Genomic DNA, 72,089 nt, shown 5'->3' with positions numbered 1-72,089 from the left:
TCTTTTCTGCTCTTTTAGGATGGCGGATGCAAAGAACAAGTTCACGCAACCGGATGAAGATACGCCCTTTGGATGTCACTTGAAGGAAGTCACTAGATACCTGAACATAGGAGTACCAAGCTTCACCGGGACCTACAATGCCACTTTACCGGAAGAAGAGCGCTGGATGATTCAAGTTCAAGTTCCAGGAAGGACGTTCATGCCAGTCACTGAGCCCATTGAGTTTTCTTTTGATGCACCAACTTGGAATCTAGGAAAGAGCATGGCAGCTCACATCGCCATGGGACGCATTGGAGAAGTCTACCGCAATGATCTCAAGGATACTATCTACCAGATTTGTGGGCGCCGAGATGAGCACTGGGAGATGATCAGCACCAGAAAGGATAGATCAATTGCAGCTTTTATCCAGGAGTTAAACCGGCACATTCGACGTTAGGAGAACCAGATGTGCGCCGACATGATAGATCTGAAGAAGGCAAAAACAAGAATCAAGGAACTCGAGGAAGAACTCAAGGCTACACGTGAAGATTATGAAGAGGAAATCAAAGTATTAGTGGAGAAGAATGATGATCTGATCAAGAAGATTGGAATATTCATGGGAAGCCCTACACCGGTAGAAGAAGACGAGGAACCCAAGGAGATTCACCCGGTAGACTATATCATCATCGACGACACCGACTCGGATCCAGATGATAGCGATGATGACTATGTGGATGAAGCAGGAGCAGATATCATGGAGTCTGCAACCGAAGAATATTTCTAGTAGACCACCCCAACAGTAGTAGTAGTCCACCATGTAAATATAGTAGCCCGAGCACTTTTGCGATAGTTAGATCGATTGTATGCCCTTGTTTGATTGAATGAAGTGAATTGTTTGCTTTTGCCTCATGAGCATATGGGTAGTGTTTTCTCTTTAGACCCCTCTCTATTCTTAAATCTCATCTTTTCTCAACCCTCAGATGCCTCCGAGACGTGACCCTGGATTTACCTTTCCATCGGAATTCACTCAGTTGATCCAGCAGCAGAACACATTGATGCAGTTGCTAGTCCAGAGCCAGAATCAGGGGAACAACAACAACAATCCACCACCACCACCACCACTTGTTGATCACTTAGCCCGTTTTCTTAGGCTGAATCCGCCGGTGTTTTCCAGTAGCACCGAGCCGATAGTAGCAGATGATTGGCTCCGTAAGACAGCTAGGGAGTTGACCACAGCAGGATGCACAGATGCGGAAAAGGTGAAGTTTGCCGCACACCAGCTGGAAGGACCCGCAGCATCATGGTGGGAGAATTTCACAGCCACTTTCCCTGTCGACACTGTCACGTGGGACTAGTTTCAGCAGGCTTTCCGTACTGCCCATGTTTCAGCAGGAGCTATGGCCATGAAGAAGCGAGAGTTTCACAACTTGTGCCAAGGAGGAAGGACAGTTGGTCGGTATGTGGAGGACTTTAGTAAGTTAGCACATTATGCCCCAGATGACGTAGCTACGGATGCAGCTAAGCAGGAGAAGTTTCTAGAAGGACTGAATGATGAGTTGAGCATGCAGTTGATGGTAGCAACCTTCAACAACTACCAGGAGTTGGTAGACCGTGCTCTTATGATTGAAGGGAAGCAGCAGCAGATTGAGAACCACAAGAGGAAGTATGGACAAGGGAAGTACAATTCTGGAGCTCAGCAAAAGCCACGTTTTACCCCTAGACCGGGAGGACATTTTCAGCATACCCATGGAGGAGGTAGCTCGCACAATCACAATGGCACCAAGAATGGTAATGGGAATGGAGGAAGCAATGGCCAGAATCGCACCAACCCATCAACCCCAGCCAAGAGAGACCTGAGCCAAGTCACTTGCTTTAAGTGCCAGAAGACTGGACATTATGCCAATGAATGTCCTGAATCCCAGAATGGAAATGGCAATGGAAGCTCTGGGAAGAAGCCAAACCCTTTCAACAGGGGACAGGTGAACCACGTTAACGTGGAGGAGGTTGAAGAGCAGCTAGATGCAGTAATCGGTAAGTTTTTGGTTAAGTCATTTACTGCACTCGTTCTTTTCGATACTGGTGCATCGCATTCATACATATCAAGGGGATTTGTGGATAAGTATAATCTGCCCACCAAAGTTCTTAGAACACCTATGTTAGTAAGCTCACCAGGAGCAGAGTATATGGCTAGCCAAGGATGTTTTCAAGTGCCATTGAGTATAGGTAGGCATGTGTTTCCCTCGGATTTAATCATTTTGGAATCACAAGGTTTGGATGTAATTCTGGGTATGGATTGGCTGTCAATGTATGGAGGAAACATCGATTGTGCAAGTAAGTTAATTTTGCTTACCACCCCAGAAGGGAGACGGATCAAGTATGTATCCCGGCATGTGCCGAAGAGGACTCAAGTAAATTGTCTAACAGGAGTTGTGCAGGAGGAAGTACCAGTAGTGAAGGATTTCCCTGATGTATTTCTAGAAGAGTTGCCAGGCATGCCACCGGATAGAGATATTGAGTTTTTGATTGAGCTTTTGCCAGGCACAGGGTCAATATCTAAGAGACCATATAGGATGCCCGCAAAGGATTTGGTGGAGATTAAGAAGCAGATTAAGGAGTTACTGGATAAAGGATATATTCGCCCAAGTTCTTCGCCTTGGGGATCGCCAGTATTTCTAGTGGAGAAGAAGGATGGATCGTTAAGGATGGTTGTTGATTATCGAGGATTGAATGAAGTAACCATCAAAAACAAGTACCCACTACCAATGATCAATGATTTGTTTGATCGATTGCAAGGAGCTAAGGTATTTTCCAAGATCGATCTGCGATCAGGATACCATCAGTTGAAGATTCGAGAACAGGATATACCTAAGACGGCTTTTACCACCAGGTATGGGCTGTACGAGTATACCGTTATGTCATTTGGTCTGACTAACGCACCTGCATATTTCATGAACATGATGAACAAAGTGTTTATGGAGTTTTTGGATAAGTCCATCGTGGTGTTCATTGATGATATCCTGGTATACTCGAAGAATGAAGAGGAGCATAAGGAGCATTTGCGTTTGGTACTTGGTAAGCTCAGAGAACATCGGTTATATGCCAAGTTTAGCAAATGTGAGTTTTGGTTGAAGGAAGTTGGATTTCTCGGACACGTTATATCTGGAGAAGGTATAGCAGTAGATCCCACCAAGGTTGACACTGTGACAATTTGGGAAGCCCCAACAACAGTTGGAGAGATCCAGAGTTTTCTTGGACTCGCAGGATACTACCGGAGGTTAATTGAGAATTTCTCAAAGATTGTGAAGCCTATGACGGAGCCGTTGAAAAAGGATACCAAGTTCATATGGACTAAGGAATGTGAGGCTAGTTTCCAGGAGTTGAAGAAACGTTTGGTTACATCACATGTGTTGATTTTGCCAGATCAGACCAAGGATTATGAGGTGTATTGCGACGCTTCACGTCGAGGACTTGGAGCAGTGCTTATGCAGGAAGGAAGAGTTGTTTCATATGCCTCACGACAGCTTAAGCCTCATGAGTTGAATTATGTTACGCATGATTTGGAGTTAGCAGCCGTAGTGCATGCATTGAAGACCTGGAGACATTTTCTCATTGGAAACCATTGTGAGGTGTACACGGATCACAAGAGTTTGAAGTATATTTTCACGCAGAAGGAGTTGAATCTCGGGCAAAGGAGATGGTTGGAGCTCATCAAGGATTATGATATGAGATTGCATTATCACCCTGGAAAGGCTAACGTAGTAGCTAACGCGTTGAGCCGCAAAAGTCATGTCAACACCCTAATGACGGGAGATGTACCAAGGGAATTAGCCAAAAATCTTCATGAGCTATGTTTGGAGATAGTCCCGAGAGGCTATGTAGCAGCATTGGAGATTCAGTCTACTTTGATGGATAAGATCAGAGAAGCCCAGAAGACTGACAAGGAGATTGCCTCTATAAAGGAGAAAATGAGCAAAGGAAAAGCTAAGGGATTTTGTGAGGATGAGCACGATACCTTATGGTTTGAAGACCGTGTTTATGTGCCTAATGATTCGGAGATCAGAAAGTTAATTCTGCAAGAGGCCCACGATTCACCATATTCGATTCACCCAGGAAATACCAAGATGTATTTGGATTTGAAGGATACTTTCTGGTGGACCGGAATAAAGAAGGATATTGCGGAGTATGTAGCAGTTTGTGATGTATACCAGAGGGTAAAGGCAGAGCATCAGAAGCCAGCAGGATTGCTGCAACCATTGCCGATACCCGAATGGAAGTGGGATAAGTTAGGCATGGATTTTATTACGGGTTTACCCAGAACTCGTTCAGGCTATGACTCGATATGGGTTGTAGTCGATCATTTGACAAAGGTAGCCCATTTCATTCCAGTGAAGACCACCTATACCAGTGCAAAGTTGGCAAAGATATACATGACCAGAATCGTATGTCTGCATGGAGTTCCAAGGAGCATTGTATCAGATAGAGGAACCCAAATTACCTCAAAGTTCTGGAATCAGTTGCATGAAACTTTGGGTACCAGGCTAGAATTCAGTACAGCTTTCCATCCGCAGATAGATGGACAGACCGAGAGAGTCAATTAGATTTTGGAGGATATGCTGAGAGCTTGTGCGCTAGATTACGGATCTAGTTGGGATGAGAATTTTCCATATGCAGAGTTCTCTTACAACAACAGCTATCAAACCAGTTTGAAGATGGCCCCTTTCAAAGCCTTATGCGGAAGGAGGTGCAGGACCCTATTGTCGTGGGATGAAGTTGGAGACCGCCAGTTGTTTGGACCGGATCTGATTAAGGAGTCTAAACAGAAAGTGAAATTGATTCGCCATACGCTCAAGGTAGCCCAGTCCAGGCAGAAGAGTTACGTAGATTCTAAACGCAAGGAGACAGTTTACGAAGTCGGAGACCGAGTATATCTTCGAGTATCTCCCCTTCGAGGAGTTAAGCGTTTTGGAGTTAAGGGAAAGTTAGCGCCACATTTTGTAGGACCATACAAAGTTTTGGAGCATATGGGAGAAGTAGCCTACAAGTTGGAGTTGCCCGAAGGATTGTCAGGAGTTCACGACGTGTTCCACATTTCCCAGTTGAAGAAGTGCCACGCAGAGATGGCTGATATACTGCTGAGAGACACAGTGCCGCTGGAAGCAATTCAGCTGGACAGTGATTTGACTTATGAGGAGAAACCAGTCAAGATTTTAGACTATGCCAGTCGAGTCACCCGCAGCAAGGTTATAAAGTTTTGCAAGTTCAGTGGAGCCACCACACGGAGGATGAAGCCACCTAGGAACGAGAGGAAAATTTGCTGAAGGACCACCCTCACCTATTTTCTAGCCAACCCGAATCTCGAGGGCAAGATTCATCTTAAGGGGGGTAGGTTTGTAACATCCCAAATTTTCAATTTGAAATGTTATACATTAGATTCATCATTGCATATCATATTTTAATTGCATTTTGGTTGATCCTAGAAATTTCACGCAACTCAAGGACCCTCGGAGAGAGTTGGGGATTTCGTTATTTTCATATTTGAGTTTCTCAAATTTTGAAAATAGGATCATTTGGTTTTATTTATTTTATCTTCAATTATTTCAATTATCAAAATATGAGAGAGGGAATAAAATGACTTTCCCAAAATACAGAAATATTGAGGATTTAATAATAAAATCAAATAAGATTTTATTTTGGTTTTATTTGCTATTTTATTTGAATTTAGGAAAAATGCGCGTTTTGCAAAATTGCATTTAGGCCCCAAATAAATCTTCATCCTGTGCGGCTTGATTTTAGAAGCCGGGGAAAATTTATTTCGGAATTTTTTGAGTCCGTTTAGTATTCCTTTTATTTTTTTTCTGAGCGTAATTATTTAAAAAAAAGTCCGAACCGACTCTCGGCCGTAACCGGCCAGGACTCCGCCTGGCCGGGGCTTTAAGTAGCGTCGCTCGAGGCCCGGACAGCCCAAGCCGCGCCCCGCCCCAAACCCTAACCCTAGCCCCGCCGCCGTCGCCGCCCCGCGCCACCCGCGTCGCCGCCCCGCTGCCCCGCCGACGACAACGACGATCGCGGGAGCCGCCGCCGCCGTTCACCGGAGTCGCCGGAGGTAGACCTCGCCGCCGCTGGTTTTTCTCAAAAGACCGATCGGTTTTTCGTCGGTTTTGTTCGGTTTTTTTTAGTTTCATTTTTTTAAATAGATCGGTTTTTCCGGTTTATTTAATTAGTGAATGTTCGCTCGTTCGTTCGTTTTAACGAACACGTTCATCGTTTAGATCCAGTTAACGAAGGTCCATTTGTTAATCTGTTCGTCGTTTTATTTTTCTCAGATTAATTCCGCGATTTTTCTGACCGCGATTCCTGATCCGTTTTTCGTTCTAGTATAACTTTTCGCTCGTTTATCGGAATCAGGCGATTCAAGTGCCCGGAGTTTCATCTTGAAACTCTTTCCGTTTAACCAACTCAAACAAGTTTTTGCCACTGTAAAAATTTCCCTAGATCCAGAATAGTAAACAAAGCTTGTTTCTTTTGCCGTTTGTCTTTTGTTGCTTCATTCAATTTGATTCTTTTTGCCAACCGGAGTTCTTAAGTTGAACTTTCTGGTTAGATCTCTTATTTGAGTTTTACCTGTGCATTAGTTGAGTACTTATTGTATGCTTGTTTGTTTGCGATAGAGTACCCGGAGTGCGCCGCTTGCTACTTCGAATCGCTAGGTTTCGCGGATCATGAGCAAGGCAAGTAACACTTTGATCATACTTCCAACTACCCAGTTTTATTGTATTAGATCAATCCTCACACATTGCATGATTAGGATCTAATTAAATTGTGGGTTTGGGAAGTAGTTGAGGTAGTACCTATTACCTGTTATTTTCAAACATTTGGGAGTTACTTCTATGTTTGCTTATTATGCCCTGCTATGCTAGTAGACGTGGATTGGGTGAGTGAAATCCATGATAGATGTGAGATTGTTAAATTAATGGTTTATCTAAGGTGGCAACTTAAATACACATCTGGGTGGATTGAGGCACCTGGGTATTCCAGCGATTGCCTGTTTTCTTTTGGACCGCCACCCAGGCTCAAAGGGATCATGAGATTTTTCATGCTAGAAACTTCCGTGTGCAGCCACAAGCTACTATGGGCTCTAGCATAGTTGACTAAGTCGTGCGACCTCTTACAGTGGTAGACTAGCAGATGTAGGGGAAAGTAGGTGTAACGATCCACCCGATCGTAAGGTGCTAGCGCTTCTGAAAGACTATGTCTCGGTCATCCGTTTCTCAAACACCATGTAGTGCGAGAAATCAAACGGAGGCGATCGAGTCTTGTGGGGAAAAGTGTGCAAACATCTACAGAGTGTATAAACTAATCATGGTTAGCCGTGTCCCCGGTTAAGGACATCTTGAGTATCTAGTACCTGGATTATCATGTGAATCTCATCATGTTACTCTAAAATTAATTTTGTTGGGATTTGTTTAATGATGATGCTTAATTGGGATTGAGAATGCTGTCAACCATTCTCAATGTTTAACAACCACCATGATAGTTAAATAAAATTTATTCCTTTGCAATAGGGAAAAATTGGCTTTACGCAAAACTGTAACCATAGAGCTTTCCACCAGCCAAATATGCATGTAGTATAGCCTTATTCTTCTTTACTCTCTATGTGTTACATTTGCCAGCATATTCCATGTGTTGACCCGTTTTGGGCTGCAACGTTCATGTTGCAGACTTTTCAGACGACGATTAAGGTGCCTTTAGGTCGTGGTTCTATACTCAGTGATGCCGTTGGAGTTGATGGACTCACTTATCTTCCAAGCCTTCCGCTGTTATCGTTATTAGATGGCCTTAAGCCATATTTATTGTAATAAGTTCTCTTTTGAGACACTCGATGTAATAAGTGTGTGATTGCTACTCTGTTATAAATCCTTCAAGTATTGTGTGGTGTCAGCATTACTGATCCAGGGATGACACCTGAGCACAGAGATTGGACCGTTTGAGGTCTGGTCGCTACATTTTGTCACTTCCATAATCGAGAAACATATCCTTATTTCACTAAGGATAATTTTGACCACTGTCCAGTGGTCTACTCCTAGATCACTATTGTACTCCCTTGCCAAAATCAGTGTAGGGTATACAATAGATCCGGTACATAGCATGGCATATTTATAGGACCTATGGCCAAGGCATAGGGAATGACTTTCATTCTCTTTCTATCTTCTGCCGTGGTCGGGCTTTGAGTCTTACTCAGTTTCACACCTTGTAACACAGGCACGAACTCTTTCTTTGACTGTTCCATTTTGAACTACTTAAAAATCTTGTCAAGGTATGTACTCATTGAAAAACTTATCAAGCGTCTTGATCTATCTCTATAGATCTTGATGCTCAATATGCAAGCAGCTTTACCGAGGTCTTTCTTTGAACAACTCCTTTCAAACATTCCTTTATGCTTTGGAGAATGATTCTACATTATCTCCGATCAACAATATGTCATTCACATATACTTATCAGAAATGTTGTAGTGCTCCCACTCACTTTCTTGTAAATACAGGCTTCACCGCAAGTCTGTATAAAACTATATGCTTTGATCAACCTACCAAAGCGTATATTCCAACTCCGAGATGCTTGCACCAGTCCATAGATGGATCGCTGGAGCTTGCATATTTTGTTAGCACCTTTAGGATTGACAAAACCATCTGGTTGCATCATATACAACTCTTCTTTAATAAATCCATTAAGGAATGCATTTTTGTTTATCCATTTGCCAGATTTCATAAAATGCGGCAATTTGCTAACATGATTCAGACAGACTTAAGCATCGCTATGAGTGAGAAAGTCTCATCGTAGTCAACACCTTGAACTTTGTCAAAACCTTTTTCGACAAGTCTAGCTTTGTAGATAGTAACACTACTATCAGCGTTCGTCTTCCTCTTGAAGATCCATTTATTTTCTATGGCTTCCTGATCATCGGGCAAGTCAATCAAAGTCTACACTTTGTTCTCATACATGGATCCCATCTCAGATTTCATGGCCTCAAGCCATTTCGCAGAATCTGGGCTCATCATCGCTTCTTCATAGTTCGTAGGTTCGTCATGGTCAATTAACATGACCTCTAGAACAGGATTACCGTACCACTCTGGTGTGGATCTCACTCTGCTTGACCTATGAGGTTCGGTAGTAACTTGATCTGAAGTTACATGATCATCATCATTAGCTTCCTCACTAATTGGTGTAGGAGTCACAGAAACAGATTTCTGTGATGAACTACTTTCCAATAAGGGAGCAGGTACAGTTACCTCATCAAGTTCTACTTTCCTCCCACTCACTTCTTTTGAGAGAAACTCCTTCTCTAGAAAGGATCCATTCTCAGCAACAAACATCTTGCCTTCAGATCTGTGATAGAAGGTGTGCACAACATTTTCTTTTGGGTATCCTATGAAGACGCATTTCCCCGATTTGGGTTTGAGCTTATCAGGTTGAAACTTTTTCACATAAGCATTGCAACCTCAAACTTTAAGAAACGACAGCTTAGGTTTCTTGCCAAACCATAGTTCATACGGTGTCGTCTCAACGGATTTAGATGGTGCCCTATTTAACGTGAATGTAGTTGTCTCTAATGCATAACCCCAAAATGATAGTGGTAAATCGGTAAGAGACACCATAGATCGCACCATAACTAATAAAGTACGGTTACGACATTCGGACACACCATTACACTGTGGTGTTCCAGGTGGCGTGAGTAGTGAAACTATTTCACATTGTTTTAACTGAAGGCCAAAACTCATAACTCAAATATTTTACTTCTGCGATCATATCGTAGAAACTTTTATTTTTGTTACGATGATTCTCCACTTCACTCTGAAATTCTTTGAACTTTTTAAATGTTTCAAACTTGTGTTTCATCAAGTAGATATACTCATATCTGCTCAAATCATCTGTGAAGATCAGAAAATAATGATACCTGCCGCGAGCCTCAATATTCATCGGACCACATACATCAGTATGTATGATTTCCAACAAATTTGTTGCTCGCTCCATTGTTCGGGAGAATGGAGTCTTAGTCATCTTGCCCATGAGGCATGGTTCGCAAGCATCAACCGATTCATAATCAAGTGATTCCAAAAGCCCATCAACATGGATTTTCTTCATGCGCTTTACACCAATATGACCTAAACGGCAGTGCCACAAATAAGTTGCACTATCATTATTAACTTTGCATCTTTTGGCTTCAATATTATGAAAATGTGTATCACCATGATCGAGATCCAACAAACCATTTTCATTGGGGTGTATGACCATAGAAGGTTTTATTCATGTAAACAAAATAACAATTATTTTCTAACTTACATGAATAACTATATTGCAATAAACATGATCCAATCATATTCATACTCAACGCAAACACTAAATAACATTTATTTTAGGTTTAACACTAATCCTGAAAGTATAGGGAGTGTGCGATGATGATCATATCAATCTTGGAACCATTTCCAATACACATCGTCACTTCACCCTTAACTAGTCTCTGTTCATTCTGCAACTCCCGTTTTGAGTTACTATTCTTAGCAACTGAACTAGTATCAAACACCGAGGGGTTGCTATAAACGCTAGTAAAGTACACATCAATAACATGTATATCAAATATACCTATGTTCACTTTGTCATCCTTCTTATCCGCCAATTACTTGGGGTAGTTCCGCTTCCAGTGACCAGTCCCTTTCTTCCCTTTGTCCAAGGTAGAAGCACTCAGTTTCAGGCTTAGGTTCAGACTTGGGTTTTTTCACTTGAGCAGCAACTTGCTTGCCGTTCTTCTTGAAGTTCCCCTTTCTTCCCTTTGTCCCTTTACTTGAAACTAGTGGTTTTGTTTACCATCAACACTTGATGCTTTTCTTGATTTCTACCTTCATCGATTTCAGCATCACAAAGAGCTTGGGAATCATTTCCGTTATCCCTTGCATATTATAGTTCATCATGAAGTTCTACTAAATTGGTGATGGTGACTAGAGAATCCTGTCAATCACTATTTTATCTGGAAGATTAACTCCCACTTGATTCAAGCGATTGTAGTACCCAGACAATCTGAGCACATGCTCATTGCTTGAGCTATTCTCCTCCATCTTTTAGCTATAGAACTTGTTGGAGACTTCATATCTCTCAACTCGGGTATTTGCTTGAAATATTAACTTCAACTCCTGGAACATCTCATATGGTCCATGATGTTCAAAACGTCTTTGAAGTCCCGATTCTAAGTTGTTTAAGCATGGTGCACTAAACTATCAAGTAGTCATCATATTGAGCTAGCCAAACGTTCATAACATCTGCATCTGCTCCTGCAATAGGTTTGTCACCTAGCGGTGCATCAAGGACATAATTCTTCTGTGCAGCAATGAGGATAAACCTCAGATCACGGATCCAATCCACATCATTGCTACTAACATCTTTCAACTTAGTTTTCTCTAGGAACATATCAAAAATAAAACAGGGGAGCTAAACGCGAGCTATTGATCTACAACATAGATATGCTAATACTACCAGGACTAAGTTCATGATAAATTTAAGTTCAATTAATCATATTAGTTAAGAACTCCCACTTAGATAGACATCCCTCTAATCCTCTAAGTGATCATGTGATCCATATCAACTAAACCATGTCCGCTCATCACGTGAGATGGAGTAGTTTCAATGGTGAACATCACTATGTTGATCATATCTACTATATGATTCACGCTCGACCTTTCGGTATCAGGGTTTTGAGGCCATATCTGTTATATGCTAGACTCGTCAAGTTTAACCTGAGTATTCCGCATGTGCAACTGTTTTACACCCATTGTATTTGAACATAGAGCCTATCACACCCGATCATCACGTGGTGTCTCAGCACGAAGAACTTTTGCAACGGTGCATACTCAGGGAGAACACTTATACCTTGATAATTTAGTAAGAGATCATCTTATAATGCCACCGTCAATCAAAGCAAGATAAGATGCATAAAAGATAAACATCACATGCAATCAATATAAGTGATATGATATGGCCATCATCATCTTGTGCTTGTGATCTCCATCTTCGAAGCACCGTCATGATCACCATCGTCACCGGCGCGACACCTTGATCTCCATCGTAGCATCGTTGTCGTACTGCCAACTTATGCTTCTACGACTATCGCTACCGCTTAGTGATAAAGTAAAGCATTACAGGGCATTTGCATTGCATACAATAAAGCGACAACCATGTGGCTCCTGCCAGTTGCCGATAACTCGGTTACAAAACATGATCATCTCATACAATAAAATTTAGCATCATGCCTTGACCATATCACATCACAAGATGCCCTACAAAAACAAGTTAGACGTCCTCTACTTTGTTGTTGCAAGTTTTACGTGGCTGCTATCTACGCATCAAAACCACAACGATAGTTCGTCAAGTTAGTGTTGTTTTAACCTTCTCAAGGACCGGGCGTAGCCACACTCGGTTCAACTAAAGTTGTAGAAACTGACACCCGCCAGCCACCTGTGTGCAAAGCACGTCAGTAGAACTAGTCTCGCGTAAGCGTACGCGTAATGTCGGTCCGGGCCGCTTCATCCAACAATACCGCCGAACCAAAGTATGACATGATGGTAAGCAGTATGGCTTATATCGCCCACAACTCACTTGTGTTCTACTAGTGCATATAACATCTACGCATAAAACCAGGCTCGGATGCCACTGTTGGGGAACGTAGTAATTTCAAAATTTTCCTACGCACACACGGGATCATGGTGATGCATAGCAACGAGAGGGGAGAGTGTTGTCTACGTACCCTCGTAGACCGAAAACGGAAGCGTTATATCAATGCGGTTGATGTAGTCGTACGTCTTCACGATCCGACCAATCCAAGTAACGAAAGCATGGCACCTCCGAGTTCCGCACACGTTCGGCTCAATGACGTCCTCGCCTTCTCGATCCAGCAAGAGGGGCGAAGTAGTAGATGAGTTCCGGCAGCACGACGGCGTGGTGACAGTGTTGGTGAAGAACAATCTCCGCAGGGCTTCGCCTAAGCACTACGAAAACTATGACGGAGGATAAACTAGAGAGGACAGGGTTGCCTGCACATGGCTTGGTGTTTCTTGATGTGTCTTGGGTGCTAGCCCTGCCCCTCTATTTATATGTTGAGCCTTGGGGTCGAAACTTGGAGTAAAAGCCTCCACAAAGTCAGTTTCACCCGAAAGGCAAGAGTCCTTGTCGGACTCCAGGGCCAGACGCCAGGGTTCCCGGCATCTGGACCCAGATGCCAGGGACCCTGGCGTCTGGCCCCTAGACTCTGCAAAACTTCCTTTTGCGCTTTCCAAAAACCTCGTGGGCTTTCCCCTTTGGCCCAGATAAAGTGTTCTCATGCCCAAACATTTCGGGAAACATCCGGAACCCCTTCCGGTGAATTCCGGAACCCTTCCGGAGATCAAACACTACTATCCACATATCAATCTTTACTACCAGACCATTCCGGAGTTCCTCGTCATATCCGTGATCTCATCCGAAACTCCAAACAACATTCGGTCACCAACATACATAACTCATAGTACTATATCGTCAACGAACGTTAAGCGTGCGGACCCTACGGGTTCGAGAACTATGTAGACATGACCGAGACACCTCTCTGGTCAATAACCAATAGCAGGACCTGGATGCCCATATTGTCTCCTACATATTCTATGAAGATCTTTATCGGTCAGACCGCATAACAACATATCTTGTTCCCTTTGTCATCGGTATGTTACTTGCCCGAGATTCGATCGTCGGTATCTCAATACCTAGTTCAATCTCATTACCGGCAAGTCTCCTTACTCGTTCTGTAATACATCATCCCGCAACTAACTCATTAGTTGCAATGCTTGCAAGGCTTATAGTGATGTGCATTACCGAGTGGGCCCAGAGATACCTCTTCGACAATCAGAGTGACAAATCCTAATCTCCAAATACGCCAACCCAACAAGTACCTTCGGAGACACCTGTAGAGCACCTTTATAATCACCCAGTTACGTTGTGATGTTTGGTGGCACACAAAGTGTTCCTCCGGTAAACGGGAGTTGCATAATCTCATAGTCATAGGAACATGTATAAGTCATAAAGAAAGCAATAGCAACAAACTAAACGATAAAGTGCTAAGCTAACGGAATGGGTCAAGTCAATCACATCATTCTCCTAATGATGTGATCCCGTTAATCAAATGACAACTCATGTCTATGGTTAGGAAACTTAACCATCTTTGATCAACGAGCTAGTCAAGTAGAGGCATACTAGTGACACTCTGTTTGTTTATGTATTCACACATGTATTATGTTTCCGGTGAATACAATTCTAGCATGAATAATAAACATTTATCATGAAATAAGGAAATAAGTAATAACTTTATTATTGCTTCTAGGGCATATTTCCTTCAGTTATGGGAACCGCTTGACAGTTCGCTTTGAATAAAACTCCTCCAACAAGCCCCAACCTTGGTTTTAACATTTTCCACCTAAGACTTTTCCCTTGGGTTTTCGCGAGCCCGAGGGTCATCTTTAGTTAACCCACCCCCCCCTCCCGGGCCAGTGCTCCTTTGAGTGTTGGTCCAAACTAGAGCCCCTTGCAGCGCCACCTCGGGGAAACTTGAGGGTTGGTTTTAGTTGTACGGATTGCTCATCCAATTGTGCCCTGAGAACGAGATATGTGCAGCTCCTATCGGGATTTGTCGGCACAGTTGGGTGGTCTTGCTGGTCTTGTTTTACCATTGTCGAAATGTCTTGTAACCGGGATTCCAAGACTGATCGGGTCTTTTCGGGAGAAGGAATATCCTTCGTTGACCGTGAGAGCTTGTGATGGGCTAAGTTGGGACACCCCTGTAGGGTATAAAATTTCGAGAGCCGTGCCCACGGTTATGTGGCTGATGGGAATTTGTTAATATCCGATTGTAGAGAACTTGACACTTAACTTAATTAAAATGAATCAACCACGTGTGTGGCCGCGATGGTCTCTTTTCAGAGTCCGGGAAGAGAACGCAGTCTCGTGTTATGCTTGAACGTAAGTAGCTTCAAGATCACTTCTTGATCACTTATAGCTTCTCAACCGTGCGTTGCTTCGCTTCTCGCTCTTATTTGCTTATGTTAGCCACCATATATGCTTAGTGCTTGCTGCAGCTCCACCTCACTACCTTTTCCTACCCATAAGCTTAAATAGTCTTGATCTCGCGGGTGTGAGATTGCTGAGTCCTCGTGACTCACCGATACTTCCAAACAGTTGCAGGTGCCGATGATACCAGTGCGGGCGATGCTACCGAACTCAAGTGGGAGTTCGATGAAGACTTGGGTCGTTATTATGTTTCTTTTCCTGATGATCAGTAGTGGAGCCCAGTTGGGACGATTGGGGATCTAGCATTTGGGGTTGTCTTCCTTTATTTTGGTTCCGCAGTCGAACCTTTGATTGTACTTTGGATGATGTATGGATTATTTATGTATTGTGTGAAGTGGCGATTGTAAGCCAACTCTTTATCCCTTTCTTATTCAGTACATGGGATGTGTGAAGATTACCCCTCTTGCGACAAGCCTACCATGCGGCTATGCCTCTAAGTCGTTCCCTGACAGGTGGGAGATATGGACGCATTGTGGGTGTTACATAAAAAATTGTGATAGATTGGATAAATAGATCTTGCAGGAACGCCAGTTAAATAAATAAATAAAAATTGCAGTAAGGTATTTTTGGATTAATAGATCTGAAAATAAAAAGCAAATAAAAATAGACCGCGAAGGCAAATATAATAAAGAAGATATCCGGGGCCCGTAGGTTTCACTAGTGACTTCTCTCGAGAAAAATAGCATACGGTGGGTAAACAAATTACTGTTGGGAAATTGATAGAACTTCAAATAATCATGATGATATCCAGGCAATGACCATTATATAGGCATCACGTCCAAGATTAGTAGACCGACTCCTGCCTGCATCTACTACTATTACTCCACACATCAACCGCTATCCAGCATGCATCTAGTGTATTAAGTTCATGAAGAAATGGAGTAATGCAATAAGAACGATGACATGATGTAGACAAGATCTATTTATGTAGAAATATACCTCATCTTGTTATCCTTAATAGCAATGATACATACGTGTCAGTTCCCCTTCTGTCACTGGGATCAAGCACCGTAAGATTGAACCCATCACAAAGAACCTCTTCCCATGGCAAGAAAAATCGATCTAGTTGGCCTAACTAAACCAAAGATTCGAAGAAGAAAGAGAGAGAGAGAGAGAGAGAGAGAGAGAGAGACGAAGCCATCTAGCTACTTGATACGTCTCCAACGTATCTATAATTTTTGATTGTTCCATGCTAATATATTATCAACCTTGGATGTTTTATATGCATTTATATGCTATTTTATATGATTTTTGGGACTAACCTATTAACCTAGAGCCTAGTGCCAGTTTCAGTTTTTTCCTTGTTTTAGAGTATCGCAGAAAAGGAAAATCAAACGGAGTCCAATTGACCTAAAACTTCACGAAACTTATTTTTGGAACGGAAGCAATCCAAGAGACTTGGAGTAGACGTCAGGGAAGCTTCGAGGGAGGCACAAGGAAGGGAGGCGCGCCCCCCACCCTCGTGGGCCCCTCGTGGCTCCCCTGGCCGACTTCTTTCGCCTATATATCCATATACCCTAGAAACATCGGGGAGCAGGATAGATCGGGAGTTCTGCCGCCAGAAGCCTCCGTAGCCACCGAAAACCAATCTAGACCCGTTCCGGCACCCTGCCGGAGGGGGAATCCCTCTCCGGTGGCCATCTTCATCATCCCGGTGCTCCCCATGACGAGGAGGGAGTAGTTCTCCCTCGGGGCTGAGGGTATGTACCAGTAGCTATGTGTTTGATCTCTCTCTCTCTCGTGTTCTTGAGGTGGTACGATCTTGATGTATCACGAGCTTTGCTATTATAGTTGGATCTTATGATGTTTCTCCCCCTCTACTCTCTTGTGATGAATTGAGTTTTCCCTTTGAAGTTATCTTATCGGATTGAGTCTTTAAGGATTTGAGAACACTTGATGTATGTCTTGCACGTGCTTATCTGTGGTGACAATGGGATATCATGTGATCCACTTGATGTATGTTTTGGTGATCAACTTGCGAGTTCCATGACCTCGTGAATTTATGCATAGGGGTTGGCACACGTTTTCATCTTAACTCTCTGGTAGAAACTTTGGGGCACTTTTTGAAGTTCTTTGTGTTGGTTGAATAGATGAATCTGAGATTGTGTGATGCATATCGTATAATCATACCCACGGATACTTGAGGTGACATTGGAGTATCTAGGTGACATTAGGGTTTTTGTTGATTTGTGTCTTAAGGTGTTATTCTAGTACGAACTCTATGGTAGATTGAACGGAAAGAATAGCTTCATGTTATTTTACTACGGACTCTTGAATAGATCGATCAGAAAGGATAACTTTGAGGTGGTTTCGTACCCTACAATAATCTCTTCGTTTGTTCTCTGCTTTAGTGACTTTGGAGTGACTCTTTGTTGCATGTTGAGGGATAGTTATATGATCCAATTATGTTATTATTGTTGAGAGAACTTGCACTAGTGAAAGTATGAACCCTAGGCCTTGTTTCCTAGCATTGCAATACCGTTTGTGCTCACTTTTACCACTTGCTACCTTGCTGTTTTTATATTTTCAGATTACAAAAACCTTTATCTACTATCCATATTGCACTTGTATCACCATCTCTTCGCCGAACTAGTGCACCTATACAATTTACCATTGTATTGGGTGTGTTGGGGACACAAGGGACTCTTTTTTATTTGGTTGCAGGGTTGTTTGAGAGAGACCATCTTCATCCTATGCCTCCCACGGATTGATAAAATTTAGGTCATCCACTTGAGGGAATTTTGCTACTGTCCTACAAACCTCTGCACTTGGAGGCCCAACAATGTCTACAAGAAGAAGGTTGTGTAGTAGACATCACTACTAACTACGGACCCATAGGTCTATAATGAACTACTCACGCATCATCGGAGAGGCACCAATGAGGATGATGAACCCCTCTGTGATGGTGTCTAGATTGGATCTGGTGGTTCTGGAACTTGTGGCGGTTGGAATTGATTTTCGTCGACTCCCCTAGGGTTTCTAGAATATTAGGGTATTTATAGAGAAAAGAGACGGTGCAGGGGGCCACTAAGGTGGGCACAACCCACCTGGGTGCGCCTGGGCCCCCCAGGCACGCCCTCGTGGGTTGTGCTCCCCTCAGAGCACCCCTCAGGTACTTTCTTGGCCCATCTGGTGTCTTCTGGTCCAGAAAAAATCCACAAAAAGTTTCGCTGCGTTTGGACTCCGTTTGATATTTATTTCCTGCGATGTAAAAAACAAGCAGAAAACAACAACTGACACTAGGCACTATGTCAATAGGTTAGTCCCAAAAAATGATATAAAGTTGCTATAAAATGATTGTAAAACATCCAAGAATGATAATATAACAATATGGAACAATTAAAAATTATAGATACGTTGGAGACGTATCACCCCTCTGGTCGATATACTCTTAGTCTTAACAAACATCACCTTTCATACTTCCTTGAAAATTACCCCTTTTCAAAGTCTTTATGCCCCCCCTGGTTGCAGAGTATGGTTTACCTGACTTTTTAAGTGAAGACTCTCCTGACTCGCTGCTCAACAAGGACCTGACTCACCATGTGATTAAACAAAACTTGCAGAAAGCCGAAGAAAGGATGAAACACATTGCCGAAAAAGAGAAAAGAAAGAATATTCCAAAAGGAAGACATGGTCTATTTGAAGATCCAAGCATACATGCACACTTCTCTCAGTATTCATAGGCATTTGAAGTTACATTCCAAACATTATGGCCCTTTCAGAATTCTCAAGAAGGTGGGCAATCATGCATATCAATTAATTCTACCTAAAGGATGCAAGATGCACAACACCTTTCATGTGAGCCAGCTCAAACAACGCATTGGCACTCATGCCATTTCCACTAAACATATGCCATTGATGAATGATGAAGGCTAGATAAAACTACAACCAGAAGCTATCCTATAAAGGAAGTTAATCCCAAGACCTCAAGAAGACATCTATATTCCTGTAGCCAGATGGTTGGTCAAATGGGTAAATCTGCATGTGGAAGAAGCTACTTGGGAGGACTTGACATTCATCTAGTTTTTTGTCCTGATTTCCAGTCTTGAGGACGAGTCTGGTCTTCTTAGGGGGTATTGTCACGCTTCTCTTTGTTATGTTCCTTTCTGGTAGTTGTTCCTCATCCGGCAATAGCCTTTGGCCTTTGGCAGTGGCGGCGCCAGGGAATGAAGGCTGGGTATTCATCCAATTTTTTTTTCTCTAAATGTAGTGTATGAACCAAACAACACAACACTAGCAATATATGAACAAAACAACACTAGCATAACGGCAATAGCAATATTCAATGTATCAGACCATAACGACATGAATACATAAGTACCTTTTGATTGATAAAGTGATGATATCCTTCTTACAATATAACTTTGCGGTCACCTTTTTGGAAGAGATTGATGACATCTTCATCCTTCACTTGATTGAAAAATTCTCTCTCAACAAATGTAACCAAACAATTGTTCAAATATTCATTACCCATTTTGTTCCTTAGCTTATTCTTCACATGGCTCATTGAAGAGAAAGACCCTTTCAACACTAGCAGTAGCTACTGGCAGAATCAATACCAACTTAAGAAGCTTGTAAACAATATGATATTGTTCATGCTTGTTTGTCTCAACAAGCATAACTGAAGCTGACATGGTTTTTTCAGGTTTTGAAACCTTTCATCTCTACGCACATTAATAACATACATGTTTAGTTGCCATGGAAGTCTTGCCAGTTCATCACTTGTAAAATCAGAAGCATAAAACTTTGTAGCAAGCCTAACCAACTTATGTTGGACATAAGCAGCAAATAGATGAAGTGGACAGAATGCTGCCATGCAAGAAAGTAGCTCTGTGTTTACCTCATCAAATCTACCATTCAGCTCACTGATTTGCCTATCAATGACACCCACAAACATATCAACCTTGAAGTGGTGGTAATTGATCACACCATTACATAAACCCCTTCTAGGCCAGCCAACCGGAAAGTAAGGACCCTCCATACAGTGGCGGCGCCAGGGGTATTCACGTGTATTCATGTGAATAGCAAAGATTTGGCCCAAAAAAATTATTATATGTATTATTCGGCGACCCACAAGCCTACAGCCCACCAGTACTGTAGCCCACACAGCGAGTCCAACACGGCTGACCACCTCGCACCTCGTTTCGTTGATTCATTTGACCTCGACCCGAATCCATTCCCCAGTCCCCACTCGGTCGTTCGTTCCCCAACCTAACCTAGCGCCTGCTGTGGCGGCGGCGGCGAGCAGCGGCAAGCGGAGCCGCCGGCGGCCGGCGTCCGACGAGCGTCCAGGTCCTATTCTCCTTGTCCATGTCTTCTCTCTCTAGTTCTCTTGATCTCTTCCCCTAAGAAAGTAAGAAGGCCAGCCCCCAGCCAGTTCGGCAGTTCCTATAGCATACAAAACTACAGATTAAAATGAGTACTAGTACTAGTTTGCTGGCGTTTAGTATCCGGATAAATAGCAAATCTGCAATCGTTCTTAAGTCTAGCCAGTTCCTAATTTAGTATCTGGGCACTAGTTTGCTAGACTGCAGTTTTGCTATTTTAATGTAGTTTGCTGGAGCGATCAACAGAGCAGGTTGCTTGCATCTTCCTAGTACACATTACTACTAGTACATCTAGTTTGGTGGAACGACCAAGTTGCTAGATTGAAATTTTGATATTTTAATTTTTAACCTACCAATTTTCAGAGTGTATATTTTGGTGGATTGCTAATCTATCATTTTCTGATCTTGTATCATAGATGAAGAAGAAGGGTGTTAGCATTGTTGCATTGTGGGAAAGAGCTTCAAAGGCAAATAAAAGAACTTCCACATCTACACCAAATCCTCCTGATGTTGAAGTTGAGAGCAGTAGCATTCCTCCTGATGTTGAGAGCAATCTGCAACTGGCACTAGTGCAAGCACATGAACCGGATGATAGTCACACAGAACCTGAGAGTGGCTCCCTAGCCCCAATTATAGAAGATGGTGAAGCAAATGATGAAGTTCAATTTGAAGTAGATTTGGAAGCACTTGAGCCAGATCCTAGGAAACGGATCCCCATCTCTAGGTACAATGTCAATGACTAGGATAAAGTTAGAAGGACATACATCAAGTTGGGGGCATGTCAACCAAAGAAACATAATTTTGAGTACGGAGACATAAGTGGATTACAACGCCGCTTTTGTCCTTCTTGGTTTAAGGATTACAAGTGGCTTGAGTATAGTGTGGACAAAGAGGCTGCTTTCTGCTTTGTTTGCTATTTGTTCAAGGATAAAACAAAAAAGCCCCGGTGGAGATTCATTTGTTAAGGTGGGTTTAGAAACTGGAACATGAAAGCAAGATTGACAAGGCATGTTGGTGATGTAAGTAGTGCTCACGCTGAAGAGAAGTATGATATGTTCACTACACCACAAATATCAATTCGGGAGTCTGTTGCTTCCAACACCTCACAATACAAGGCTTTGTATAAACAACGTTTGACATGGACACTCAAGTGTGTGAGATTTCTGTTGCGCCAAGGCTTGGCATTTAGAGGACATGATGAAAGTGATGACTCACTAAATAAAGGAAATTTCCTTTAGCTTCTAAATTGGCTAGCAGGAAATTTTGAAGAGGTTGACAGGGTTGTTCTCAAGAATGCTCCACAAAACTGCAAGATGACTCACCATGACAACAAGATGTGATAAAATGTTATGCACAAGAGACTACTAAACTAGTCATTGAAGAACTTGATGGTGGTCATTTTGCAATACTTGCAGATGAGTCTAGTGATGTGTATCAGAATGAACAGTTGGTTTTTTGCTTGTGTTATGTTGATAAGAAAGGAAGGGCGGTTGTAAGTTTTCTTAGTCTTGCTCATGTTAAAGATACTACCTCTCAGACACTAAAAGCCGCAATTCAGAAAATGCTTATGGACTACAATTTGACCTTTGCAATGGTTCATGCGCAAGGATATGATGGAGCTAGTAACATGAGAGGTAATGCTAATGGCCTGAAAAAACTGATTATGGATGAGTCCCCTTCTGCCTACTATGTTCATTGTTTTGCCCATCAACTACAATTAACTCTTGTTGCTGTTGCTAAGGAGAGTGGTGATTGTACTTGGTTCTTTCAGCAGCTTGCACACTTGTTAAATGCTCTTGGCATGTCTTGTAAAAAGATGAGAATGCTTCGGATAGCTCAGGCTGAAGAACTCATTGATGCATTGGAACTGGAAGAAGTAGAAACATGGAGTGGGCTGAATCAGGAAATGGGTTTGGGAAGGCCATGTGATACACGTTGGGGCTCTCACTTCAAAACTGTGAACCATGTCATCTCTATGTATGGTGCACTACAACGAGTCCTTCGCAAGATTGGAGACGAGTACCATGGTGCGGAGGCACAAGCGGCTCTATCCATAGAGACAATATTTCGATCATTTGAGTTTGTTTTCATGGCACACTTGATGCAAGAAATATTTGGATACACCGATGAGTTGTGTAGAGCTTTGCAAAAGCAAGACGAAGATATTGTTCATGCTATTGAGCTTGTTGGTGACACAAAGTATTACTTGGAGGCTTTGAGGATCGATGCTGGATGGGATGATTTTCTCACAAAGGTCACATATTTTTGTACAAAGCATAAGATGAAAGTTGTTGATATGGAGGGTCCTTACTTTCCCGTTGGCCAGCCTAGAAGGGGTTTATGTAATGGTGTGATCAATTACCACCGCTTCAAGGTTGATATGTTTGTGGGTGTCATTGATAGGCAAATCAGTGAGCTGAATGGCAGATTTGATGAGGTAAACACGGAGCTACTTTCTTGCATGGCAGCTGTCGGGTTTTGGGTTCCGGCAGACCCTTGAGGTTCGAACACTGGGGTGCGCGCGGAGATCTCTCCCCTACCGTTCTACGTCCGATCCTCTCGTGCGAACTAAGATGAAAATGATGAACAACACAAGAGACACGATGTTTATACTGGTTCGGGCCACCGTTGTGGTGCAATACCCTACTCCAGTGTGTGGTGTGGTGGATTGCCTCTGGGGCTGATGATGGACAGTACAAGGGAAGAACAGCCTCGCGAGAGGTGTTCTTGATCTGGTGCGATGAGCTGCTAGGGTGGGTTCGGTCGCCTCTCTCTCTCTCTGCTAGGGGGAGTTCTTGGAGCACCGGGTGGCTCCGCTCCAGGAGCACTCACTCGCACTGTGGGGGCTCGGAGGAGCAGACGCCGCCCTGCGCCTGAGCTCCGAGGCCCTGACCAACGAGGATCTGACTGCGGCCCTCCATTCCTTGGTTGGGGGAGACGTGGCGAGCCCGGTGGGCGCCTCCTTCCCCCTGTTCCTTCGTAACGACCGGGAGCTAGTGGTGAACGCCATGCCCACCTTCAACGGTGAGGTGCTGGTGCCCGCGGCAGCTCCCGAAGATCTGGCGGTCTTGGCGATGGTGAACTTGTCTTCCGGCAGCTCCAGCGGGGAAGAGGAGGAAGAAGAGTCGGAGGAGGAAGCGTCCGACTCGGAGGAGACTGGCGAGGATTGGGGGGAGTCCTTCCCTCGGCGTAGGTCCCAGGCCCTCCGCTCCATGCCGGACGACGACGAGGCCGGCGCCAGGCAAGGAAAGGAGGGCTCTTCCTCGGTCACGAGGAAGGGCAGTTCGAGCCTGGTTCCCCCAGGGTCTGCTCTGGTCCCTGGGGGGTCCAAGGCCAGCTCCATCCCTCCTGACGCGCCTTCTGCTTCCGGGCCCCCAAGGCTGGACCCCGCTGCAGGCTCTCGGGCTTCAAGTTTGGCCGGAAGTTGCTTGATTCCAGGACGACGTCCAGTAAGTGCTCGATTCGTGCTCTGCTTGGTTTCTGCCACTGAGGCTTGACGTTTGCGCTCTTTTACCAGGCTGACACCTGCTGCCAAGAGGTTGAAGGAGGCTTCTGCGGCCCCGCTTGGGGCGAATCCGTCTGCCGGGGCGACGCCTTCGGCTGTTGGGGGAGAGGACGGCGAGGCCTGCGCCTCTCCGACCCAATCGCCCTCGCAAGTCCAACTGGGGCACCCCGGCAAGGATTCAGCCCCCGTGGCCCCGCTGGACCTGGAGTCGACTAGGCCCGATGCTGCGGCCGTGGCCACGCTGCCATCTTCTCCGCCTGCTCCTTAGGTTCTTGTCTCTTCTGCTCCCTCCGCCGCTGTCCTGGACCAGGTTGCCAACGAGCTGAGCCAATTGCGGGAGGATCTCCTGAGCGCGGACCCCTGTCTGGTGGCCGGGCGCCTGGAGTTGGCCTCTAGCTGGGCCAGTTCTACTGCCTCTGTCCGAGCGGTGTTGAGCCAGGCCGTGTCGTCCTCCGACGAGGAGAGGCGGGCCGCCAACCAAGCCAAGGCTGCTCGTGATGCTGCCCTGGGCGACGTCGCAAATGCCCGGGGCCGCTGCAAGACGCTTGAGGCCGAGCTGCAGGGCCTGCGCGACGAGCTCGCCAAGGAGGTGCGCAGCCGCCAGGAGAAGGAGAAGGAGATGAAGGCTAGGGAGGCCGCCGCCAAGGACCGGGACGCCAAGCTTGATGTCCGCCACAGCCGACTGGAGACGCTGGAGCGGTCGCTGAAGGTGGAGAGGACCGAGCTGGACGCCAAGGCAAAGGTCCTGACGGAGGACCGGGCGGCCTTCACGGAGCTGGAGAAGAAGGCTCGAGGCATACTGAAGACGCTGTATGAGAGCGGCCTGGAGGAGCCGTTGGCTGGTGAGGAGGACGGCTCCGCCAAGCTTCTCCCCTTCCTGGTTGATGTGCTTGAGGACGTCGCGGATGGCCTTGGCCCCATGGTCGAGGCCGAGGCGCGTGCCCTGTCTTCTGCGGCGCTGACGCGTGTCCTCAGCCATGTCTACCTACGCGACCCCGACGTCGACTTTGACAGACTGCTAGAGCCCGTGAGCGGCGACCGTGCCGCTGCCGCCGCTGAGGCCGTGAGGGGCCAAGCCGAGGTTTTGCTGGGGAAGTTCCGCTCCCCCAGCGTCCTGCCTAGGCGCGGTGCCGCCGGCCTTGCGACCTCGAGAGGCGAAGCCGTCCAGCGTGACTCCACCACCGGTGACGGCGTTACTGGGGAGTGATTCCTTCGCGACTTTAATCCTGTTTTATTCCTGCACATGCATCATGCCTCGCGGAGGCATTAAAACTTGTGTTTGGCGTTGTGGAACAATCTTATGGCTTGTAATATTTGCTTTGAATTTCCCGGAATTTGCATTTTCCTTTCCTATTTGCTTATGCTCTACGTCGGCAGGGCCCGGCCCCGCGCGTACCTCACCCAGCGTTAACCCCGACCGGAAACCAAGGACGGGACTAAGGAGTGAGGGGCTACGTGGCAAGTTAGGCTCCTGAGCGTGATGCTCAGGAGGCCCCCTTGACGCGCGAGCAACAAGTAGGGAAGGGGGGAGCGAGGAGTGGATTGATCGTTCTACGTCGGCAAGGCCCGGCCCCGCGCGTACCTCACCCAATGTTAGCCCCGACCAGAAACCAAGGACGGGACTAAGGAGTGAGGGGCTACGTGGCAAGTTAGGCTCCTAAGTCGCGATGCTCAGGAGTCCCCCTAGACGCTCAAACGGGTTTCGTACCTTGGATCCGCTCGGGGAGTGGCGCGTGACGACCAGGTCCAAGGGACCTGGCTAGGTGGCATGCGCTCGAGCGAGGCCCGGGCGTAGCCCCCGTGTCCAGCCCCCTCACGCGGCACTCCCGAGGGGAGGCGTTGCGATGGTGCCGGACACTGAGCTCTGGGCTCCCTGAGGTTCGTACGGCCATGGGCCGCCCTCAGTTGTTTATCACCAGCGCGGAGCATAGCGCTTTCGTATGTGTACGGGCATAGCCGCTCCTCGGCAGTGTCGTCAGCCAGCGCGGAGCATGGTGCTTCCACTGGTGCGTGGGAGGGGGCTCCCCTCCGGGAGGAGCCCCCGGGGCGTGTACAGCCCCGCCCTGACACGTGGCCGGCATGGTAGGGCTAGGAGAGGTGTATCTGGGCACCCGTGAGCCAGCGCGGGACTCATGAGGCCCTACCTCGAGGCGGGTTGCGCCTGGCTCTGGGCCTTTATCAATTGGTGCGTTCCTACAGGGTTGTTAGAATGCAAATGCTCTACGTCCTCAGGTCCCGGCCCTCGAGCGAGCTTTGCCGCCGCTGGTATGACAGGTCGCGATGCCGTGGGTCAAGGCCAGGGGGTAAGGGCTGGAGAGCCAGTAAGAGCCCATGAGTCGCGATGCTCAGGCGCCCCCCTTTTAACGTGCAAGCGCTTTGCACGACGACAAGCAGTAGGTGATAATTATGGGAATCAGATTAAGCGTGAAAGAACAACTTCATCCTAGGGTAAATGCTGGAAAAGCAACTGCTGCTGGCTCGGGCCCGAGCGGTGTGGGGATGATGCGGCCCGAGGGGCGCCCCCAATCAAGGTAAATGAAGAGCATAAACAAAATGGATACATGCCGCGGGGACGGACCCACGCGGCCTGGGAATGGTGCAGCCCTGTGGGTGCTCCCAGCTGAAAGTAGAACTCTGAAAGATGTCACCTGGTGCTGTTGAAGACGAAGTGATGCTGAGGAAGTGAGCGATGCGCGGTGAAGACGTCGGCCCTCATGAGCCCCCAGGCCCAGGGGCCTCGGGAGGCTCTGGTGGCACGTGCAGGTCTTCGGGGATCATCGCCACCTCCGCCAGGACCGCACGATGCCTGACCTCCTGAGCCTCCAGAATGCTCCTCAACAGGTGCTGATGTGCGGCGACCACGCTCGGCAGGTTGAAGGGCATGCGAACGTAGCTGTGGGGTGGTCCCACGCAGCGCCCTACGGCCGAAGGCCATAAGCGCTCCTGGGACGCAGCTCGGTTGAGCCCTGGTACGTCGACGCAGACGCGCAGTCCTCCATCCTCGCCTGGATGTGGGGCCACGGTAGGTAAGCGGCGGCTGCCGCGCATGACTCTGGACTCTTGTAGCTCTTGGGTGTTCCTTGCGATGAACTCCTGAGGGTTTGGTCTCCTTTGACTTGTACCTTTCTGAGGGAAGCGTGCCTGAAAGCACCCCTCCAAGTGGTGCCCGAGTGCCTCCCCCGCGAACTTGGCAAGGTCGGTGGCTCTCCAAGAGAGAGCCCCCGAGCCCTGCCTGAGGAGGGCGCCGGGCGCGCCTTCCTATGTGCGAGGGGGCGGCGCTCCCTGATCGGGCACGAATCCTGATGCGATACCTTCGGAGGTGCCTACTTCCTTGTGGCTCTGGCCAGGTGAGGTCTTCTTCTTCTTGAGGATCGCCTCGGGAGGCCTCCCGCTCCTGCGATCTGGGTCTTCGATTGCTGGTGCTTGGAACGCACGCTCGAGCGAGCACACTGCGTCCCTTTCTTCATAGGGTACAGTGATGACTCCACTGCTTCCTGGCATCTTGAGGACATTGTAACCATGGTGAGTCACTGCCATAAACTTGGCTAGGGCTGGGTACCCGAGGATGGTGTTGTACGGCAGTCGGATGTGAGCGACGTCGAAGTCGATGAGCTCGGTGCGGTAGTTGTTGCGTTTCCCGAAGGTGACCAGAAGGCGAACCTGCCCAATTGGAACAGTGGAACCATCGGTGACTCCTGAGAAAGGCTTGGTCGGCTGAAGCTGGTCGTATGGCACTTGGAGATTGTCGAATGTCTCGACGGACAAGACGTTGAGTCCTGCTCCACCGTCGATGAGGGTCCTGGTGACTTGCACGTTGCTGATGACTGGGGAGCAAAGCATCGGGAGGACTCCGGCCGTTGCCGCACACTTGAGCTGGTCTGCGGAACTGAATGTGATCGCGCACGAAGACCACCTGAGAGGGCGCGTGGCCTCAAGCTTGGGAAGGACTGCATTCACCTCGCGAGCAAACTGCTTGAAGATGCGCCGTGAGACTGGGGCCTGGGCGCCGCCCAATATGCAAGCAATTACACGCGGCTCTTGGAAGCCCCCAGCCCCGTCGTCTTGGTGTTGGTCTTCGTTCCTCCTTGGTGGAGGCGGCAGAGGAGGGAGGCCTGCGTTGCCGTGGGGACGGTCCTCATGAGGCTGGTCCCTCCAGCCTCCCTCGCGAGGCTGGTCCTGCCAGTGGTCTTCACGAGGGCGGTCATGCCATCCCTGGCGAAGGCCACGGTCTTCCCATCGTCCACTGCCTCTTCCTCCTCCTCGGCCATAGCCCATGTCGTTGCGCTCTTGGCGTCGGCCGATTCGCCCATCTTGCACGGCTCTGAGCTCTTGACATTCATTGGTGTTGTGGGTGTGGAGGTCATGGTACACACAGTACCGTCCGCCCTTGGATGACTCAGGCTGATCCCTGCCTCGCTTGGTGTCCGGTTCCGCTGCTAGCACGGCAGCCCCCTTGCGCTTCACGTCCTTGGCCTTGAGTTTCTTTCCTTCCGGGTCGGCTGCCGGGAGCTCGAGGAGGGAGAGACGCCCTTCCTTAGCCCTGGCGCACTTGGTCGCCAAGTTGAACAGCTCCAGGGATGTGCATAGGTCTTCATGGATTGCAATCTCTTCCTTCATCTTGACGTCGCGCACGCCGTCGGAGAAGGCTGAGATGATGGCTTCTTCAGTCACCTTGGGGATCTTGAGGCGAGCGTAGTTGAAGCGCTGGATGTACTTCTGCAGGGTTTCTCCTGGCTGATGCTTGATGCGGCACAGGTCGCTCACGACCGGGGGCCGGTCGCGAGTGCCCTGGAAGTTGGTGATGAAGCGGGTGCGCATCTCGCTCCAGGAGGAGATCGTGTCGGGCACCAGGTTCAGGAGCCAGGTGCGGGCGCCGTCCTTGAGCGCCATGGGGAACCAATTCGCCATGACCTTCTCGTCTCCGTTGGCAGCTATGATGCCCAGCTTGTAGAGCTGCAGGAACTCTGCGGGGTCCGCTGTGCTATCGTAGCGTGGAGGGAGGTCAGGCTTGAACTTGTCTGGCCATGCGACGCCACGTAGCTCGGGGGTGAAGGCGAGGCAGCCCGCCGTGGCCACTGGCGCCCTTTGCTGGTGCTGGACTCATTCTTGCGGGTCACCACGCGCCGCCACTGGGAGCAGCGCGGGGTTTTGTCGTGGAGGCGCTGGGGTGCGATCTTGGCGCGCCGGCGCTGGGAGCGCGCGAGCACCTTCCCGGGGACGTGGGATCTCTTGGCAGCTCCCTTCTTGCTGCACAGGTGCCGGGCGTGGAGGGTCTCGCCCTGGGGCTGCGCGCCTTGGAGCCAAGGCACCTTCTCGGGGAGGAGGCGGCGGAGGCGCCTCCTGATCCTCGCCCCCTGCACGGGACGGAGGGTGAGGCAGCGAGAGAGACCGCAAGGGGGAGCCCGTTGCGGCACTGACGAGCTCAGTGATGCGGGCGAGCCAGTCCTCGTAGAGGTCGTCGACGGGGCGATAGTGCAGGAGCTCCCGCGCCAAGAGCAGTGAGGCGTGCACATCCATGGGTGCGCGACGGGCGTGGGACGATGAGCCAGCTAGAGCCAGCGACGTGGTGGCAGTGCGGCCATCCCGCCGCACCGAGGGGTGCTGGGACGAGGCCTGCTGCTCGTTCCCTGCCGGGCCGGTGGCGGCGTTGGCGGCGGGCGACGGGGAACGACGAGGGGGCCGCCGACAGGCGCCGTTTGGGCGACGCGAGCGGCATGAGCAGCCCGGCGCTCGGCGCGAGCCCGACGAGCGTCAGCCATGGACACGACGGAAGATCACACGCGAACAGCGGAAGGAAGATTCCGGCGCGCCCCTACCTAGCGCGCCAAATGTCGGGTTTCGGCAGACCCTTGAGGTTCGAACATTGGGGTGCACGCGGAGATCTCTCCCCTACCGTTCTACGTCCGATCCTCTCGTGCGAACTAAGATGAAAATGATGAACAACACAAGAGACATGATGTTTATATTGGTTCGGGCCATCGTTGTGGTGTAATACCCTACTCCAGTGTGTGGTGTGGTGGATTGCCTCTGGGGCTGATGATGGACAGTACAAGGGAAGAACAGCCTCGCGAGAGGTGTTCTTGAGCTGGTGCGATGAACTGCTAGGGTGGGTTCGGTCGCCTCTCTCTCTGTGCTATGGTTCTACTAGGTCTCTCCGGGTGTTCCTCCTCTCACTCTGTGGTGGCTAGCTCTATTTATAGAGGCCCTGGGCCTCTCCCCAAATAATGAGCCGGAAGGGCGCCAACAATTGGCCATTTCGAAGGGGAACATCTAGTACAAGTTATCCTGACCAAAGGTGGTCTTCGGCTGCCAAAATCACTGGCGATGACGCCGTCTTGGGCTCCACGGTGACCTCCGTCCTGCCGTCCGGCTGGTCTTGGTCTGTTGCACCGGAATGGTAACCTTTGCCTGATGCCTTGGCCTGTGCTTGCCCCCTTTGCACCAAAGGGGAAACAAGGACACCGCGTAGGCCAGCGCCCGCCTGGTCTCGATCGTCATGGCTTGCGTCGCGGGTTCCTCGCGAGGTACCCTTGCCTTGATCTCTCCGCCTCCTCGCGAGCCTGCCTGATGAGTCTGCCTCTGAGGAAGCTTCCTGTCATCCGCCCCGCGAGGCTTGGCCCCTCGCGAGGGTCTTGAGCTTGAGCTGATGAAGACGGGCCGCGCTGGGCCCCCGCTTGAGCCACGTCGCAGGCAGGCAAGTCTGGGGACCCCCGTTCCCAGAACGCCGACAGCAGCATTCTGTCCACTTCATCTATTTGCTGCTTATGACCAACATAAGTTGGTTAGGCTTGCTACAAAGTTTTATGCTTCTGATTTTACAAGTGATGAACTGGAAAGACTTCCATGGCAACTAAACATGTATGTTATTAATGTGCGTAGAGATGAAAGGTTTCAAAACCTGAAAAATCTGTGTCCGCTTTCAGTTATGCTTGTTGAGACAAACAAGCATGAACAATATCATATTGTTTACAAGCTTCTTAAGTTGGTATTGATTCTGCCAGTAGCTACTGTAGTGTTGAAAGGGTGTTTCTCTTCAATGAGCCATGTGAAGAATAAGCTAAGGAACAAAATGGGTGATGAATATTTGAACAATTGTTTGGTTACATTTGTTGAGAGAGAATTTTTTAATCAAGTGATGGATGAAGATGTCATCAATCTCTTCCAAAAAGGCGACCACAAAGTTATATTGTAAGAAGGATATCATCACTTTACCAATCAAAAGGTACTTATGTATTCATGTCGTTATGGTCTAATACATTGAATATTGCTATTGCTGTTATGCTAGTGTTGTTTTGTTCATATATTGCTAGTGTTGTGTTGTTTGGTTCATACACTGCATTTAGAGCAAAAAAATTGGATGAATACCCAGCCTTCATTCCCTGGCGCTGCCACTGCCTCCATATCAACAACTTTGATCTTATGCTTTGTACAAAAAGATGTGACCTTTGTGAGAAAATCATCCCATCCAGCATCGGTCCTCAAAGCCTCCAAGTAATACTTTGTGTCACCAACAAGCTCAATAGCATGAACAATATCTTCGTCTTGCTTTTGCAAAGCTCTACACAACTGATCGGTGTATCCAAATATTTCTTGCATCAAGTGTGCCATGAAAACAAACTCAAATGATCGAAATATTGTATCTATGGATAGAGTCGCTTGTGCCTCCGCACCATGGTACTCGTCTCCAATCTTGTGAAGGACTCGTTGTAGTGCACCATACATAGAGATGACATGGTTCACAGTTTTGAAGTGAGAGCCCCAATGTGTATCACATGGCCTTCCCAAACCCATTTCCTAATTCAGCCCACTCCATGTTTCTACTTCTTCCAATTCCAATGCATCAATGAGTTCTTCAGCCTGAGCTATCCGAAGCATTCTCATCTTTTTACAAGACATGCCAAGAGCATTTAACAAGTGTACAAGCTGCTGAAAGAATCAGGTACAATCACCACTCTCCTTAGCAACAACAACAAGAGTTATTAACTGTAGTTGATGGGCAAAACAATGAACATAGTAGGCAGAAGGGGACTCATCCATAATCAGTTTTTTTTAGGCCATTAGCATTACCTCTCGTGTTACTAGCTCCATCATATCCTTGCACACGAACCATTGCAAAGGTCAAATTGTAGTCCATAAGCATTTTCTGAATTGCAGCTTTTAGTGTCTGAGAGGTACTATCTTCAACATGAGCAAGACCAAGAAAACTTACAACCGCCCTTCCTTTCTTATCAACATAACGCAAGCAAACAACCAACTGTCCATTCTGATACACATCACTAGACTCATCTGCAAGTATTGCAAAATGACCACCATCAAGTTCTTCAATGACTAGTTTAGTAGTCTCTTGTGCACAACATTTTATCACCTCTTGTTGTATATCATGGCGAGTCATCTTATAGTTTCGTGGAGCATTCTTGAGAATAACCCTGTCAACCTCTTCAAAATTTCCTGCTAGCCAATTTAGAAGCTCAAGGAAATTTCCTTTATTTAGTGAGTCTTCACTTTCATCATGTCCTCTAAATTCCAAGCCTTGGCGCAACAGAAATCTCACACACTTGAGTGTCCATGTCAAACGTTGTTTATACAAAGCCTTGTATTGTGAGGTGTTGGAAGCAACAGACTCCCGAATTGATGTTTGTGGTGTAGTGAACATATCATACTTCTCTTGAGCTTCAACGTGAGCACTACTTACATCACCAACATGCCTTGTCAATCTTGCTTTCATGTTCCAGTTTCTAAACCCACCCTTAACAAATGAATCTCCATCGGGGCTTTTTGTTTTATCCTTGAACAAATAGCAAACAAAGCAGAAAGCAGCCTCTTTGTCCACACTATGCTCAAGCCACTTGTAATCCTTAAACCAAGAAGGACAAAAGCGGCGTTGTAATCCACTTATGTCTCTTTACTCAAAATTATGTTTCTTTGGTTGACATGCCCCCAACTCGATGTATCTCCTTCTAACTTTATCCTGGTCATTGACATTGTACCTAGAGATGGGGATCCGTTTCCCGGGATCTAGCTCAAGTGCTTCCAAATCTACTTCAAGTTGAACTTCATCATTTGCTTCACCATCTTCTATAATTGGGGCTGGGGAGCCACTCTCAGGTTCTATGTGACTATCATCCGGTTCATGTGCTTACACTAGTGCCAGTTGCAGATTGCTCTCAACATCCGGAGGAATGCTACTGCTCTCAACTTCAACATCAGGAGGATTTGGTGTAGATGTGGAAGTTCTTTTATCTGCCTTTGAAACTCTTTCCCACAATGCAACAATGCTAACACCATTCTTCTTCATCTATGATACAAGATTAGAAAAAAGATAGATTAGTAATCTACCAAAATATACACTCTGAAAATTGGTAGGTTAAAAATTAAAATATCAAAATTTCAATCTAGCAACCTGGTCGTTCCATACTAGGAAGAAGCAAGCAACCTACTTTGCTGGTCGCTCCAGCAAACTACATTAAAATAGCAAAACTGCAGTCTAGCAAACTAGTGCCCAGATACTGGATACTAAATTAGGAACTGGATGGCCTTAAGAACGATTGCAGATTTGCTATTTATCCGGATACTAAATGCCAGCAAACTAGTACTAGTACTCGTTTTAATCTAGTTTTGTACGCTATAGGAACTGCCGAACTGGCTGGGGGCTGGCCTTCTTACTTTCTTAGGGGAAGAGATCAAGAGAACTAGAGAGAGAAGACATGGACAAGGAGAATAGCACCTGGACGCTCATCGGACGCCGGCCGCCGGCGGCTCCGCTTGCCGCTGCTCGCCGCCGCCGCCGCAGCAGGCGCTAGGTTAGGTTGGGGAACGAACGACCGAGTGGGGACTGGGGAATGGATTCGGGTCGAGGTCAAACGAATCAGCGAAACGAGGTGCCGAGGTGGTCAGCCGTGTTGGACTCGCTGTGTGGGCCACAGTACTGGTGGGCTGTAGGCCTGTGGGTCGCCGAATAATACAAATAATAATTTTTTGGGCCAAATCTTTGGTATTCACATGAATACACGTGAATACCCCTGGCGCCGCCACTGGCCTTTGGATCTTTGGATCTCCATCGTGCGGCTGAGACGAACCAACAAGCGGTACGCTGAGCAACTTAAGCCGTCAACAGAGCATCGTCCGATCTCCATCCATCGGCTATGATTAAATCACTATTGCATGTGCTTTTACTGTATCTGCTAATGTCGCTATGGAGCTCCTTTTACTTTCAATAAACTTTTTTGCTTTATGAAAACCTCATATCCATTCTAGACTGGCATCAATGTAACGCGAATTGTAAACCCTAATTGTGAGTGAAGTGGTTGGCCTCTACTTTCCCCTCCAATAGAAATCCTAGCCAGATCCCTTCGAATTCGGGGCTTAGTTCTTGTCTGAATCCACCTTTTTTTACGGATTGTCTGAATCCACTTGTGTGATGTTTGAGGGTTAGAGCATTACTAATAGAACCCTCAAACCCTCAAATCTTAAAAGCAGTTTTAAGGGTTGAGTTGTGCCACTTTTTGACACTTTTAAGGGTTGAAAAACAGGGGCAAATACTAGAACCCTCAAACCCAACCCGTAAACTGCTTTAAGGATTGGATTTGAGGGTTCTAGTCTTTGCCTCGACCCCAACCTTTAAATCTATCATTTGACATCTCACAATTTATGACAACAAGAACACAATCAACTTCCAAACAAACTATCAAATGACAATCATTGATGCATGGTTTAATAGTTTACATCACAAAATCATCATCTTCCTCCTCTCATCGGCACCATCACCCAAAAGTTGCACCTCGGTGCCATCTCCTAGACCACAAGCGGGCTCCATCAAGCATCTCCATCGGCACCGGTGGAGTCGTACACACCGCCATCACCGCTACTACTCATCGGAGTGTCACCTCGAAAAGTAGAGGACGCAACACGGAACATCTTCTTCCTCTCCGCGATGTCCTCCTTGTAGTCCTTCCACCATTGCAATTGGTCTTCATCCATGTCCTTCTTGGACATCATCATGTGCTCTTTCTCTTCCACCATGAGTTCTTTTCATACCTTTCCCTCTTTGAGCTTGATCATCCTCTCCTCCAACTCGGCCTTGCGCTTTGCTTCTTCACGCTTTGCTTCAACTTGTGCAAGCTTGACCTCTTTCTTCTTCTCGGTGATAAGAAGTTTCGTCTCCAGTGTCTTCGTTGTCAATTCCTCTCTTGCCTTCATCTTGTGGTCCATCTTCTCCCTTAGGCTTGACGCCTCTTCTTCCATCTTCACCCTTAGCTTGCCCTTCTTGGTTCCCTCGGGCTTGCCCAAGTTCCTCTCCTCCTCATCTTCACTATCATCCATCCTTAGCATTGCCGACTTCTTGGGTGCGGTCTCTTGATCCCTCAACTTCCACTTGTCAAAAGTTTGAAGAATTAACCAAACATGCTTAAATGGGAATGCCTTGCCCTTGGAAGCGGCCATCTCCTTGTACCTCATGCCGGCAATTATCTCCTATCAACCACACATAAATCACATAAGAACCCACCAATAGCATAGTGCACACACATAATCAAAATAGTGAAGAAATATGTACTCACATAGTCACTCTCCACGGTTCCACTAGGTGGTGCATCTATCACTTGGTCCATGGCCGCACTCCAACGAGAACAAGCGGGCTTGATCAACTCCCACCGGCCTTGAAGCGACCGGAAAGAGCGATGGATGAACCCACTATTCTTCGGCTTGATCTTACAATAGGCGTCCTCGATCCTTTGCCAATACCGTTTACCGGTTTGATCGGTGCCGGTGGTTGCATCCATTCCCACAGCTGCCCAAGCATGAACCAAGAGGACATCTTCCGCCTCGGTGTAGTTTGTCGACCGCGCGTGTGGGCGGGAAGCGGCGGTGAATGCCTCCTCCCCTATCTCGGCCACCTCCTCCTCGTCATCCCCTACATCCTCCTTCTCCTCCAAGTCGTCACCAACCCTAAAGGGGTTTAGAGGCGGAGCTCCGAGGTCCACCTCCGCGTTTTGAAGGAGGTCCATGAACGAGGATGGGTTTGCCATTTCCTCGAACACCTCGTGCGCGGCGGGAGGAGGTTTGGCGACGGCGGCCGCCGCAGGCTTCTTCCGCAGCTTGGTCACGGCCGGGGACGAGCCGACGACCTTGGAGGCCGCCCCTCGCGGCCCATGAGAGGCCGCCTTCGGCTGGCTCTTCTTGGTAGCCGGAGCGGGCGGCGGGAAGGCGGCGAGGACGGGCGCCGGTGCGGGCGAGGCGGGCGGGGCGGTGATGGTGGTCGGGGCGGCAGGAGGTGGTGCGAGGCCCGCCCGCCGCTGCTTGGCCCCGACGTGGGTCGCCGCCACCACGTCGGCCACGGTCGGTTGGGCGGGCGCCGGGACGGGCGAGGCGGACGGGACGGGACGGGCGGGGGCGCGGCGGCGGCGGGGCCTTCCATGGCCGGCGCGGCAGGAGGCGGCGGGAGGCGGCGGGAGGAAGAGGCCGGAAGGAGGAGCGGTTGGCTCCCGCGCGAGCGAGGAGCGAGCGACGAGGAGGAGTGCGGGTTGGGGGGAGATTTTCCTCTCAACCCCTACTTCTACAGATTGCAAAGTGGTTTGAGGGTTGAACCTCTAAATTTTTTTACGGGTTTGAGGATTTAGAGGTTCTAGTCTACAGCGTTTTTTCAGCAAAAACTGTAAAATAAACGGTTATTTTTAGGGATTTGAGAGTTTGAAGGCTCTACTAGTAATGCATGCTCTTAGTTGGATCTTGTCACGACCGAACACCACCCAAATACCGGGCGTGAGGCGCAGCTCCCCGTCCCACTCCCACCCGGTCACGGAGAATCGATCGAGGTTGGGTGTGCGCCAGGTTGCGGGAACGCCTCTGGAGGTATAGCCCCCCTCCCACTCCCAAAATTTGCCGTCCGAGAAGGATTGCTGTCCTCTTCATAGCCCTAGCCCACTCCCCGTCGCCGCCCCCCGTCCCCAAATCCGCCGCCCCCCTCCGCCCTATCGGCGGCGATCTGCCGCGAGCACTACCATGCGAGGGGCGCAGCTCCCCGCCGCACCCTGTCGCCGCGCCTCTGCCATCCCACTCGAGCAGGAACGGCTTCTCCAATCTGCGCCGGCGGCAATCCCTGATTTCCCTTCCACCTCTGTGGTGAGTCTTTTGCGGAAACTGGTTCCCTGCCGCATACTCTATTCGTCTTCTTGCATGCATAGCCCGATGCGGGCCAGTCACACTTCCGGTGGATAGTACCTTGTGCTTTTGTCCTAGCATGACCTGAGATTTCGTGACGAGAAACTTAAACATCGATATAGTCTACTGATTAATACATCCTATATTTGCATGGAATTTTTGTCCTGAAAGTATACCATGCTGTCAGGATCTTCAGTAGATATAGCTCAACTTTCATTTGAGTGGTTTTGTTGGTTTAAAAATGCTGGTTCAGATGGCTTTTAGTTATGTAACTTTGTCAATAATTAGCGCTTTCTTTAACCATAGGTCCAGGAGATGCCTAGAAAGAATCAAGAATGTACACGCATGGGAGGAGGAGCAAGCACAAGTAAGAAGAGAAAGGCTTCTTTACAGTCCAACTCCAACCGAGAAGGTGAACCAAGTGCAACAATTTCTAGTCTCTGTTGAATTGTTAATTATAAAGGAACTAGTTAAAATATATTACTAATGCTATTAATTGTTCATTACCTGCAGATTCTCCGCCTCCGAGGGATGGTTAGTTTGTTTTGAGGACACCTAGGGATTGGAAGCGTTTGATCGTAGTATTGGATCGTACATCCCTGAAATTATTTCTACCTCTAAACGAAAACATCATGTTTAAACATATGCATCATAAAAAAGTACTAATGAAATGAAAGATTGCTTCCTAGGTTCGTTCAATGTTCAAAGTCTTGTTCGACAGAAACATGTTACTCATGTGCTTATTGTTTTTTTGTTTGGTTGAAACTTGTCCGACCAAAAGCTATTCCTTTTGTTTTGGCATGTGCCAGTTTTATCTTGCATATTGGCTTCAAATGCTAATTGGTACACATTTTCACCTATTGCACCAGACCTTTCACGCATATTACGCAAGAGCCTACTTCCCCGTGGTTATCCTATGCCATCTAAGATTACTGGCAAGTTATTATTTTCCATTTTTCTGATTCTCCCCTCCCATTTTTTTCATGTGTTTCAAGATATTTATTCTAGCCCTCATGGTATGGTATGTTTTTTCGATTAGGGGGCATGCGCTTGGTGAATACATTTGAGCTCTGCTTTGGAAATTTAGATGGCTACAGTGAAGAGCACACCAGCATTAAGTTACTTGCTTTGAGCCTATGTCAGTCCATTGTCTCACTTGCTGCTTTTAAGGGTAACAATGCAATCACTTTGTTATTGGGATTCCAAGTTTTTTAGGTTAATCAGTAACTAAAAATTCGATCCTGTGTAGGTCAAGATAGACGGTTTACATGCACAGGCACAATCATCCAGCACACAGCATCCAGCATGAGCATTCTAACCTCTGCTAGCTTGATTAGATCCTCTGAAGATGAAAGTAAGATACTTGATAAACTGGAGGTTAGTGCTACTAGTCAATTTTCCATCCCATTGGTTTGTTATGATTATGTGCTCATGAGATGAAGATGATACAGTTTGTACTTGCATGCAGATTAAGGTGCGCCTGCCCAATGGCAAGCTCGTTGTAGGAAAACTGTGGAAATATGATTTTTATTATAATATTGCTGTTGTGAACACCAAGGCTTTTCCAGAATTTCATGCAGCATGCTTTCATAATGAAGTGCCAGCTAATGTCAAATTCTCCCAAAGTAAACTGGTAGCTATTGGACGAGTTTTTGAATCTGGAGAACTAATGGCTACAGGTGGGACACTGCTGTACAAAACTTGCAAATTCGATTGCCAGCAACTCATGGCATCTACATGTAAGACCACAAAGGTACTTCCCCTAATCTTTTATCGCTCTGTAGATAGATTAATAAAAAGAAACTGGTAATATGACTAGAGTAGGACTTTTTTGTTCGCATTAGGAAGATATTCATACATACTCCCTCCGTTCCTAAATATAAGACCTTTTAGAGATTCCAACATAGACTACATAGGAGTATAATGAGTGAATCTACACTCTAAAGTATGCCTATATACATCTGTTTGTAGTCCGTATTGAAATCTCTAAAAGGGCTTATATTTAGAAACGGAGGGAGTAATATCTTAGAAATTGTTCATATCGAACAATATTATGTAGCGTACCTAAATATGAAAACATTCTAAACAAAGCATGTTCACAGCCATTGTATTCTGTGCTAGGCTGGAATTGGGGGCCCCATTATTGATGCTGATGGAAAATTCATAGGCATGAGCTTTTATTATAAGGATGGAGCTCCTTTCTTACCAATCACTATCCTCCAGAAATGCTTAAAGCACTTCAATGAATTTGGGTATGTTTTGAAGTTCTTACTTGTATGTGCTTCGGATATATTTAGTTCAGTCGCATGTTGTCAAGATACTAAACAATTTTTTACCACTCTCTTATCATTTGCTTGATTGTGGAGACATTAGGTCAGGACTTTGAGATTAAAATTAGGATATCGTAGCTAACATTTAATGGTTCTTAGATTGATAAGTTTATTGGATGGATACTTGGGAGATGCTAAAATTATGCTGCCACCACCTAGCTGATCAGTGGCAGCCATGATGGCTGCATGATTGGCTCGAGTATTAATTGCTGATAGGAGGGTGGTGATAATCATAGTTGCTAGTCACTTCCTGTTCATCTGAGCCACCAGAAACCAGGTATTTGCTGTAGCCCGTAGCCACTAGCTGTGAGTAAGCAGTTCCAGTCCCCTTAATATGTGCTGGTCACTGTTCTCTGGGTGTTACCAAACTTGCTTTCACTATCCTGGGTTCTGTGTAGCTGATGTTACTTGGCTCAAGTATTTTTTCTGTGTAGTTTTAGGTCATCTATATTGCTAACTGGTAAAGCTGTTGCCTTGTGACCATGAGGTCACGGGTTCGAGTCTCGGAAACAGCCTCTTGCAGAAATGTAGGGAAAGTCTGCGTAGGTCAAGGGTTCGAGTCTCGGAAACAGCCTCTTGCAGAAATGTAGGGAAAGGCTGCGTACTATAGACCCAAAGTGGTCTGACCCTTCCCCGGACCCTGCGCAAGCGGGAGCTACGTGCACCGGGCTGCCCTTTTTTTAATATTGCTAACTGGTCTATTGTTAGTAAATATATCGAATGATCAATGATGTGATATGTGTAGGAGAGTTCTGCAGCCATGGCATGGTCTGAGGATTGGATCACTTCAAGCTGAAAAATTGCGTGTCCGTGAAGAAGTACATGACATCTTACCCCATGCACATGGCATTTACGTACAGAAGGTGACTATCCACCTCATGCATTTGATGTAGTCTTTTCTTTCATTGTGTTGCTATGCTGTTTATATGTGTACTAGTAATAGTGCACGTGCAATGCAGGTGGTATCAATTACAAAATAAATAACATGTTTCAGGCGTAAGCAGTTGAATTGAACATCTTAAGAAATACACACTCCCCATTTCATTACTAAGAAAACATAATTTCCTCCCCATTTATGATTTTTCCCCATACATAAACAAACAAATCTGATCAAAGAAAATTATCAAATTGAGCATTGCTAACAACCTATTCCATTTGTTACTTCTTTCCATTGATGAAATTTCCCTGACAGCCATGTATCCAAGCCACCAACCCATCCGGCGATAGGACATGATATATGACTAATTGGAAACACTTACACGGAAGTACGAATAGAAGATCCAAACCGTGCCCCCCTTGAACACAACTTGGTAATTAAGGTCTGTAGCATTGCTTAAACCAAAACTTATCATGTCTTATCATATTTGTTTTTTCTAGAGCTTTGAATAATATCTCCAGCTCATTCAATGCAGCAATAGACCCATCATTCTCCATGAACATGCTACCTTCCTTTCTCAAATCTAGCAGAACTTTGGTGGCCCTCTTGTCTTCACTAAAATGCCAATCTTTTGAGCAGTTTCATCTTGTACACCCTTCTCTACCACCTAAGTCAGCATAATGAGAAATGAGGAATATTACAAATAAATCCACATCAATGTGAGTAGGGCATTTTGGAGACCGAGCTCCATGGAGCCCTTTATTTTGGAAAATTCAAAATTTCAGTTTCAAAAAATTCTGAAAACAAACGCATGTATGCAAGGATGTAATGTGTGAAAAATTTCAGGATGAAATACCTTGAATTGTGAGCTGCACAAAAAAAACCAAATCATAGGCTTTGAGGATGAACAGTACAGATACTAAAAAGCCCCAGATTTGTCTTTTTATTGTAGCTCACATGTAGATTATGTATCTAGGTATAAGTGTATTTATTGTCCGAATTTTTTGAAATTGTAAAGTTTAAATTTTGAAGTTTTCAAATAAAGGCCTCCATGGAGCTCGGTCTCCGTTTGGCATTTTCGCATCAATGTCACTTATAACGTATAAGAGCACACATTTGAAAGAAAACGGAAAAAGGCGTACCAGCCGGAATTAAAACAAGACTATAATCTCGCAGCTAGGTGGAACAACATGGAGCCCCAGTCCCAGAGTAGAATTTGCTTCTGGTATTTTTACAACGGTTGGACCAGAGCAATAGGTCATCTGCAGCCGCCCGAGCAATGTGATGGAGGCTCTGATAGTCATCTCGAAAAACTTTAGCGTTTGACGTCTCCAAATATTCCATAGAAGAGCAATGACCACAGTAGAATGAACTTTGTTGGATAGAGCACCTTGCTATACATCAAGAAGATTGGTGGGCCTGCCATCATGCAAGCTATTGAGTTCGCTCCGGAGTGGCAGGAGGAGAGGACAGCAAAACAATAGATGGTCATTATTCTCACTTCCTCCACAAAGGGGGCAGGCGTTGGAGGTGGCAATAGAATCGTCGGAGCATAATTCTTCCAGATAGCAGTAGCCAGCTAATCAGTTGGTCTGGTGGACCAGATCTCCTTGTAGGCCAGTTTGGTTGTTAGAAGCTTGCCGTCTTGCCTGCAAATTCTTTTGTTCGGGACCTGCAGGTTCAAGTTTACCAAAGTCATAATAGCGCGCAAGTTAGCTAGTTCACATTCAACCGCATGAGATAATCTTGGAGCAAGATCGAGGTGTAGCTCTGGAGAAGCAAGAACCCAGGCAACAAAGGATGCCTGCCTATTTAAGTGGGAGAAAAGAGCCTGGAATTGTTGAGCCAAAGTGGTAGTGGCGTTCGGAAGCCAAAGGTCAGCCCAAAAGGAGGTGATGGCACCATCGCCAAGATTGACCATGGTGATTGAGCAAAAGAAGTCTAAGCCTTCGAAAATGTCATGCCAAACCGGAGTAACAGCATTATCCGGCGTGCCCAGATCATGAATAGGAGACCATCCATATTTTGTTGACGAGGTAGTTCGGTTCAGTCTGGGTGCCTCAATCGTGAAGTTTAGAGAGGTGTTAAGCAGGCATAAATTTTTTGTTGCTTTAAATGGAATGGTGTAATTCCCTTGCACAGTAGTAAACATCTGTGAGGTTTGTTTTCAACTTCATTTCATTATTTGAACAATCGCAATCAGGTATCCAGGCTAGATTCTATGTTTTGCTGTACGCTGTGGTATGCCAATTTTCTTGAGTGAAAGTGAGAACAAGGAAAAGGGACATTAGCAGATTTGGACAAAACTAATCTTTTGAGATTGGATGTGAACATATATTTGGATATTTACATTGTGATGATCACTTATTGCTGTGACTTGCTTGATTTTTTTTTGACAGATCCTTGTTTGCTTCATAGGTTGTGAGTGGATCCCCATCAGCAGATTCTGGAATCAAAGCTGGTGATGTAATTACCAAGCTTGATGACTTTGCGCTATCCAATGCACAAGAGGTTCTGTTCTTCTTTTGTGCCATTCTACTTTTTTTTTGGTTTCTAAACTGTGCTGTGAAATCAGACCTCCATTTATTTGGTTTGGTTTCCTGCGAATCTGACATTATAGGTTAGTTTGGTTGGTGCCCTGGACACGATGTCTGGAAAGTGATGCTTGCAATGAGCCTGAACAAATAATTTTTTTTGCCTGAACTGCCTGAGATATAGAGTGTTTGGTTGGTGATCTGTCCTGGTAGTCTCAATATGGGTTAGTTTGGTTGGTTCCCTGGACACCATGCCTGCAAAGTGATGCCTGCCTTGAGCCTGAGAAGTAACTGTTCTTTTTGTTTGCCTGGGTAGGCTAGCCTGGGATAGAAGTGTTTGGTAACAACATGCTTTGATTTATAAATACTAAAGTACTCTCCTAATAAAGGCCAACAGAAAACCTTCCTACTTTCTCTCTCTCTCTCTTGGAATCACAGACCCAAATTTTTCTTTTTAGAACTGCGCATAACCCATTGAAAAATCCTAATTAACAGAGAAATCACAAATTCCTGTTCCATTATGTGATTTTTTTGGATCCAATCAATCTACTCACCACCTGGATCGAGTTCTCCTGTCTGTCCTCTGTCTTACCTCCTGCCGAGCTCACGTTGGTGGCCGTAATGCTGCCTGTTTGCCAAGGGCAGCCGTGGCAGCTACTTCATACATCTCCGCCCTGTTTCTTTTATTCTTCTGATTAATGTCTGCCAGTAGTTTCAGGCTGCTGCCAGCATGTATAGGTGCTCAAGATATGACACCAGGGCCGGTCTTACTCTCCAGGATACCAACCAAGCAATGTGCAGGTAGCTTCCTGGGAGGCCCCAGTCCAGTTGCCATGCACCCAAGATGCCAGTTAAACTAACCTAAGCCATTGCATTTTATGTATGATTAAGAATCTCCTGCTTGTGTTTCACCTCATACGTAAGCATCATGTTCCTAGGGACAGATACATCTGCGCCATAGTACTACCACTCTACTAGCATGGTTACATCGTTTCTGCGAGCAACCAATGGAGTAGGAACAACAGCTCGGGAAGCACCATTGGCATCCATGGAAGGTTGAATATCGGCATAGGTAGTAGGAGGAGCATGGGCTCTGGGAGAAGATGAAGGGTGCGTTTGGTTCGTGTCATTGGGTGGAATGTAATGGGTCCGCCCCGCACCCAGGGATGGTTCTCGTGTTTGGTTTGGTCGAGGAATCAGAACCCACTCGTTCTTGGGAAGGCATATTCCCCTTATTTCGGGAATGTGCTCGTACCTCCAAATCGAGCGAACGACCCGGAACACCTCGCATCTCTGCCCCTCTCCCCAAAGACCAGGCCAACCTCCCCTCACCTCTCGTCTCTCCCTCAAGCCGGCGTTGCTCTCCTTCTCTCTCACAGCCACCACTCCCCCATCTGGGCAGCGGACCGGGTAGCAGCCGATGGGGGGCGGAGGTTGCTGGAGGCAATCACACTCTAGACGTCGGCTTGACCTGTGGGTGGCAGCGGCTGGACTTTTGCTGGTGGCGATGATCTGATTGGCCGGAGGGCCGGCGGACGACTACCTGATCCACAGAAGAGGTGGCGGCGACCAGGCCTGCTGGGGGCTACGGATCTGCTAGAGGGCGTCAGCGGCCTGATGTGCCGGAGGGGTGGTGGCGACCTTGCTCGACCTGACCTCAATTGCAAGCAGGAGGACAACGGGGTCTTTCGGTTCTTCCTTAATACAGGATTCGCATCAGCCACTTCCTGTTTCTTCCTCTAATCTGCAACTCCATTCCATGACAACGAGCCAAGTAGTTCATTAGCATTAACCCTTTCTTTAGTGCTAAGAGTTAGCTAGTTACTCTTTTTTATTTGTAAGATATGTTTTGGCGCAAGAGGAGATAGTTGTGTAATCATAACAAGTGTTTGTTTCATCCTCAATTCACTATAGACGTCTGAGAAAATGCAGATTGAAACAAATGTAAATGTCTGAGAAAATGCAGCTATAATTGTTCGTATTGTATATATGCATTTGAGGGGTGAGGACAAACAAACCCATTACATTCTGTCTGCAACCAAACACTGATACATCGCCATTCCATTCCATCTGTCGTCCTCAACCAAACACCGGAACGGAACCGACCCATTCCGATGGAATGTAATCATGACATTCCATTCCACTTCGTTCCCCAACCAAACACACCCGAAATAAATCCAGCTCTAGAAACAATGTAGTAGGCAAGCCAGGACCTTCCATACCGCCTGACTCACCCCCACCTAAGAGAACCCCATTCCTACAAGAAAGTTAGAGTTAGTTATATAAAAAATGATCAGGCAGACATTTATTATTTCCATAGCTGCCATATTTTACTGGGTTGTGCTTTTGAGCAATCACCTTCCACATTTTCCATTCTGTTGGAATAATAATTGGTAAGAACACATCAATTCTACAATGTGAACTCTGCAGTAATGTGGTGAATACTTGAATCATAAATTGTTTTCATCAGGCAAGCTACTTTCTAATTGTGACCAGAGACCAGAACCTGACAAATTAACACCTGCAGTTTGTTGCATGCTCAGTGCAAATTGCATATATCTGTTCAGAAGTACTTTCTGTTGGTAGAGTTATTTAATTTTAGTTGAGCACTTGGATTTTCTCCTTATTTCAATGCTTATATTAATCATGTTTTATTGCCGAAAGTGGTCAAGAAATAAGTAAACAATATGATTTGATTTTGACTTATTCATGGTATATTTACAAAACTTATTGAGATTCCTTCAGCATTCTTAAGGTCAAGCATAATGACTATGTTTGTTAATTTGCATGTTAATTTAATCACGCTGGTATACTTTAATCAGTTCAAAAGTTCCAAATAATGGCTCGCAACATGGCAATATATTTGTTAATTTGCATGTTAGCAACTTAGCATGCTCAAAATAGAGGGTAAACATTTGAATTCATATTTGGAATATAGGAATAGTAATTCAAATTGAGAACTGAGTGGGCTAAGTGTCTTGTTTGCTAGAAGAACATGCATGTAACCTCTTGTTTCATGTTAGAGCTCATTTTGTTGTGATTTTGTTCTTATGGACCCTTGGATTTTCATATTATCAATTAAAAAATATTATATTCTTAAACTATATTATTTCAGTATATTCTCCCCCACTGCTCCTTGTTTCCTGAAAATGAATAAATATACAGGTCATCATGGTTATGTTCTAATTTAAGTAGAGCTATGTTTTTAGCTTGCACAATATTTGCACAATATATGATGTATTGTTAACGAGAAGTGCATTTTGCATGACATCTGATATGGATCGAGAAGCCCTGTATCCCTATTGGAGAGTATGATAGTTTTATTCGTTGTATTAGTACATAACATACATGTTCATGCAAAATCTGCTACTCATATGGATTTTATTTATTCCTACCAGTTCCATGAGCTGATTTTGGACAAGGCAGAGAGTGCTTTTCGACATGGTGAAGGAATGCATCTTACGGTTAGTTGCAGAAGTTTGTATTCTGCATTTGTGCGTCAACATTTATGCTTTAATTGTTCTCCATATTGTGCCATTGCATTGAAAATAGGTATCTTTCCTAAGGCCAAGCAGTGGCTCTGAGTTCTGTGCAACTATCAGTGCTGAAGTTATCGACATGAGCGAACAAAACATGAGCAGTCAAAACAAGAGCAAGCAAAACAGGTTCTTTTTCTGACACAAAATTATTGCTTTTATGTCAATATATTTTGTGAAGTCAATTCTTTCAGTGTTAGATGGCCGGTACCCAAGACGAAGTGGCTATATCCAGATGACGAACGTGATGCTGATATGATGCCCCTTGTTCGAAAGTGTCGTCGACCTGGCTATGTATATGGTGAGGATCTTGCCTCTTATTCTTTCTCTCTCCTATTTGATGGTGATGTTTCAAGCAGTAACCACTACTGTCTTAGTTTCATCCTCTGTTGAGTTTTTTTTTGATCTGTTAAATTTGGTGTCGTTGCTGATGTGTATGTAATTTCATATAGACCCGTGACATTTAGATCTCTGCATTTTTAAAGTTGTATTAGTGTAAAGTTCCTGTTACCACTTTGTAGATGCATTCTATGTGCAATGCTGCATTATCTCTCTGTCTTGGTTAGGTTGTTTCACTTGTAATACTGTTACTTGCTAAGTTTCTCTCATGGACGTGACACCGCTTTTGTTTCAGAGGCCCCCTTGATGACTGACGTATCTAGATACACAAGGGTCTGATGAATAATCAAGTTGAGCAATCTCGTAGGGTTACTAAAGAGGAGCTTGTTAGGGAGCCAGATGTGAACGTTTCGGTTTTCTGATCCATATTTGGCAACTAAACTGCATGTTATCTACCCCTATGCTAAGTTGGCCCGGAGATATTTTGTTTGGTTTGATTGTTTTATTAATGCGTGTATGAAAAATACTAAGACGGGGTCGTGGGATGTAACGAGAAAGCGCTTGTTGTCAGCATGTTGTGGTATATGTAATGCATACCTTATGGGATGGCGAAATGGCCCCAACGAGCTCATTGTCGGGGGTGTTGTGTGACATATGCCAACGGATGACTTATCATGAAGGGGGCTAATAATACGTCGTCGGTGCCAGGAAATGGAATAAGGCGCAAACATGTTCGTTGGCGTATCTTATCCAGGTTTGGGGCTCTTTAGGAGATAACACCCCTATTTCTGCTCTTCGGGGTTTCTGCATGATCACTAAGCAACAATGGTGGCTACAAGCTTGCTCCTTGAGCCGTTTCTCTAGAGGGGGAAGAAGAGCAAGGCTAGCCCTAGCTTACTCTCTCTATATGTGTGTGGGTGTGTTGAGGTCTTAGTGAGGATGAACCCTTTGCATGGGCGCCCTGGGGGTTTATATAGGCCTACCTCAGGGGTACAATGGTAATTCGATCGGGTGTAGGACCTGGCTGTCAGTGTTTGTAGATGCCGGCTTCTCCGTCGACCACTGGGGCCTGCCGCTTGGTGGGTCCTGTCGGCTGTCGCTTGTGAGTGTTGTCGGCTGCTCATTATTGTGGCGATGTTGCTGATGATATGTGCTTTGTCGAGGGAAGCGTGGCTATAGTACCCACCACCCTCCGTCTCTTTTGATTAATGGCGCACAAACTCTAAGGGAAGGGGGAAGGCCGGCTGCTGGGAGTCGGCATCCCATCTGCCGGCTGGCGGATCCCGTCGCCTTCTGGCTTCTCACTGACAGGTAGGGCCTGCCGCCTGGGGTTGTATCGACAGCTCATAGTGGGAGCATGGCCTTCTTTGCCATGGGTGATGTCATGGGAGGCGTGGCAATAGTGATGCGCCGGGCGAGGGATGTTCGCCCAGTACGCCGCACTGTAGCCACGCTCTGCCCTGGATTTGGGGGTGGCAGGCGTCGTTGTAGCCATGCCTCGTCTTGTCGTCATAATGTGGCGCAAACTTTGAGGGCGATTGTGGCTGCCTGCTAGGAGCCAGCCTTTTTTTGGAGGCCGCCTGCTAGGATCGGCAACTCTGAAGGCCGTCTGCTAGGAGCCGGCCCACTGCGGGGCCGCATTCTGAGCCTTGCCGTCTTCTGGTGGCCGGCCGCTTGGACCAATCGACCGTAAAGAGAGCGGCGCTTGGGTCTTTGATTCTTGAGGGGCACAGCCGACCCTGATGTCTTGAAACATCATGGGAGGCAGATGAGGCTATCTGAGGGAGTCCGGGATTAGGGGTCTCCGGACAGCCAGACTATATCCTTTGGCTGGACTGTTGGACTATAAAGATACAAGATTGAAGACTTCGTCCCGTGTCCGGATAGGACTCTACTTGGTGTGGAAGGCAAGCTAGGCAGTACGGATATGGATATCTCCTTTGTAACCGACCTTGTGTAACCCTAACCCTCTCCGGTGTCTATATAAATCGGAGGGTTTTAGTCCGTAGGACAACATACAATCAGACCATAGGCTAGCTTCTAGGGTTTAGCCTCTCCGATCTCGTGGTAGATCAACTCTTGTAATACTTATATCATTAAAAAAAATCAAGCAGGACGTAGGGTTTTACCTCCATCAAGAGGGCCCGAACCTGGGTAAAACATCGTGTCCCCTGCCTCCTGTTACCATCCACCTTAGACGCGCAGTTCGGGACCCCCTACCTGAGATCCGCCGGTTTTGACACCGACACTACCCGTGGTCATTTACTTCGACGATAGTCCCCGAAGCTAGTGGGGCGCCGCTGCTGGGAAGACGAGAAGCCGCAGCAGCTTCCTACTCCGAGTGATGTGGTCGTCTTACTTCGTCCGGCTTCTGAAGCGCCAACTGCGACCGGGAAGACCATCCGGAAAATTTGAAGCGTCATGGGAGGAGCCGGATGGCGCGCCAGCCGGGCACCAGGATGGCCGCCTGCTGCGCGTGCGCCACGCGGCGGCATCATTCTGGGCCTGCCTGCCATCCCATGTGCGCGACGGGACATCGCTGCAGGCTGGGCCCGCCACTACTGGGCCTCGGCACGCGTGCGGCTCCGGTGCGGCCTAGGCAGTCGGTTGCTATTCCAAGGCACAGTAACTATACGTAGTTATTGCACGGTAAACGCGGGGTCGTGGGCGTAGTTAATCCCACGACCCCCACGTTCTTGCCCCCTCGGCTTCGCCGCCTGGGGCTATAGGTAGGGGGAGGAGGGGAGTGGCAGACGCACGCGCACCCTCTCCCTTCTTCCTTTCTCTCCTTGTTGCTGTCGCCGCACCCCTGCCTCTCGCTTGAGTGCTGCAGCAGCCCACCGCCGTCTAGTGCATCCTTCCCACAGCGTCGCTGCTCCGCCGTAGGCTTGCCAACTCGTCGTCGTCGCGTGTCGTCGTCGTGCTCGAATCCTCATGGCGCTAGCCGGGGCTTGGGACGGCTCCAACGTCCATGAGGACCACATCGCGTTCCTTTGCCAGATGCGGCGTCTGCCCGGCAAAGGCTTCGTTGAGGCGCGTCCTCCGCCCGAGACGGAGATCTCGCCGGCGCCGCGGGAAGGCGGGCAGGTCGTCTTCCGCTCGCACTTCATCCGTGGCCTCGGCTTGCCGGCGAGCGATTTCTTCCGCTCCTTCCTTCGCTTCTACCGCCTCCAGCCGCACCACCTGACGCCGAATACGGTGGTGCTGCTGTCGGCATTTGTCACCCTCTGCGAGGGATATCTTGGCATTCCCCCACCATTGAGTTGTGGGGGAAATTCTTCTACACCAAGCTTGGAATCACAGCCAAGAACGAGGCGGCCATCGCCTGGCTTGAGGAGATGACAGAGTCGGAAGGCCTACAGGCCTCGGATCTGCTGACCGCCTTCGTGGCGCGCCGGGTTCTCCCCTTCAAAGCCGGCCTCATCTGATCAGCCGGATGAGCAGGCACCGAGATCCGTGCCGGATGTGCACAAAGGAGATGCCAGACGCGAAGGTGGCCCGTCTGGTGAACTACATTTCAAACTGCAAGCTCTCGGAGGGGGAGTCACAGTTCGGAAAACGACCGTACTCTTGAGCAGACCCTTCGCTTGCTGTAAGTCTTTCTCTTTCTTTCTTCTTCTTTCTCCTCTGCCGGGTTCTGCTTTCGCCGGCTGATCAGCCGGCCACTTGTGTAGATTCTCTCGTCCCAACAGGTGGCCGATGCCCTGGAAGAAGGCCAGGAGTACCTGCTGGAAAGGTCTGAGAGCGACGTGGACGACCCTGATTTGGGAGCGGCCGCCCTGGAGGACGACACCGCAGGCGGCGGCAGTGGAGCAGGCGGGTCTGGAGGAGGCAGCGTCGAGACGTGGCCAGACGACGACGATGTGGAGCCCGAAGCGCGCCGTCCCCGCGGAGCTGACAAGGCGGGCGCGAGCTCGTCAGCTGTGCCAGCCACGCCAGGTGGTGCACAGAAGCTTCGGGCCGTCGTGCCACTTTTCGGCAGCCGGCCCAAGAAGCCGAAGAACCCGGCTACTGTGACCAAGAGGCGAGAGGCCGCCATGAAGGCGGCCCAATTTCAAAGGGCCCCGAAGCAGCCCCCAGTGGTGTCCGCGTAAGTGCTCAATCCCCCATCGAGTTTCTTCTTTGTCTCTTTTCTTACAAATTTTCTTCCGAACTTCTTTTTGCAAAACTCCTTCTAAATTCATCTTGCTTGAGCAGAGCCCTGCTCTCTCTTGAGAGGTCGGCCTCCGCCTCCATCGCCAGGGGGACGAAGGGCTCGGCCGAACCCCGCCGCGTGGACCCGCTCGCCGAACTCCAGGCGGCGATGGAGCGAAACGCACAGGAGGCGCGTGAGGAGCGGGAGGAGACGGAGCGGTAGAAGGCGGCAGCGGCCGAGGCAACGCGAAAAGAAGCCGATGCGGTCGCTAAGGCCTAGGCTGACGTCGTAGCTAGGGAGCGGGCAGAGGCGATCGCCAAGGCCCGGGCAGAAAAGGCCACGCACAGCCAGGCGCCACAACTTATCATCCCTCTGCGCGCCGCTTTACCGGCACCGAGGTCCAGGTGCCAGCTGGAGGAGCCGACGACGACCAGTCGGCCCATGGGAGCAGAGAAGGCGGCGATGTCATGCTGAGAGCGGAGGCGCCTCAGCCAGCGCCGGCTGCCCCGTCACAAAGCCGCCAGTCGGACGCGCCGCAGGAGTCGCCAGCCGGCGGCGAGCTGGTGGTGGGATCCGCCCCCGCGGCCCATACTCCGATGCGCCGACGCGTGGCGAAGGCAACGTCGGTGCCATGGCCGCAGATGATCGAGGCCGCGAGCTCGTCAGCCCTAGAAGCAGAAGCCACCAACGCCGTTCCGCCGGAGTGGACGCTAGGAGGCGGGTCTGGCGTGCTGAACATGGCGTCGCAAGACATCCAGGCCCAGCTCCAAGCCCAGGGTGAAGCTCTTCAGCAGTACACAAAGGCATTCGTGTCGACGCGCGCGACCATCCAGGTACGTCTGCTGACCGCTTGCTTTGACTCTTGTAATCTTCTTTGAAAACCTTCTTTGAAAATCTTTCGTGGGGGCACGCCAGCGTCCCTATTGGGTGTAGCCCCTGAGTTCCGGGTCGACTGCTGAGCAGGCGGCTCAGAACTTAAAAGCAAGTTCTGAGTGCTAACCTTCTTTCTTTTGTGGTCTCCATTGCAGGACTATCACAATATCTGCGCGGCCACCCACAACTCCCAGGTCCGGGAGCTGGCCAGGCGGAATACTGAGCTGTCCGAAAGCCGGAGTAAGTACCTCGTTCCTTATTCACGCGGGGGCGCGCCAGCGCACCCGCGGGATGTAGCTCCAGCAGCTACGCTTTTCCTTTGATGTCTTCTTGACCGTCTTCTCTTCTTTGCCCTCCGCAGGAGCCAACGCCGCCTTGCAGCAGCAGCTGGGCGAAGCTCAGACCGCGCTGCGCGCCAAGGAGGAGGAGCGCAGCAGGGCGGAGCAGGAGCGCTGATGTCTACTACACAACCTTCTTCTTGTAGATGTTGTTGGGCCTCCAAGTAGAGAGGTTTGTAGGACAGTAGCAAATTTCCCTCAAGTGGATGACCTAAGGTTTATCAATCCATGGGAGGCGTAGGATGAAGATGGTCTCTCTCAAACAACCCTGCAACCAAATAACAAAGAGTCTCTTGTGTCCTCAACACACCCAATACAATGATAAATTGTATAGGTGCACTAGTTCGGCGAAGAGATGGTGATACAAGTGTAATATGGATGGTAGATAAAGGTTTTTGTAATATGAAAATATAAAAACAGTAAGGTAACTAATGATAAAAGTAAGCGTAAACGGTATTGCAATGCTTTGAAACAAGGCCTAGGGTTCATACTTTCACTAGTGCAAGTTCTCTCAATAATAATAAAATAATTGGATCATATAACTATCCCTCAACATGCAACAAAGAGTCACTCCAAAGTCACTAATAGCGGAGAACAAACGAAGAGATTATGGTAGGGTACGAAACCATCTCAAAGTTATTCTTTCTGATCGATCTATTCAAGAGTCTAGTAAAATAACACGAAGCTATTCTTTCCATTCAATCTATCATAGAGTTCATACTAGAATAATACCGTAAGACACAAATCAACAAAAACCCTAATGTCACCTAAATACTCCAATGTCACCTCAAGTATCCGTGGGTATGATTATACGATATGCATCACACAATCTCAGATTCATCTATTCAACCAACACAAAGAACTTCAAAGAGTGCCCCAAAGTTTCTACCGGAGAGTCAAGACGAAAACGTGTGCCAACCCCTATGCATAAGTTCACGGAACTCGCAAGTTGATCACCAAAACATACATCAAGTGGATCACGTGATATCCCATTGTCACCACAGATAAGCACATGCAAGACATACATCAAGGTTCTCAAATCCTTAAAGACTCAATCCGATAAGATAACTTCGAAGGGAAAACTCAATTCATCACAAGAGAGTAGAGGGGGAGAAACATCATAAGATCCAACTATAATAGCAAAGCTCGCGATACATCAAGATCGTACCACCTCAAGAACACGAGAGAGAGAGAGAGAGATCAAACACATAGCTACTGGTACATACCCTCAGCCCCGAGGGAGAACTACTCCCTCCTTGTCATGGAGAGCGCCGGGATGATGAAGATGGCCACCGGAGAGGGATTCCCCCCTCCGGCAGGGTGTCAGAACGGGTCTAGATTGGTTTTGGGTGGCTACGAAGGCTTCTGGCAGCGGAACTCCCGATCTATTCTGTTCCCTGATGTTTTTATGGTATATAGACATATATAGGCGAAAGAAGTCGGTCAAGGGAGCCACGAGGGGCCCATGAGGGTGGGGGGCACGCCCAGGGGGGCATGCGCGCCTCCCTGCCTCGTGGCCACCTCGAAGCTTCCCTAACGTAAACTCCAAGTCTCCTGGATTGCTTCCGTTCCAAAAATAACTTTCCCGAAGGTTTCATTCCGTTTGGACTCCGTTTGATATTCCTTTTCTTCGAAACACTGAAATAGGCAAGAAAACAACAATTTGGGCTGGGCCTCCGGTTAATAGGTTAGTCCCAAAAATATTATAAAAGTGTATAATAAAGCCCATAAACATCCAAAACAGATAATATAGTAGCACAGAACAATCAAAAAATTAGAGATACGTTGGAGACGTATCAACATCCCCAAGCTTAATTCCTGCTCGTCCTCGAGTAGGTAAATGATAAAAACAGAATTTTTGATGTGGAATGCTACCTAACATATTTATCCATGTAATTCTCTTTATTGTGGCAAGAATATTCAGATCCATAAGATTCAAGACAAAAGTTTAATATTGACATAAAAATAATAATACTTCAAGCATACTAACCAAGCAATTATGTCTTGTCAAAATAACATGGCCAAAGAAAGCTATCCCTACAAAATCATATAGTCTGGCTATGCTCTATCTTCATCGCACAAAATATTTAAATCATGCACAACCCCAATGAGAAGCCAAGCAATTGTTTCATACTTTTGGTGTTCTCAAACTTTTTCAATCTTCACGTATTATATGAGCGTGAGCCATGGATGTAGCACTATGGTGGAATAGAATGGTGGTTGTGGAGAAGACAAAAAGGAAGAAGATAGTCTCACATCAACTAGGCGTATCAACAGGCTATGGAGATGCCCATCAATAGATATCAATGTGAGTGAGTAGGGATTGCCATGCAACGGATGCACTAGAGCTATAACTGTATGAAAGCTCAACAAAAGAAACTAGTGGGTGTGCATCCAACTCGCTTGCTCACGAAAACCTAAGGCATTTTGAGAAAACCCATCATTGGAATATACAAGCCAAGTTCTATAATGAAAAATTCCCACTAGTATATGAAAGTGACAACATAGGAGACTCTTTATCATGAAGATCATGGTGCTACTTTGAAGCACAAGTGTGGTAAAAGGATAGTAGCATTGCCCCTTCTCTCTTTTTCTCTCATTTTTTTTGTTTTTTAGGCCTTCTCCCTTTTTTTGTGGCCTTTCTCTTTTTTTTCGTCCGGAGTCTCATCCCGACTTGTGGGGGAATCATAGTCTCCATCATCATTTCCTCATTGGGACAATGCTCTAATAATGATGATCATCACACTTTTATTTACTTACAGCTCAAGAATTATAACTCGATACTTAGAACAAAATATGACTCTATATGAATGCCTCCGGCAGTGTACCGGGATGAGCGATGAATCAAGAGTGACATGTATGAAATAATTATGAACGGTGGCTTTGCCACAAATACGATGTCAACTACATGATCATGCAAAGCGATATGACAAAGATGGAGCGTGTCATAATAAACGGAACGGTGGAAAGTTGCATGGCAATATATCTCGGAATGGCTATGGAAATGCCATAATAGGTAGGTATGGTGACTGTTTTGAGGAAGGTATATGGTGGGTGTATGATACCGGCGAAAAGTGCGCGGTATTAGAGAGGCTAGCAATGGTGGAAGGATGAGAGTGCGTATAATCCATGGACTCAACATTAGTCATAAAGAACTCATATACTTATTGCAAAAATCTATTAGTTATCAAAACAAAGTATTACGCGCATGCTCCTAGGGGGACAGATTGGTAGGAAAAGACCATCGCTCGTCCTCGACCGCCACTCATAAGGAAGACAATCAATAAATAAATCATACTCCGACTTCGTCACATAACGGTTCACCATACGTGCACGCTACGGGAATCACATACTTTAACACACATATCTCTCAAATTCACAACTACTCAACTAGCATGACTCTAATATCACCATCTCCATATCTCAAAACAATCATCAAGTATCAAACTTCTCATAGTATTCAATGCACTTATATGAAAGTTTTTATTATATCCCTCTTGGATGCCTATCATATTAGGACTAAATTCATAACCAAAGCAAAGTACCATGCTGTTCTAAAAGACTCCCAAAATAATATAAGTGAAGCATGAGAGTTCAACAATTTCTTCAAAATAAAACCACCGCCGTGCTCTAAAAAGATATAAGTGAAACACTAGAGCAAATAAAAAACTACTCCAAAAGATATAAGTGAAGATCAATGAGTAGTCGAATAATTATGCAACTATGTGAAGACTCACTAACATTTAAGAATTTCAGATCTTGGTATTTTATTCAAACAGCAAGCAAAACAAAATAAAATAAAATGACGCTCCAAGCAAAACACATATCATGTGGCGAATAAAAATATAGCTCCAAGTAAAGTTACCGATGAACGAAGACGAAAGAGGGGATGCCTTCTGGGACATCCCCAAGCTTAGGATCTTGGTTGTCCTTGAATATTACCTTGGGGTGCCTTGGGCATCCCCAAGCTTAGGCTCTTGCCACTCCTTATTCCATAGTCCATCGAATCTTTACCCAAAACTTGAAAACTTCACAACACAAAACTTAACAGAAAACTCGTAAGCTCCGTTAGTCTAAGAAGACAAATCACCACTTACGTACTGTTGTGAACTCATTCTAAATTCATATTGGTGTAATATCTACTGTATTCCAACTTCTCTATGGTTCATACCCTCCGATACTACTAATAGATTCATCAAAATAAGCAAACAACACAATGAAAATAGAATCTGTCAAAAACAGAACAGTCTGTAGTAATTTGTATCATTCGAATACTTCTGTAACTCCAAAAATCCTGAGAAATTAGGAAGTCCTAGTAAATTTGTTTATTAATCTACTGCAAGTGTAATTGGTATTTTATCGCTCTCTGGTAAGAAATGAAAATTATTCTCGTGAGCGCATATTTTCTGTTTTTTACAGCAAGATCAAATAACAATCACCCAAGAAGCTCCTAAAGGCTTTACTTGGCACAAACACTAATTAAAACATAAAACCACTTCTAAACAGAGGCTAGATGAATTATTTAATACTAAACAGGAACAAAAAGCAAGGAACAAAAATAAAATTGGGTTGCCTCCCAACAAGCGCTATCGTTTAACGCCCCTAGCTAGGCATGATGATTTCAATGATGCTCACATAAAAGATAAGAATTGTATCATAAAGAGAGCAACATGAAGAATATGACTAGCACATTTAAGTCTAACCCACTTCCTATGCATAGGGATTTTGCGAGCAAACAACTTGTGGGAACAAGAATCAACTTGCATAGGAAGGTAAAACAAGGATAACTTTAAAACTTTAAGCACATAGAGAGTTAACTTGATATTATTGCAATCCCTACAAGCATATATTCCTCCCTCATAATAATTTTCAGAAGCATCATGAATGAATTCAACAATATAACCATCACATAAAGCATTATTTTCATGATCCCCAAGCATATAAATCTTATTACTCTCCATATAAGCAAACTTCTTCTCATTCGGAATAGTGGGAGTAAACTCAACAAAATAACTATCGTGTGATTGAAAATTGAAATCAAGATGACAAGTTTCATGGATATCATTATTCTTTATAGCATACGTGTCATTGCAATAATCATCATAGATAGGAGGGATGCTTTCATCATAATAAATTTGCTCATCAAATATCATCTTCATCAAACATAGCATCGCCAAGCTTGTGGCTTTGCATATCATTAGCATCATGGGTATTCAAAGAATTAATACTAACAATATTGCAATCATGCTCATCATACAAAGATTTAGTGCCAAACATTCTAATGCATTCTTCTTCTAACAATTTGGCACAATTATCGGAATCCTTATTTTCATGCATTAAAAAGATGAAGCATATGAGGTATTCTTAATTCCATTTTTTTGTAGTTTTCTTTTATAAACTAAACTAGTGATAAAACAAGAAACTAAAAGATTCAATTGCAAGATCTAAAGATATACCTTCATGCACTAACCTCCCCGGAAACGGCGCCAGAAAAGAGCTTGATGTCTACTACACAACCTTCTTCTTGTAGATGTTGTTGGGCCTCCAAGTAGAGAGGTTTGTAGGACAGTAGCAAATTTCCCTCAAGTGGATGACCTAAGGTTTATCAATCCGTGGGAGGCGTAGGATGAAGATGGTCTCTCTTAAACAACCCTGCAACCAAATAACAAAGAGTCTCTTGTATCCCCAACACATGCAATACAATGGTAAATTGTATAGGTGCACTAGTTTGGCGAAGAGATGGTGATACAAGTGTAATACGGATGATCGATAAAGGTTTTTGTAATATGAAAATATAAAAACAGCAAGGTAACTAATGACAAAAGTGAGCGTAAACGGTATTGCAATGCTTTGAAACAAGGCCTAGGGTTCATAATTTCACTAGTGCAAGTTCTCTCAACAATAATAACATAATTGGATCATATAACTATCCCTCAACATGCAATAAAGAGTCACTCCAAAGTCACTAATAACGGAGAACAAACAAAGAGATTATGGTAGGGTACGAAACCACCTCAAAGTTATTCTTTCTGATCGATCTATTCAAGAGTCCATAGTAAAATAACACGAAGCTATTCTTTCCGTTCAATCTGTCATAGAGTTCGTACTAGAATAACACCTTAAGACACAAATCAACCAAAAACCCTAATGTCACCTAAATACTCCAATGTCACCTCACGTATCCGTGGGTATGATTATACGATATGCATCACACAATCTCAGATTCATCTATTCAACCAACACAAAGAACTTCAAAGAGTGCCCCAAAGTTTCTACCGGAGAGTCAAGACGAAAACGTGTGCCAACCCCTATGCATAAGTTCACGGAACTCGCAAGTTGATCACCAAAACATACATCAAGTGGATCACGTGATATCCCATTGTCACCACAGATAAGCACATGCAAGACATACATCAAGTGTTCTCAAATCCTTAAAGACTCAATCCGATAAGATAACTTCGAAGGGAAAACTCAATTCATCACAAGAGAGTAGAGGGGGAGAAACATCATAAGATCCAACTATAATAGCAAAGCTCGCGATACATCAAGATCGTACCACCTTAAGAACACGAGAGAGAGAGATCAAACACATAGCTACTGGTACATACCCTCAGTCCCGATGGAGAACTACTCCCTCCTTGTCATGGAGAGCGTCGGGATGATGAAGATGGCCACCGGAGAGGGATTCCCCCCTCCGGCAGGGTGCCAGAACGGGTCTAGATTGGTTTTCGGTGGCTACGGAGGCTTCTGGCGGCGGAACTCCCGATCTATTCTGTTCCTTGATGTTTTTATGATATATGGACATATATAGGCGAAAGAAGTCGGTCAAGGGAGCCACGAGGGGCCCACGAGGGTGGGGGGCGCGCCTCCCTGCCTCGTGGCCACCTCGAAGCTTCCTTGACGTAAACTCCAGGTCCCCTGGATTGTTTTCGTTCCAAAAATAACTTTCCCGAAGGTTTCATTCCGTTTGGACTCCGTTTGATATTCCTTTTCTTCGAAACACTGAAATAGGCAAGAAAACAACAATTTGGGCTGGGCCTCCGGTTAATAGGTTAGTCCCAAAAATATTATAAAAGTGTATAATAAAGCCCATAAACATCCAAAACAGATAATATAGTAGCACAGAACACTGAAATAGGCAAGAAAACATCAATTTGGGCTGGGCCAGCGGTTAATATGTTAGTCTCAAAAATAATATAAAAGTGTATAATTAAGCCCATAAACATCCAAAACAGATAATATAATAGCATGGAACAATCAAAAATTATAGATACGTTGGAGACGTATCAAGCGCGACCGTTTGGCCAAGGAGCTTTCCGATAGGCGGACAAGCACAAGGCGGAGCTCCAAAAGCCCAAGGAGGCAGAGGAGGCCCTTGAGGCCGAATTCGAGACTGAGCGCTCGAAATGGGCGGACAAGGAGAAAGCTCTGACCGACGGGTACGGCGAGATCGAGGACATGCTCGATGGTATGTCGCTCTTTCCTTTCTCCTGTTTGCCGACTTGTCCTACAAGCCGGCTTCTGACTTCATGCTTATTTTTTCTTCTTGCGCAGAGTACTTTCCTGGTGTCACGCCCGGATAATTGGGCTACAGTAATCACTTACTAATGATGCCAAGTCACCATTGTCACTGTTGATTAATCTCGTGTTAGTCCAAAACCGAGTCAAATTCAAATTTCAAATAACAAGCCAAATTATTATTTCTTCAAACTATCAAATAAAAATGTTCGATGGGCGGCAGATATTCACCTAGTAATGAACATGTTGGAACTAACCTCATTTGGTTTCCCAATTTGCCCATGGAATTAATTTAGTGGAACAACAAGATTAAATAAAAGCATTTTAATTCAACTATAAATTTGAACCATTCCAATTGGCCTCAAACTTTTTATGCAACCTTATAGTGTTGGCTAGGAATTATGTGCAAAGTTTCATAGTTAACAAAAATCATTTGGCAGCTAAAATAAATAGAAAACAGTAAAGGAAGAATAAGTAAAAAGGAAGCTAGTAGCCAAAGCACCAAGATCCAAGAATCGGCTCTATCCTCTGAATCTGAAGAAATCCATGAGCCTGTTGTGTAATATGGAGAAGCTGCATGAGGCAGCTCCCATGGTGGCGGATGAAACAAAGACCAGGCGTGGAGGCTCATCCAACACGAGACGGCGCGGCTGACGCCGAGCCATGAAGATCAATGCGTAAGAAAGCAAGTTGAGTAACAAGATTAGGGAGGTGAATGTTAGTTCTAATTTTGTTGTAGGTTTAGTGAGTGGTTTGTTTAGTCGAATCATGCACATGGTGTTACGTTTAGCATGGAAGTAAGTTAGCAAAGTACTAGTGGGCTAGCTGCGCATGGGGATGGACGTGTGCATGTTGGGTCATAGTGCTCAAGTGGAGTCATGCATGCTGAGGTCTGTTTGCATGTAGAGCCTGAGACACGTGCGAGTTCATGTCGAGGCATCTTTTCCTGATGGTTGTTTTGGTCACCCGCCAGACTCGGATTGTGGGATGGCACGATCAGATCGAGCTGCGCTAGGTGGGCTTGTTATGCATGTAACGGTGAGCTTGGCTCCCGAGGAGAATAAGGAGAGAAGAAAGCAAGAAAAGAGGCAAGCAGTTGGGCCTCGAAAATTCCTGTGTTCGTCTTCCTCCCTCCTTCGTTCCTCTCTACTGAGCTCGCGTGTGTAGCCTCGTGTTTGTGTTCCAACATTACTAAGCTCCCAAAAAATGCTACGACGTGAGAAGCTGCAAGTTCCAAGTTTGCTTCTTTTCCCTGTTGGTTCTCTGCGGCACGAAATTTTTTTAGTGTTCGGCTCGGTAAAAGTAGCGTGGCTCAATCGTTCATGACCGGAGTTGTGCGACCTTGCACAATTAGGTGGTATTTGGGGTATAGGCGGCCGCGGAGGGGGTCAAAGGTTCCCCTGAGTTGTTCCCCATGTTTCCGGTTGTTAGAGGGTTTGGCACCGCACGCCGACGCTGGTGGCAGTCCGGTTGTCGAGTTGGATCTTGCATGTCGTCAGCCCGCTCTGCTTCCAAGGCGCTGCCCCCCACCCCTAGCCTTCTGGTTTCCCCTAGCTCCATGCTCACCATGTCAGCGCCTTCTTCTCTTGCCGGCCCAGCAGCAGCGCCTCACTCTTCCACCCTCCGGAGCTGCATGCTCAGGCAATGGAGACGCCGGCTACTCAGGCCGTGCAGTGTCGCTACCTCCGTGTACATCGTTGTCCGGGAGGACTTCCCTCTAGATTTCCTATTTACCATACCCCTGCTCCTTTCGTCTTGTAGCCCTTGCCGATCGATCGCACCTCCCGCCAGACCACTGACGATCTACAACCAGCCACCACAATCAGCCACTCCCTCACAATCAGAAGGAGATGAGCGATCTTTGTCAACTCAAATTGAGTGCACTAGATTTAGATGTACTTTCTTTTTTCACTTCTCAGCACCCATGCATGTCAGCCAATGTATTTGATTTGTACTGTGCTTGTGAGCGGGTTGGGGAAAGAGGTACTTATAGTTCTTCCTACTTATCAGCTACTGTATGTTTTTCTTGTGATTTTTCTTTTTAGGATCTGAATCATATTTGCAAAATAAAAACGCTGTGTGGAGTATCGTTGGAGGAAGAATTGCTTAGAATGATTTCTTATGAATGTTGTTTAGTGAAGCAAAAATGCTGTTCCTTCAATTGAGTGTCTTCAGTATTATTCACCCTTCGAATGTCTTCAGTATTATTCGCCCTTCGAATATTCGAATGTTTCACTTGAGTGTAGAATTTAGAAAGCATTTCTGATGTTGGTAGACCTAATCTAAACCAAAGACATGGATGAACTTTTAAGCCTTCAGCCACGATGTCAATGAAGGTAATCTAATAGTCAATCCACAATGTCTTAAATCACATAATTTTGCATCTAAAGGTGTGCATCACCGTGAGCATTTACTTATGTTCTGTAATACATACTCCCTCCGTTTCAGTTTACAAGTCCTGCGCCTATACCTAAGTTGTCAATTTTATCACTCTAATATAAACTATATAACACAAAAATTATACCGTTTAAAAATAAAACATCTGAAGTTTATATTGGTATATTTTTTTGTAATATACGACTTGTATTAGATTGGTTAAATTGATGACCTAAGGGTACGTGCATGCCCTGTAAACCGAGAGAGAGGGAGTAGCAGGTTAAGTTGGGGGCATCTTGGGAGGCGGCTCTGCTTGCCCCCGTGGTCCCCGTCTTCTGCATTGGTCTCCTCCGGTCTGCCCGGTGGATGGGTGGGTTCGGCGCGGCTTTCAGCTGATAGCCTGCGTCGGTCTGCTCGCCTTCGTGTGCTCCGTCTAAAGGTTTGGATTTCCTTTTCTTTGTTTTTATTTCATGGTTTTCTAATTGGTCTGTTTAATTGTGTGATAGGGTATGGTTGTGGGGGATTAGGGGGTATGATTTTGTGTGGGAGGGGGGAGTGGTTTTTGATTTCGAGCGACGGGGAATGCTTGCTTGAGTGCTTGGTCGATGTGAGTGTGGTTCGTGTGGTTGATTGGGTCATTTGTGTGTGTCGCAGTTCCTTTTGTGGTCAGTTTTGGTGGCACTATTTTGTTTGGGGGCGGGGTTATTCGATTTGGTTGTGTCGTTGATGTTCTTGTGGTGCGGTGAGGACGATGGTAAGGACCTGCGTTGCTTTTCAATTTCTTAGAATGGTTCCAGAGATTAGCTCACCCATAATAATATACGAATATGAAAATGATAATGGTAGCAAGCCAATATGATTTCTCTTTAGATAACAAAATTCTCATTATATTTTTCATGCTATTGACATAATAATTTATAAGAACAATACATATAATATAACAATCATAGGAAAAGATGCTTCATACACAAAAATAAAGAAGAAAACGGCGCGGCAAAGCGTGCGTATGCTTCTAATTTAATCGATGATGCCATTTATTCACGTTTGTCTGTCTGTCAACTCCACAATCGTTCCCTGGCACTATTTACACGAGATGTCGTCAAGGCACCCGGGATACCATTTTTATTCTTCTCGAAATAAAAGAGCAACACAATCTGAACCTCTATTTCATTTTCAGCTCGACACTGATTCATACGCATGCCGACTCAGTTAGGCTATGAGCCAAACTTCATCAACAAACTCGATACGGTCATCGGTCTTTGCATAGATCCCTAGATAAATATTACAGGAAAGCAAAAAACAACTTTTTGCTTACCATCCCCGTGCAATGGAATGATTAGTCCAGCTAGCACGATGCTCGACTCCTCTACTGCTTCGTCCATCATACAGTACGACAGGACCGCCATGTTCTCCTGCTTGGTTACCAGTTTCATAGACAAACGACTTGGTCATGAACTTCATCTGGCTCTGCAATACAAGGTCACACAGGTTTTGTCAGTCCAACTACCAACATACAGTAATTTTTAAATGAAAAAACGACACATCAGGATTTGTAGATACACTTACATCCGATAGGGTCAGAACCTTCCATCCTTTGTACAAACTAGTGGTTGGGGCGCCACCCGGTGGCGCCTCTTGAGGCGGGCTTGTGCGCACTAATCTTGCTGTCGTATTTGTTAACGTGTCTGTCTGACAATAGATTTAGTTTAGTGAGAAGACAGGCAGCACAGATGATACAACAACAAAACCCCGTTACACGCAGTGCACATACATAAAATAGATCAAGCTTAGAAGCTGACATGAGCATCTTGGTGCTGGGAAAATGAATTTATTTGGCTCCATTGCTTACAGGCAATTGTGTTAGACTGCATGTAGATTTTTACATTATTTTATACAGTGGTAATTACAAACAAGATTGGTTAATTCCTGCTTATTTCCAATTTATGAACAAAATCTTAGTTCAAGTTTCAATACTCAAGTTGGGAAAAGTTCCTGGTTAGAAAATACTGTGCATGCTCTACAGTTTTTCATGGTCAACTAAGATCAACCACCGAATCATGTGTAATGCAATAGGTCAGAAGTACAACATGGCCTAGAAACGCCATAAGAATAAGATGACTTCAAGGTTTGATGCGGTAAACAAAGAGATGACAAGCAAATTAAACAGTTTAGTTGCAAGGATCTAATTTGGAAATCAGATAAGAGACCTTCTAAATAATTTTTTATTAACCTGCTGGAAGATAAATTAGTGCCCCCTGTCTGAATAAGTATAGTATATCACAACAGAACCATTTAACAAATTAAGATCCAGAAGAACCAAAACGTTGACAGCTGCACTTTGCCAAGGTGAAGCATTCAACTTATCTTCTTGTTGGTAAGTAGACAATAGAGCATAAACCAGATATGTAGAAGACGAACACCCAGCCATGTCAAAGTAAAAGTTAGATATGACGACTCTACATTTGATGTCTCCTGCAATGAAATACCAAAAAATCACCAATAGAATGGCGAAATTTAAGATTGTCATACTGGAAGGACGTTTATCATTAGAAATAAAGAGAACATAATGAATAATCCAGAATTGGTACACCAATAGAATGGCCTAGCAGCTGAGCTCCTATTTCCCACAATCCTGAAGAAAAAAAACAGTTGCTTGGTGAAAATTTCGGAAAATTATTTGGCAAGATCTTATATGTACTGACCAAAAAAACATGTGTGCATAATGAAAGAAGTTTTAAGTTCATTTGATCATGAAACTCCAAAGGAACTTTTGGATACTCATAATATTATTCTGTTTTCCAAAAAAACATGAATAGTACATAACAAAAAAGGTTTATAAGTTAAATTGATCATGGAAACTCCAAAGGAACTTCTGGATGATCATAACATTATTCTGTTTCGATAAACAAGTACTGCTTTTCTGCGGGTTCACAAAATTGACTGAGCAATAGGACACCGAACCGACTATTAGAGAGAGTATTGAAATAGCTAGGTGCCTTTAAAACAATCTCCCTGAAATTTCTCGGTTTTGCGAAGAAGGATCTCTAAACCCTCTTCCTATAGCCTTCTTAAGAAGTCCGGAGTCAATCATTTTCCGGATGTACCAAGTACCAAAAAATGCGGATTAAACGATGAAGTGTCTTTTTAAAGGTTTGTGATGCAGAAAAATTGGATTGGGCGTTGAGCGGCTGCATCATGTAGTTGCTATTGGTTCGTGCGTGCTTCGCCTACCTTTATAAAGTGAATGGGAACTACATAGGGCTTATAGGACCGATTTTGAATTCAACTACCTAGCCTCCAATATTTCTCAGTGAAAATCAGTAGAAACTAAGTATAGTAAGTAATGATAAGTTTTGTTAAAAAATGCAATTGATAACAGGTTTACTTTAGCATAGCAAGGGAATTTCCTTGGTGAAATGGGCCTGTTCAGATGCAAACAATTTGTAATTGGCAGCAAAATCAAGCTAAATGCTCAAACAGAGGATGCCAAACTTATGGATCAATGGAATAATTGCATAGAAAGTGAATAATGGTGAAGGGGAGATGAATCTTGACCCTAGATTGAACAAAGTAATTAGCTCACCTTGCCACTTAGACGACAAACGACCAACCTGAAGGAAAAAGACGAGGCCGGCAAGCAAGATTTCCGAGGGAAATTACCTGTGAAAAATGCTTTGCACATTTCACCATTGGCTCCATGTATCTCCATACTTTATACTAACCCTATATTGTTCTCAGCAGACAAACTAATCTCAAAGTATTCAGGAGTAAAACTTGAAACAAACTGAAACCAACAAATCCTAAATCTCAACAGCCATGTGCTTCCCAATATTGTTTACACAGCACCATGTTCCCTTGGGGACTCAACACAATACTGAACAAACAAAGACGCTCGCCTCCTCTGCCGGTGAGCTGTCTCTAGTGGAGGAGGGCGGGGGAGAGCTCGCTGTCTTCCTTGCGACTGGCGGGAACAGGGATATAAGCGCACGGACGCGAAAGCCTAGGAGATACGGCGCACCCGCCGTTCAGATCGAACCAAGAGGGCGACGATTTGGCCCCCCTTCTCTTCAATCCACATTTTTTGTGTCCCGGTTAGTCTCAGAAGTTATGCATTGAAATAGGAAGTTCCAAATTGGTTCTGTAACAGTTAATATTATATTTTGCAGAAGTTAAAAAACTGAAAAAGTGTGCTAAAAACCGACATTTACCTAAGAATTTGCAGCAGTTAAACCCTGAATTTGGAGCGATTAAAACCTGAAGCCGTTTTCGTTTTTCCTATGAAGGATCATAAGTTCAGAACTACACTGAATACAACTACTTCATTATTCTTTATGTGTTTTCTGATGCATGTTTGGTAGTGGGAGTGGGATGTGGAGAGGGAGAGAGAGCAGATTCCAAATGGAATGGAAGGGAAGGCCTGCATAACCGGAATCTGGAATCTATTATATTACTAACAGAGTAAATATGATCTTGGGTAACTAAATTTATTAATCAAATCAAATTGATCATTGTTCCCTAGCATGTGGTTTGGCATAAATCCTGATTAAGTTCTTTGCCACGTCACGGTGCTTTGAAGTGACTTGGTACTGCCAATGTGACAAAGGCACACCAAGGAAGCACATGGACAGTGAAATTTGCATACAAACACCTTCATTTATTCACCCTTCACGTTTTTCTTTCTTGTTATTATTCACCTCCAAGGTTATTATTCATTCACCTTACCATTGTTCTGTTAGTATCTGTTCGACAAATGAGTGATAAGCATTTCTTTGCCTCTGATTTATGAACTTATATTAGTTGATCTTTGGCTGAATATCTATGAAACATCCAGATGGGTTTCCCTGAACTATGACTCATTGCTCTTATGACATAAGCACGAGCACCTGATGGGCGCTACCTCATGCACACAATAAACCAACCAAACGAACAGGAACAAGAAACCACATCCATAGATGTTCGCGTCAGGAGACATACCTTAACGCGATTGTAACGTCAGGCCTCAACAAAAGAAGACGACCAGGAAGAACCTATCCAGCAACATTGAACAATTGTGTGCTCACTTCACACCCACCTACAAGAACGGGTCATATTATGTCAGAAGGAAGAGGAACAACAAGAAGGTCGCTGAGACAATCACCTCCATTGGCGCCACGAAACCGAGAGCAGACAATCACCTCCATTGCTGGCGGAAGCTCGGCAGTGCCAAGTAGGTAAGCGCCCCTTTCACTTTCTTGTCTGTACTACGTGATGTTATTTTGTCAGATTCAAAAGACAACAATATGAAGCACTGGTACATGCAAGTTCATAGTACTGTTGTGGTTTAATAAGAAGGAATGAGGTAAAACTGAAAAATACTTAGTATCTTGTATGAAGGCACTTGAGTAAAAGGAAACAATACCTGCAGGAAACACAATGGATTCACCACTGATGCAAATAAAAGAAGCTCCAGCACTATAAATGCAACTAAGCTCAATACAAATAAATAGGAGTATCTATATTTGTACACGCCAGGACAAAGATTTCCACCCAGAAAAACCGATACACACTGCCACTACCACAGAAGCTGAATTATTTTCAACTTTAGATGTTTAAATTTTCCAAAATCTACAGGATACTATTTATATAAGATACAACATCCTGCTTAGGTGCATTAATCACTGAAAAAAACAGTACCAAGTAGTACATTCAAAGAATTGAACCTATCAAGCACCAGCTAGTTCATTACATAGCAAACAATAGGATTATGTGAATTCATGGCTGCAGCCAAATAGGTTAGTTTTTGCTTCCAACAAATCTTTAAGTACTACGCTAAAGCTTATTGCCCAAAACCTATACAAGAACTAATGCAGTAAAGTTAAGACTACAACAGTTAAATGCACACCACATGGGAGAACAACTAATCCTTCTGACGATAAGCCATTCACTGCAAGATCCACTGCAAAGGGTTATCAGGATTAGACCCGGGAGCTCACCTTCAAATGAACACACAGGTCCCGGTCCATGGCCTTGGTGGCTGCAAGAATCAAGGGAAAATGCACACATGAGAAACCCACAGATCTGCGGGAATCATCATACGAAACGGCGAAAACAGTGGGACCGGAGAGGACATCGTACCTCAAAATTGGGGGAACCGACGGAGACGTGGAGAGGACGGACGGGAGCTGCGATTATGGCGAGGAGGCGAGTCGTCCCGCCTCCTTCCACGACGTGATGTCGCACGAATCTGCTCTGCCTCGTGCTCCTTCCGGAGCTTCCCGCCGCCAATCTGCTCCGTCCCACGTCCTGCCTTCCCATGTTTCTCGCAGATCCGCTGCCGCCGCCGCTCGTGTGTGCCACGAGGGGTGGGCAAGGAAGCAGAGAGAGGAAGAAGAGGCGGCGGGTGCAAGCCCTCCACAGCAGATCACTAAACCATCCAGTTAACCATATCAAGCAGAGAGCTTCATCCAAACGCCTTGCCGTCTCAGTTGCTTGTTTGGTGTGATGAACAAATCTATGTAAGAATATATAGTGTTAGTTATTCTGTGCATAAGAGATGGCCGGAAGAGAGAAAGCAGATCTGGCAAAAAAACTCAAATGCAACAACAATTCTAAGTCCAAAACCTGGAATATCTTATGGTAAACTATGCATCACTCTGAAATAAAAATGAAAATATGTATTCCAGTAGAACAACTGGGAGTTTGTCTATCCTACCTTCTATCAAGCACGATTGTCAAGTAGTTCTTTCTCAAATTACATTTTCACAAGTCACAGTTGAGATCCATAAGTACATTTAGGTGAAAAGATTTCTTAGGTAACAGAAAACATGGATCTTCTGTGTTACAGCCCCATGTGAAATTTGAGCTGCAATCTTAAGGCCCAAGGACGAGTAAGAAAACAAATGCATTCATAACTTTCAGTGAATGCACTATCTGGTCTACTGATTATACACACATTTTGGATCTTTACGAAAAGGATGATAAGGAAAGACACAAAAAATAGGGACAATCATATTTCTCTCATCCAAGACATGCATCTATCAATATATAGGAAGGCAAGAAATCGACATAAGCAAGCAAATAGCATGTATCTGGCTGTCACCAAGGTGAAAATAATATATAGTCACAGCAAAAAAATGATCTCCACATTTGATCCGAACCAATGAGAGAAGAGGATCATGTGTATTTAAGATAGATTCTGATGTGTGAGAAGAAAACTCACCAATCTGTTTCAGATTCTGCAACCTGAATGCGTAATATCTCAGACCCCGCAACCTGAATGAGCTAATGCAAAGAAATAAAATCATTAGGTCATCCAAATGTGTAGCAATTTTTTTGGAAAAATGAAGTCATCTCTGAAATTTTGCCACTAGCAAACTGACGAGCTAACTGCTGTCCTTTTTAGATGGTACTTCTACATGTAGCATCTTACTCTAATACTAAGTGGTTAACGCGCTTTCTTTCTCCAAATATATGATTGCACTATTACTGGCTGAAATATGTCATTTTCCTGTAACCCTTAAAGACTGAATCGATGATCGGTGCATGCAAATCTTGTCCCGAGCAATACAAAATCATCACTATGGTATGTTCTACATACATATATAGTGAATGCTACTGATATTTATCACAGTGGCTGTACCTATTTCTTTCAAGTAATTTTCCTGTCTTACTAAATCAAACTGCTCACGAGCTTACACATGACTTCACAACTATAACACGTACTGAACCTGAATATACACACATGCGATTAAGCACTAACTTCACTACGAATTTGATTCAGTTCATCATCATGAATGACTTGACAACTGTAACACATACTAAACCTGAATATACATACGCGCAATTCAGCACTAACTTCACTACGAATTTGATTTAGTTTATCATCATGAATGTGGATGCCACCATACGCAGCACCCGGCCGTTCACCAGATACTGAACGTTTCCCCGGCGATGCTGCGGCGGCCAACGGCTTCGGCCGCCGCTCGCTCCAGGAGTGGGAGGCGTACCTCCTGTTCGAGGCGAACATCCCGGCGCCGCCGGACATGCGCTCCGGGCCGACGGGGTGGAGGCTCAGCAACAGGGGCGTCCCCATCCCCCCGGTGTCCAACGTCGACGCACGCCCCGGCATCTTTGCCGCCAAGGTCGACCATGTGCGTTCGTCCCTGACGAAAGTACGCCGCCGACAACCACGCGTCGTGGGTGGAGTACTTCCAGCGCCGACAGGCGCAGCGGCTGGCGTCCACGAACGGGGCGCCGGTGGTGGGCGCATCAAGAACAGCGACGGGCGCTGTGTCTGGTGGGGCGTCCCCGGCCGCACACTCCACGATGTGTTGGTGTACCTTGAGGGCGGCAATGACCCGCCGCTGGCATACCCTGCCGCGGCGGCCGTCCTGCCCACACCCCCCGCCGGAGCACCGGGCCATGGGCGCCCAAGAGGTTCGGTTCTTCCTCGTCTTCCTCCCGCTCCTCCTCCCACTCTTCCGGCTCGCCGGCGCTGTTCGCCGTCAAGGCCGAGCCCGCCACGGAGACGCCGCTCGGCCAGCACACCCGCAGCGCCGGCATCGTCATCAACGATGGCGGCAGGCGCGCCTCCTCCTCGGCTCCTCCGCGCTATGTCAAGCCAAAAACAGAGTAAGGGATCGCCGCCATCAAGACGGAGCCGAGGCTCCCCGTCGTGAAGAGGAGCCCGGGCTCGCCGGCGGCGTCAAGGAGGAGGACCTTGACGACGCGGCAGCCCTTAAATGGGCGCGCGATGACTGGGCACGCACGGAGCTGGAGCGCCAGCGCCTCGCCTTCGAGCGCTTCGAAGCTGGGCGCGTGGCCGGGACGAGGGAGGCGTCCTCGTCCTCGACGACAGCGATGACGACGCGTCGCCGCCATTGGTCCGCCATGGCGACGCCGAGTAGGGGTCCAGCAGGGGCGGCCGCGCCATTAAGAAGGAGAAGGCCGCCGCCGACGACGAGGATGGCAGTGACGTCGGCGACTTTGCCGCGCTCAACGACTTCTTCATCCCTTAGTTGGGTTTTTAAAATAACTTATGTAACGTCGAACATGTCGAATATATGTCAAGTTTGCCGAATTTAGCCGAACGTTTTGTCCAATTTGCCGAACTTTGCCGAATTCAGTTTTTTTAAAACGAAACCCCGCGTCTGGGGGCGTCTGGGGGCAACCCTGGGGCGAGCGGCTGAGAACCCGCTTGCCCCCGCGCCGATTTTAGCACCCGCTCGCCCCCAGGGGGCGCGTAAAATCGCCGTCTGGGGGGCTAATGGCTGGAGATGCTCTAAGTTATCTTCGGTTGTGCACCGCGGCCAAGATGGAGAGGAAAATGAGAGAATTTAATGTTTATTTGCCATTAATATCATTACATGCAACGAACTGACCACTGCATTAACATGTTTGATAGTCTCAAGTCACTAAAAGCATACACGCCTCACATCTTTTATTTCGAAAGGCCATTGGCCGAACTTTATTAGATAGAAAAGAGAGTACAACAAGGACAGTCTAGGAAACTTAGACTGAACCCAGAGTTTACAAACAGCCCTGCCACAGAGGCGCCCCCGCTATAGCAACGAACTCGGACCACCCAGGTGAGGGCCGGTCTTGCAAAACATGAACACCCCCACAACAACTAAGTTGGCAGATCAACGATGCATCCGGCGGCCCTCCACATGGCCACATCTTCTACTACCCGCTCCAGAACGCCGGACGGTGAAGCTGCCACCTGGTCAAAGATCCTAGAGTTTCTCTCTTTCCATATCCTCCAATGCATCAAGATCACCACTGTGTCAAAATTCCTTCGGAGGTGCTTGGGAATGACAGCCCTAGTCTGTAAACACCACTCCCGAGTGGAGGCAAAGGTGTTATCGGGGATAAGGAAATCGGCGCCGGTCCAAGATCTAAAGCGCGCCCAAACTTGTTGTGTAAAACGGCAGTGGAGAAACAAGTGGGTGCAGTCTTCCGGCGCTTGAAGACACAAGGGGCAGACTCCGTTGGAAGGCCAATTCCTTATCTGCAGATTGTCCGCCGTAAGGCAACGACGGTGCACCACGAGCCACATGAAGAATTTGCCGCAGGGGGGGGGCGCCTTGGATTTCCAAATAGGCTTGTAACAGTCGAAGCGAACATTGCCCAGAAAGAATAGGCGGTATGCACTTTG

At 46.2% G+C, this 72,089-nt stretch overlaps 1 protein-coding gene and 1 long non-coding RNA gene across 8 annotated transcripts; one reads left to right on the top strand and one right to left on the bottom strand.

Annotated features, from left to right (window-relative positions):
- Positions 1 to 36,696: 36,696 nt before the first annotated feature.
- On the top strand, positions 36,697 to 47,328 carry LOC125509373 (serine protease HtrA-like). Of its 3 annotated transcripts, none has more exons than XM_048674338.1 (14): positions 36,698 to 37,059; positions 37,405 to 37,510; positions 37,612 to 37,632; positions 37,968 to 38,033; positions 38,138 to 38,269; positions 38,348 to 38,475; positions 38,567 to 38,851; positions 39,220 to 39,350; positions 40,174 to 40,291; positions 42,724 to 42,816; positions 46,238 to 46,303; positions 46,392 to 46,504; positions 46,570 to 46,676; positions 47,010 to 47,328. In XM_048674338.1, the coding sequence occupies exons 1-14, from the start codon at positions 36,940 to 36,942 to the stop codon at positions 47,051 to 47,053; spliced, it is 1,530 nt and encodes a 509-aa protein (XP_048530295.1). In that variant the 5' UTR covers positions 36,698 to 36,939; the 3' UTR covers positions 47,054 to 47,328. The 3 variants fall into 3 exon arrangements, with proteins under 3 accessions (XP_048530298.1, XP_048530295.1, XP_048530297.1); XM_048674340.1 differs by having other exon boundaries at positions 36,699 to 37,059; positions 46,576 to 46,676; XM_048674341.1 differs by lacking the exon at positions 42,724 to 42,816 and having other exon boundaries at positions 36,697 to 37,059.
- Positions 47,329 to 63,050: 15,722 nt separating this feature from the next.
- LOC125509372 lies at positions 63,051 to 69,839 on the bottom strand. 5 transcript variants are annotated; one of them, XR_007284070.1, is made up of 9 exons: positions 69,153 to 69,829; positions 68,069 to 68,444; positions 67,927 to 67,967; positions 67,092 to 67,189; positions 66,929 to 67,025; positions 65,538 to 65,614; positions 64,543 to 64,586; positions 63,521 to 64,426; positions 63,051 to 63,421 (listed from the first exon to the last, which is right to left on the bottom strand). It is a non-coding gene; the product is annotated as an uncharacterized LOC125509372 (long non-coding RNA). The 5 variants fall into 5 exon arrangements; XR_007284068.1 differs by having other exon boundaries at positions 63,521 to 64,586; positions 65,538 to 66,092; positions 69,153 to 69,839; XR_007284071.1 differs by lacking the exon at positions 64,543 to 64,586 and having other exon boundaries at positions 65,538 to 66,092; positions 69,153 to 69,837.
- Between the last annotated feature and the right edge of the window lie 2,250 nt (positions 69,840 to 72,089).

The sequence above is a fragment of the Triticum urartu genome, chromosome 5 (genome assembly GCF_003073215.2).
Source record: "Triticum urartu cultivar G1812 chromosome 5, Tu2.1, whole genome shotgun sequence".
NCBI classification, from domain to species: Eukaryota; Viridiplantae; Streptophyta; class Magnoliopsida; order Poales; family Poaceae; genus Triticum; species Triticum urartu.
Note: the sequence above shows the minus strand (reverse complement) of the source record. Positions and strands in the feature narration are given on the sequence as shown.

Coding starts and splice junctions, on each gene's coding strand:
- LOC125509373 (XM_048674338.1), top strand. CDS start 36,940: ATGCGAGGGGCGCAGCTCCCCGCCGCACCCTGTCGCCGCGCCTCTGCC. Junction 37,633..37,967: donor TTCTCCGCCTCCGAGGGATG/GTTAGTTTGTTT, acceptor CTATTGCACCAG/ACCTTTCACGCATATTACGC. Junction 42,817..46,237: donor CGCTATCCAATGCACAAGAG/GTTCTGTTCTTC, acceptor TATTCCTACCAG/TTCCATGAGCTGATTTTGGA.